Source organism: Rattus norvegicus, chromosome 11, assembly GCF_036323735.1.
Source record: "Rattus norvegicus strain BN/NHsdMcwi chromosome 11, GRCr8, whole genome shotgun sequence".
Lineage (NCBI taxonomy): Eukaryota > Metazoa > Chordata > Mammalia > Rodentia > Muridae > Rattus > Rattus norvegicus.
The window spans coordinates 65,493,647-65,565,735 of NC_086029.1; the positions used below are offsets into that span (position 1 = coordinate 65,493,647).

Sequence of the window (72,089 nt, forward strand, 5' to 3'; positions counted from 1 at the left end):
AGCATCTTTTGGGTATATGCCCAAGAGAGGTATAGCTGGGTTCTCATGTAGTGCAATGTCCAAGTTTCTGAGGAACCTCCAGACTGATTTCCAGAATGGTTGTACCAGTCTGCACTCCCTTCTTGTCATGATGGAATGAACCCATGAACAAAAGAAGTTCTTCCGTAAGTTGTCAACATCCCATAGTGATAAGAACACTGACGAATGCTCCCTACCTACCTACCTACACCTAACTACCTACCTCGGTATTCTCTCTACTCTCTTTTGACTCTTCTAACTTGATATTCTCTTTATTTAACTCTTCTGACTTCCCTTTCACTGGGAAAGGGAAGTTCCCAGCCAGGACTCTGGTGTGTGCATCAATTCTCCAAGTCCCTGCTTCTGCTTTCTGCTTCTCCCATTAGGATCGCCATCCCTGGGAATACTCTAGCCTCAATCTTCTCTTATTTTTGATCAAAATTTAATCTACTCATGTCTTAGTTAGTGAAAGATCAGCCAAAAGAAAATTCGCTGTGTCAGTCATTCTGAACTTGCTACTTGTGTTGCAAATGTCCTAAGGCATTTGGAGTTTTGGGGCTTATTCCTTTAATCTCAGGAAAACTGTTTTTTAATGAGGAAAGTTCATGTTCAGATGATAAAACGAGTATCATCCTACTGTCCTTCAAGAAAGCCAAGCCTTGCATGTTCAAGCAGTTCAGGAAAGAAAAAAGTGCTCCATCTAATGTTTCCTAAAATAGGATCTTCAGAACGCTAGCCCTGCAAAATGGTTAATAAAACGGTGGTTACTTTAATGTTCCACCTTTTGTTCTATGGCTTTTAACTTGGTTTTACTTTCTTTTCTGAATCAGTAAATTTGCCAGAGGATCTAAGTCTAATTCCAATGAAGTTCAATAAAAGTGTGAATGATCAATATAGTCTAACCAGATACAATTGCAGCTCTGTAACTAGTTTTGAATAATTTAATATTTTAGATTATTTGATTGCAGGTAGAGGGCGCTCTCCCTTCCTGTCTCTCATAAAGCTGTGTCTGTACTTTGCACTAGCTTCTGTGTGGTTGAGTGATTTGAAATAACAAAGGAAATTCCATAAAACAAAACGTATGGTAAAGAGCTTTTAAAACAGGAGACATTATACAGTCAATTTTACTTTGAACACTTCAAATCACAGAGAAAGACAGCTCTAGATATACTAGAATACCTGATTGTAAATGTTTATACCCTCTTGGATTAGATAGATAGACAAACATAGAGATGTGGAATGAATTCAACATAGATATAAATATACCACACCGATAAGGGATAACTAATTATAGAAATGATAGATAACCGTAAAACTAATCTAGACAAATAGTTCCACTTCTTTACTTTGTGATCTATTTTTCTAATTTTCTGTGTATGGATTGAGTGGCACCTGTCACTGTGTGTTTTTCACTTCTGGCAACAAAACTTCAATTTTCTTGGTCTTAAAATTCTCTTTTCTTGACAGGTAGCCATCAAAACCTTACCTCAAATTTCTTACTTTTATAGCATGCTTGGCATACATTGGGACATTTCTGCTTAGCCAAGCTATCTTTTAAACTTCGTTTTGATAACCCATCTTATTAAAATATAGTGCAGAGTCCTCATGTTTATTTATTGTTTGAGCATAGCTCTTGAAACTATTATTCAAATCTGACTGTACCCACTAATATATTTCATAACATACATATATCCATGGATGTTTTTGCATTCTAGTAATGTCTGCCTTACCCATCCATCTTTTAGTAAAAAGCTATTTATTTTCCTGGAAATTAAAATGCGGAGCTCTCTGCTCCATACTTGTAGATGTTCCCTGTGGTTTTGCTCAACTTTGTTATAGTTTCCTATAGCATAAACTTAACGAACAGAGAGAGCATTGTAATGAAGATCACATTTCAAAGATATAATTATTAGAAACTAGGAAGCAAAAATTTTAGCCTACATTTTTTTTTCTATTTCTGAGGTCTCAGCCATGAATTTAGAATACGTATTTTACTCTTTTAAGGCGTTACATGATTCTTTTACTGAATTTCAGTACACTGTGTTCTGTGCTCCTAATGTTCAGTTCCATTTAGACTTGTAAAGTCTGATGTACAGTCACAAGCTTGAGCCTGGGAAGCTCTAGGGAAGCCACAGTCACGAGTGGGGTTGGTTGGAGTGTCTTCTTGTTCTTTTGTGTGTATAGTACCAGCAACAGAATTCTTGCATTTTTGCCCAAGCCATTCATGCTGTTGATTTGTGGAGTCAAAGCCTGGACACTGTTGTTGTTTCTGGAATTGAAATTCTTACATGACTCAGGGTGTGAGTCCTTCCTTCCTTCCTTCCTTTCCTTATTCCTTCCTTTCTTCCTTTCCTTATTCCTTCCTTCCTTCCTTTTTTGTCTTTCTTTCCTTCTTTCTTTCTTTCTTTCTTTCTTTCTTTCTTTCTTTCTTTCTCTCTCTCTTTCTTTCTCTTTACTGGAATGTTATTTCTGGTGAGGTGTTTACACCCAAATTTTCAGCTCTGAGACTTTTTCAGTGTCACTTGTATGAATCACATACATACACTTGTTTGGTTAACCTGGGTCATTTCTCCTTGGACCCATAGCTTCAGCTATCCTTGCCAGTTACCTTCTTTAAGGGCCAACTCCTAAATGCCATCCCACAATGGCATCCTCTCCTTTAAAACTGATGTTTCAAGAATCCATCTCTGTGTAGATGTCTGGGATTCAGACCTTCGGCTATCTCATGTTCACTGTTCCCTCTCTCTCACTCTAGAATGAAACCTTCTAATTCTTCATTGCTTTCTAAACTATAAACGAACCAAATCCTATTGTTTTTCTGAAGTATTAGTCTATTGTCAGCCAGGTCTGTTCCACAGACTCTGTCATGGTGACTGATGAAGAAATAGTTCCTTCAATAGATCTTTTGCCTGAGGCCTGTTGCATGGTGTGACTTTTTGGTACTCTTTGACTCCAGTAAGCCAACGTGCCCTTCCTTCTGCCTCAACTAACACCAAGAGCTTCCTAATGCCAAGTAGTGTGTAAAAAATACTGGGAGCCAGTTCTCCTTCCACTGTGTGTCTAGAATGACAACACTGAGCCATCTTGCTGGTCCTGGAACATACTTTCAAAATGCCCTTAAGAATTAGAGTAGAGTATCTTTTAGTGTTTTTTCGTTTTAAACATTGGTTTGATTATTCACAACTCTGGGGAAAAGGAAATCAAGTGAAAAATGCCTACTATTTAGCCAAGTCCATCCTAGAGCCACAAGTACGGTACCTTGGCTCCTATGGTCTATAGAGGAGCGAAGATGCTTCAGAAAACCCCACCCCTTGGGCTATATTTTCCACAGCGTGCTAACATTTACTGAAACCTAAAATGGGTAGAGCATAATTCCAGGCTCTGAAGTTTTAGTGATTAATTAGATTAACTCTATCTTGTATGTCTGACTTCCTCAAAACATCATCCAGAGAACCTTTATTCAAATTGCCAAGGTTATGGAATCCGTCAATAGTTTACAAGCACCTGAGCACATAAGGGGATGTGGTATATACTAAATTAAATATTATTTAACCAATAAAAAAGAATGAGCATACTGTATGTGAACAAAACAGTGTTACTTTATTAACGAGAATAAAATATCTTCTACGGCAACACAGATTGGATTGAAAGGTATCACACTAATTTAAATAATGCAGTTATAGAAAGGCAAATTTAGATACTTTCCCGTCATTCATAGAAGGAAAAAATGGAGCTTCCAAATTTAGAGGTTAAGGGTCACTGGAGACCAGGAAGGGGAGGGGACGTAGTATGACTAGATAATGGGAAGCAGGAAACACTTAAATAGAAGAAATTAATTTGTTAATTGATTTCTAAACTAAAAACACCAAAAGTTCTGGTTGCAAAGATTATACAGCTGTGCATTTAACTTCTGCTGCATGGCACATTTACATGCAGATGTTTAAGAAATTCTGATACGGAGGCTGGGATGGTGGTAGAGCTTATTTTCCTGATGACTCCAATTGATTTGAAACTAAAAAATACTAAAAGATGCTCTACTCTAATTCTTAAAAGCGTTTTATTAAATGTATGTTCCGGAGCTAACAAAGAGGGCTCAGGGTGCCCATTCCGAGTTGCCCATGTAGACCCACAATGGAAGGAGAACTGGCTCCCATGATTATATTCTGTAACAATTTATGACGTACTTAAAAATATCTGGACAAGTCCACATTCCAACACACAGAAATTATAAATGCTAGGAGAGGTGAAAGCTAATTACCTGGATTTTATCATTAGTTACTGAATATGTGTGCCTAATTATACCATATCCCATAAGTATGTGTGTATGCTATGTCAGTTACATTGCTGTTTTAAAACTAAAGAAACCATCTTAGATAATAGGTATATTAATAAAGAAAGTGCCTTCAAATAAATATTTTCATTTTTCTTCCTTAACAATCTCATATTTTAAAAGGATAACAAAATACCCAGGGCTGCTCCATGCCAAAAGTTCTGATTCCACGGATTATGCACCAGTGCACTGAGCTACTCCTACACAGCACATTTACGTACAGATGTTTAAGAAATTCTGATACGGAGGCTGGGATGTTGGTAGAGCTTACTTTCCTGATGACTCTGGCTTGCACAGAGTGACTCATGCTGCCTACTGTGACGTCTAGTGGGTAAGGCAGACCCCTGGTCTCCTGCTATGATGCTGTGCCTCTGACAGGCATCTATTACCCAGTAGGCACTCAGAATTTATTAATTCCCTTCTAGTCATCATGTCCAAGGACAGAGTGAGCACACACTGAGGCTTGCTTACTCTTGGCTCATCATTTTAGTAGATTTCACTCTCTTTTCGGGGGAACTTCGATATGAGGAGACCCCTGGATTTTTCTCAAGACATAGTGAATTTGACCGTCACACATTTTGCCTTGATTTCTCATTTTTAAATCAGACTCTGGTAGTGATAAAAATTCACCTTTTGGCACGCAGAAACACAGGGGATTTTTCTCCCCACGTTTCACAACCATTTAAGTCTACTTGTTACAGACCTAAACTCTAGAAGCCTCTATCACCACATTTCCTGTTTATAACTGAACAAACTACACACAAAAGAGTTAAAGAAACAGCGGAGAAAAAAAAAACACCTGAGTACAGATAAAGATATATGTTGGTGCTGTGCTGTTTCTAACATAACAGAACAACGGTACTTAAGGAAAAAAGCTGGTGGGAGAATTCTTAGCCTACCAATCTGTTTCATGGCTGCACACAGGTTCTTCTAAAAAGACAAGCATGTCAGGTGAGTAGCGGTCTAAATTCTTTTTGTCTTTCATTGCTATGCCTCACAGTTCATTTAGTAATAATAATAGTCTTTAGTAATAATTTCTCAGTCTTAATGAAACATTTACTTGTGGGAAAGTAAACTGGTTAACATGGTATTTTAAAAATAATGGACAACGATGTTTCATATGGTTAGAAAGTGGTTTAAATTGCGCCAATGGTTATATTGGTTATTTGCTCGTAAAGAAAAAAGAAATAGGCAGTGTCTCCTGACAATAAAGCTATCACAGTTAGTGATGGATGTTCATTGGTCATTGCGGCGTTTGAAGATTTGTTGTTTTTACAGAATCTTTTGTTGACCGTGTGTATTTCACGTTACTTGGTTTAAATATAAAACGGGATAGGAGTAATAGATTCCAATTGTCTAGCAATTAGACATTATAGTTTGCCCCCCAGGAATCAGTGGAATTGCCAATAGTTAGGAGGATGAAAGACTTTGAAAAGGCCAGTGGAAACCCCGCAGTGAGAAAGATCGTGATGAGAGCTCAGATCAATTTGCTACTAGAAACCCACGCCTGTCACTCGTTCCTCCTGTATTCTTGATGTGCTCTTCATTTCTTTAACAAATATTGTTCAAGAGAAAAATGCATATCAGACAAAAAGAACATTGTGCAGTAAACATTATCTTACAATCAGATACATCTAATTATTTTAAAAAGCAAAATATTAAGCTGAAGTTTCTTAAAGTTTTCTATGCATGCCACACAATTTACCTTTTAAAACTAGAATAATAACAGCCATTAAGTCATCTATCCAGCTTTGGGACCAGCTCTGCGACAAAACCATTTCTTTCTTCATTAAAGAAAGACACAGAACAACAGTCATTACACTAATTAAAATTTGTCCATTTATTCATTTATTGCTAGACACTTCTGTTGTATCCGGCATTTTATATGTATGTTTTTAAATGGCAGGAAAATGAACGACTCTCAGGCTTCTGTGTATTGAGGGTTACTTTTCAAAAAATATTTCTAGAGTCGAAGTTACTGAATAAAATATGTGGTTATTTCAAGTCCCATTGTTGCTAAATTGCTTCTCCAAGGCAGACGGCAATTCTCTCCCATTCTAGGCTGCTTCTTTTTAATGGTTGATCTCATTTAAATATCTTTATGAGCACAGCATACTAGTCCATTGCTCCACACACATCTGTCTGGTTACAATGAGCTTGAACACCAAACATCCTGCAAGGTTTGTACCTTGTCTAACCATATCTTATACCTAATTGTTAGGTGGCTGGCATGTTCGATAGCAATAAATATTGGCCAGTAGTAGAGCAAAGGTATCACACATTATAATTTCTCAGAAATTCCCAAAAGTTTGTCCGAAGGGTTTGAAAAAAAATCATTTATTTGGATAAGGCATAGCAACGGAGGCTGCCACATGATGTTCATGCGTGCCTTCTCTTTCCCAGTTTGTACGAGAGCACAAATAAAGAGGATAGTTCTAAATATGCTAGGATCATGTATGAAACAGACATAGCAGTACTCTGCCTGTGCTGCCAATGGGAGCTTGGGAAGGGGAAGTTCAAAGGCCATTAATGTGATATTCAACTATTTCTAAAACTTACTGGTTCTAAACAAGATGAGGTATGGTATGATGCATACACTTCTCAGCTCAGCACCAGACCACAGGGCAGGAGTGCCAGCCTTGCCAATGAGGACTTCCCCCAAACAGAGATCAAACTGTTGGTCATTAAGGCCTCCTAGATCTTAAGAGCCAAAATGATTCCCATCACACAGAATTTAACATGAACAAAAGGAATCTAGTAATACATGTCCCGTGTTGAAACAAGTGAAATAAATATGCTGATATAATAGCTGAGGCCATGCTTCCCCATTCCTACTAAATACGTATCAACTGATCAAGCCTAGAATCCATTCCTTTGGCAATTCATGTGGTGAACACCAGTTAGCTAACACTTTGTTGTGTTCCGTTGTTTGCTTGATAAGGCTCTCAGTGCCTTTGCTCGCTGGAGCTTCAGGTACATTATGAACAGAGTGAGATTCTTTTGGAACTAGGGTTGACTAGTTATGAATGGCCTCTTAAACTCAAGCATTCTGCTAAAGATCCAGAGACAGTTTTTACCATGCAATTTAAGTAATATCTGTCAATATATTTAAGATGAGCTAATCAAAGGAAAAAGCACATCATCACTTCGTGGTCACAGTGATGGAAAACGTGTGTACAAGTTAATAGAATAATAACATGGGCCATTATTGCACAATTTCCTATGCGTTTTAAATTTTACTTAATTATCACAGCATTCCTCAACTAAAGAGTATACATGGACAGTCCATGGATTCTGCTACATAGACAGCAGAGCATATGGAAAAGACAACTGCCTCATCTGCCATCTTTGGGACAGGAGGCAATTGGTCCTGTGGAAACTTGATATCCCAGAGAAGGGAGATGCTAGAGGGCTAAAGTGGAATTGGTTATGTAGATGGGGGAGCACCCTCTTAGAAAAAAAGAGGACCAAATGACTTAGGGAATTCAAGGAAGAAAGACCAGTTTGTAAAGATATATATACATATATATCTTTAATATATATATTCTTTATAATATAATATATTTATATTTCCAACAGAGATGTTCACATATGTCTCCATAAAGACCAAATATTCATTATTTGTGACATAGGTTTACTGAAAGTTAGGCTTCATAATTTTTGTGACTTACTTATTACTGAAATTTCACATAGATGGACCCAATCAATATTTGATCTTTTGTCCTTGCACCTGTAATAAATCTTTAGTTACCTTTCAAAAAAAACCCTTTAACTCCAGTGTTTCATGGATTGAAAGGTTCCACAGTCCCACGCTTACCTCCACAGTCCTTCCTGGTTACTTCTCTAAAAGAGACACAGTCTTTGTATACAGTGAAGTAACTAAGCACTGATGAACGCAGCTTGTCTACAGTGGAGGTTTGGACAGCCCTTCAACCCCAACAGCATCTATGGAGTTTACCAATCTGTTTAATTGCAAAAGCAACAAAGGGATCTCACATTGGAGAAATCCGTAGCATGCTCTCTTAAAAAATGCCATCTAGCTCCTCGGCATATTTTCTCCAATTAATTTTAATATTAACTAAGGGGGATCCAGATGCTTTAGAAAGAGGAGATCCTCGTGTCACAAGTCACAAGGATGAAGTTGGGGCTCCAGTCTGACTGTTGGCTTACTGGGGATCAGTGATTTGTGCAGGAGAAGTTTTACAACTTCCGGAAGCCTAATCTTGTTCTCATTCTCACGCTGTGTGAAAATACACACATCAAAGGTTGTGATGTTCTTTTGCTTCTCTCCCAGCACTCTGGGATCTCTACTGGTCATATTTCAGATACCCTCTATTCATGACAGGCATTCGTTTTAAGGTTGGTGGGTTTCAAGTTCTGCATTAAAAAGAAGTTATTTACTTGGAAACCTGGAACTAATGTAAAAGCTCCCTTGAGGCTAGCATCTATGATTCTCATAACTTTTGTTGGTGATACTCGGCCCAGGTGGTGACAGTTTGGAATATGGAAATGGGGCTAGCATGCTATAACTCCCAAACAAAAGTAGGCTGTGTTCAACACAACCACAACCCCACTGAAAAAAAATAATTTCATGAGTAGATATATGGAAAATGTAATATTGATTCATTTTTCTTTCAAAACATTTAGATGCTTCAAATAAATATGCACAATTGTGGGATGCAAAAGGAGGTCCATTGCTCTAATAGAGTTTATAAGCCAAGGCAGGCATCATGAGGGAATGGCTATGTAAAGTATACCCATACACTTGCCCTAGGCAAAATTAGTCTGAGGTCTGAAATAGATAAAGCATTACGTTTACTTCTTTTCATTGTTAATTGTTTAAGTGAAGGTTTCTGCACCAATAAAGCATGATAATAGAAAAGCAATCCATTTACTTAGCCAGGTCTCCTTCCAGAACACATGCAATTATGAACTCCATGTACAATGCCTGTGAATTATTGTTGGCTTAATGGGAGTCAGAGAGCTTACAACGAAACCCACCATTATTGGCCCTTGGTGATTGAAAACTAGATAGAAATAAGCACAATTTTTCTATTTGTTATTGCCTCACAAATGATTTTCTGAGACCCTTGGCTTCTTAATGATGTATAGCCAAATTCAGATCATGTAGTTCTTTTTAAGTGAAGAAAAACTATATAAATGAAAGTACAATTAATTATTAACTCTTCTAAAACATGCCCTTGTCGAACAAATCTTGTTGGGTTCAAGAGGATGCACTCTGTGCACTCTGTACTCATGGAAACTCAGAGTGGTGGGAAGATATTTATACTGCAGAGTAGTCATAGAGAATTGTGTGTTTGTGTGTGTGTGTGTGTGTGTGTGTGTGTGTGTGTGTTCACATATATGGATCTGTTGAGAAGTTCTTCTATTTAGTTACACAATCTCTCCACCTTTCACGGTGTGTTTTATTTTTCAAAGGGAAAGCAGACATTTCTGTCAATCAAGAAGATGCAAAAGAAGTTAAGGATGTTGTGAAAGCTTCCGAGTGAAAATAAAATTCATATCGCATTACTAAGGCAAATTATGTATCTGAAAAAATAGATACATAAAATGCTAAAATCAGAGGGAGACAAGCCCATATAAACCACCTCCCCACTCACACGTCTAAACCTTTCCCAGTATGTTACAATTTAGGTTATGTTGTCGAAGACTAGAATTTCTCATGTAAAACAAATTCACTGTCTTATAAACAATGAAACACAGCCCCATGGGATGTGCAGAACATCCCAAATTTTACCCTAAAGCTTTCAGTATAGAATGGTATTGGTATTTTGATTGTTTATTTATAGCTGATAGTAAAGTTATCTTCCTGTAGCAATTAATGAATTAGCATACCTTTCACTTCTCCTTTGGATTGAAATGGCGAAAGTACAACTTCTATTTGAAAAATAATTTGGCCAAATGATAGGATAACTTATAACTATTTTTAGTATAACCACAGTTCTTTGGACTATGGTTTCTTATATTAGGCTTTCTTTTATTTATTCAAATTATAGCAACTTAATGACTGTATACAAAATAATAGAAATTGTGCTAAATGAACAAGACAAAACACTAGGTAGAAAGGTTAGTTTTAGCAGTCTTCCAAAAATGGTGAGAGCTGTAGGTCTCATTATTTTCTGATTTTTGTTACTCCCCAGACAGAGGAGTATTAAAATACATATTGTAGTAAAAAGGGGAACCACATAAATCAGGGTAAATTAAAGCATCATCAACATGACTACTATAAAGGCCTAGAGATTTGTTTAAGGAATGCTGTAAGGAGGATCAGCGATGTGCCACATTCAGGTGGGCTCCAAGAGCTGACCATTCTTGAGATCCTTATATCTGGGGTATCTTACATAATGGTTCTGAAATATTTTTATAATTAATAAATTTGGTGATGAGTTTCATATGTCTGTTTTCTTTTCTTTAAACCTATTTTCTTCTGTCCTGATAACAAGGGCAGAAAATTTGGAAAACAGGCAAATGTAAAAAGAGCCACAGAGAATTCCAGATTTTATTTACTAACTACAACCCGAACTGCAGTTCTGCAATTCTGCCCAGATTAGGGCATGCAGCACACTCAGTGTTCTGTCTGATGTTCAAGGCTTTCCCCTTCTCTTTAGAACTGGAAACTTCCGTGGAGTAGAAAGCCATATGAGCCCATCCTTGTTCTCTTAACAAATCCAGTTATTTTCACTTAGGTAGAGTCAAATTTAATTCCCCAAATCAATTTTACATCCCTGAGATGAGCACATGATCAAGATCACAAATCCCCTAAGAGATCTAGACGTGTGTGACTTCTAGACTGGATTACTTCTAAGGCACAGTAACAAGTTCAGCTCCACTAAAAGTAAATTATCAATCCACCCATTAAATATTTATTATTAGATGGCTCAACATTTGGGTTAAGTTTACAATAACTTAGCTGTAAAATGTGTACTTAGGGAACTTTTAGGAAATGACAGTATACTACGTGATTGTTACTATCCTATGTAAGTATAAAGAATATAGCTTTTAAAAATAGTAAGTATTTGTCAAGAAGTAATTTGGATTGTGGTGATTACTCTTTTGCTGAAAAAAAAAAAAAACCAACCAGTTTAGCTGCTTAGTGAGGTGTCTGAAGGAAGAATTATGTTATGAACACACAGGAAAGCATCTGCTTTTGTTTCATAGGACGGCGGGAGCTTAAGAAAAATAAATACTTTAGGTTTTAGGCTCAAATTATGAAAACAGAGTAGCAGAGAGCAAATCTGATTGTTCACCAGGAGGTCATTTCCACTCAGAGTGAACTCTTTAAGACTTAAACATCTTGGCCTTAGGCAAGTAGACCTTTTATAGCCTTGCAGCTGACTTTATAGCCTACTCCTCTTGTAAGAGTATTCAAAGTACCTTTTATTGACCTTTTCCCTAATCAATCAACCTCCCAAAAGGAAACCGATTTTGTATTTATAGTGAACACACTGATCAGTTTGATCAGATGGCTATCCATCAGCACTAAATCCTTGCTTCATGTTTCTGAGAAACAAATAAATAACCACCACATTTCTTGGTAACTATAGATTCAAAGCAGACAGATGTCCTTAGTTCTGGGTATTGTTGACGAACACTTTCACCAGAGCTACAGTGCCTGAGTTCATCACTGTCTCTAGCACAGAAGTCTGTTTCCCAGCTGCTCAGATAGTGGGCCTTCTCAGTAGAGTTATGGATAAGCGGATGAGAATCTGTGGTATCTCTTCCTCGGTGGTGGATGTTTCTAGACCTCCTACCCAGCCAGAACTTTTCCTTTGGCTCTGAGCCATTATATAATTATCCTTCTCCATTCAATTTTCCAGTTATTGGGTGAGCTGATGATACTTAATGAGAAATGACATTCTCCTGAATCTGTTAAAAAAAATAATAGCATACTTATCAGCGGTGAGATGATAATTATAACAAGGATAATACTAATCTCAGTAGCTAACATTTATGAGCTGTTAGTAACATTGTTCTGAAAACATTCTCACATGTTTTAACTCCAATCCCAGAGTGATAAACGTTATTATTAGGGTTTTTTTCAAATGGAGAAATTGAGATATGGAGACAAAGATGAATAGGACAGTGTCTGGCCCTTAGAAGGTTCATAGTTTAGATTGGTAGTGAAATTAGTATAAAAATGATTTACAGAAGGCTTCTAAGTATAACGATATGAATGAAAGCCTCACAGCGAAGATTGTCTCTTTGAGTTGCCTAAGAAAAAAGGCATGTCAGGAAAAGTACATTTATACAGAGACATAAGAACATAACCAGGCATGGTATCTATTGAGAACTGTAAGATATAGTTGATAGTTATTATATTATAGAATGCTTAATAAATATTTGATGGAGTGTGTTAATAAAATTATAAATAATTCTAAGAAATTGCAAACAAATAATAAAATTATAAGATAATAAAATTATTGGGCAGGGAAATCATTAAAGCTTCTATTGTTTTTACATTTTGTGAGACACTAATATTCCCTTAAAGGAAAAACAAAACCCATGCATTTCATATGATTATTCAAGATACCATTATTGAAGAATTAATTCTTGAAAATTATTTTAGATGTTGCTACCAAAGGAAGTCAGATATAACTCTATTTTCAATTGTTTATGGTGTACTGAAGATCTAGAAATAATATGAGTATCAAATTAAATAAAAAGTAATAGACATATCTGGCTTAAAATAAAATTCAAACTAGCTTAAACAATATATATATATATATATATAATTTTGTGTTTTTGTGTTAATGAATATGAAACAATTGGTGCTGCAGAGCAGGTTCGATGTGTAAGAGTGGAAACAGGAAGACCTCAGCTCTGTTCCAAGCACCCACACTTAAGAAGCAACAACAACCAAAGCATTGGGTGTGAGCTTATGTGAGTCTGTAAAGCCAGCATTGTTGAGACAGGAGGATCACTGGAGTTTCTTGTTAGCTCAGAAGTTCAGTGGAAAGCTCTGCCTGAAAGGAACAAGGCGGAGAGAGATAGAGCAAGACACCCCCTCTGGTCAGTATGTGCCTACACACACTCATGCATACGAATACATGATATGTAAATTACATGTGCATATGAGTGTGCATGTCTACATCATAAACACATATGTAATACTCTTTATATGCCTGAACATGTTTATTTAAGAATTAATGATGTCCACCTGAGCAACTAAACAGCTTCTAATGGCAACTAAACAGCTATTGAAGTATCGATGAGAAGTCAAAGAAACAATCAAAATTCAAATGTCATGTCTGAGATACAGAAGACAGTAGAGAAGCTAGGATGTTTTATTGGCCCTGAATTCTCATTAAACACTTAATGACAGACGAAGGAAACACATTTCTCCTGTAGGTTAGCTTGGCGTTTTGTGGGACTCCTACAAGTGGGAGAAGGGGATGTCTCTGACTCTTTTGTCTGTTTTGGGACTCTTTGCCTTCTACTGGGTCGCCTTGTCCACCCTTGATATGGGGGGCGGGGGGTTGTACCTGGTCTTACTGTATCTTGTTTTGCTGCATTTAGTGGATATCCCTGGGAGGCCTGCTCTTTTCTGAATGGAAATGGAGGAGTAGATGGGGTGGAACAGGGAGGAATGGAGAAAGGAGAGGTCAGGATGTACTGAAAACAACAATAAAAAAGATAATAAATAAATAATCTTTTACAAATGTTTTTAAACGCTGTTTACTGTGTTTAGCAGTAAACATAATTTTGTTTTATATATTAATTTTCTGAAAGGTTCGAAAATGGTCTCTGACTTGGTTTCATGGTGAGAGAGTGGGAACTCTGAAGGACTAATATCTCTCAGATCTACTGACACTTGAAAACTATTTACAGCCTGTAGTTCTTATTATATACATCTATGTTCTCCACAAGAGTTTCTTTTCTTTTTTTCAATATATAAGTCTTTTATTGTCCCCAAAGAGCCCAAATTGTACTTGTAATCAAGATCTTGTTTCTGGAGTTAGGAAAGTGAGGTCTCATTCATTAGACTGCTGCACAGTTCCCTTCTCAGAAACATAGATGCATACAAAAACTTCCAGATATCCTTGTTTTTAACTGTTGTGGCTTGCTGAATCAGAGCCGCTGAATTTGAAACAAATTCAATATCATTTCCTTCAAGGATTCGTTCATCCTTCTGGGCTTGAGAGACAGAACAAGCAACGCCTGTCCTCATCTGAACCCTGCAGATAGATATATTTTTCACCCAAGAAATTTCGGATTTCAACCAAAGACCCATTCTCCAGAATAATGATGTTGATAGGGAAGTGAGCATACATAGAGCTCATCTTGTAAAGGAAGCCAGTGTCACACCCTTGATCATGTTCTGAACGTGACTGCACATGCTGCTGACAGTGGCCAGTTCCTTTTTGTTACCCCACCACTTGTCAACACAGAAACTTTTCTTTTTCTTTCTAAGAAGACTCAGCCCTACATTGATGTGATTGAAGGCCCTCTGCAGAGTTCCCCTGGGGCCCTTCACAATGACTGTGCACCCCTTCAGAGTGATGTTGACATTTTTTGGAATGTCGACAGTGTGATTGCTGAGAATGGTCGTCATTCTCGCAGTAGATGGGGCCAAAAGAGTTTTTTAAAACAATGACTTTGTTGGTTTTGTTTTATTTCAAATCTTTGATTCTTTGGTATCAAGTATAAATGCCAACATAGGGAAGATATCTAATTGATAGTGGTTATAATCAGAGAATTAATCTTTTGGGACCAGCATATGACATGGGTCATGTTGGTATGATCACCAAGATATATCAGTTCTGGTCTGCTTTCTTCATGGTTGCTCACAAATATGTGGAGGTAACTGTAAATCAGTTGAGGTAGTTGACTGGCAATAAGTAACCTAACTCCTTTTATCACTCAGAAGTAAAATGGAAGGAGAGAGACCTTTACAGGGTGAACTTACTCTTGTCTATTAATGGGACACTCAGTGGAATGAGGAAAGGTCCTATGATCCGTGCTAATAAAACTGCTTCCATGATTCCAGAATTACTGTTTTCATCCGAATATCTAGTGTGTTACAGTCCTGAGTCTGATGAAAGGACCAAGCAATTGTGGGGGAGGGCTGCACTTTAGCCTGAAGAACAAAGTCTGGGAGAGTCTATGAAATGAAGATCCGGGATGATCAGGAGAATCCTGATTTTGAACTGAGTTTTTATAATCAGTCACCCCGTGTCACCCTTTAATTACTGAGTTTATCTTTTGTTTCATTAACACTGAAAATATGAAAAGCTTGCTTTAACCATTCTGCACCCAAGGACTTATCATCACTTTGAAAATTGGAAATATCTGCTTGTCAATGTTTATTAGTCTTTGGAAGATTTATCATTCATTACAAGTAAAGGAAATTAATTCATTTACTCAATAATTTTGAGACAGACCCTTACTCCATAACTCAGGCTCCTAGCAATTCTAGTACCTTAGCTTCTCAAGTATTGCGCTCGTTGGTGTGAACTGCCATTTCAGCTAAATACAGTGTTTTGAATGGAAATGGAGGCGTGGATCTGGTGGAGCTTAAGTAAACTGATATATTGTAAACTGTTGTATCACAGACATATCTACTTTTGTTTTCAGGAAACTCTGGATGCCCCTTCTTCCTCTGGGGACTTCTAGCCTTCTTGGGCTTGGCTCTGGTCATATCGTTGATCTTCAATGTTTCCCACTATGTAGAGAAGCAGCGACGAGGTAGGACTTTCTGGTAAATCATTGCATTGTACCTGCTCACATGCAACCTGGCAACCCTCCGGCATAGATACTGTTATGTGATGTCATTAGTGGCTTGTAACTGTGAGAGATCTGGTATTATTTTTACCCTGAGAGCCGGCCCCCTTAATTTAAGAATGAAATCGCTTTGGAGATGTGAGACAGAGCTCCCAAGCTTAGCTCTATGACTGTCTCAGGATTGACAACTGAGAGGAGTTATTGTGGTAAATGAGCTTCTCTAAATGAACAAATCAGAGAATGGCAGTCTTTTGAGACGGTGACAAAGGTGAAGAGCTGCTCGCTAAGGCTCTACTGAAGTTATTCAGTTCTCCTGGGCTCCAGACCTGGGACTCGGCACTGACCAGAAAAGCTACAGACTGAACCCAGTCCTGTCACTACACCACCTTGTCAGAGAGTCATTACCACTGTGAGCTTTGTCTTCTTTCAGTCAGGTGGCTTTCACCTAGACATTCATAATTAAAATGCTGTAATGTATACAGTCTGCACACTAGCTACATGGATCGGTGCACAAAAGAACCAAAGCTCACTATTTCTGGGAAGCACCTTAATACTTGAAGGGCAGGGAAACTGCAACAAGAGCTATAGTCAGGAAAGAAATAGTCAGAAAAGTATTTGCAAAAAGAAAAGATAAAACTCATGAAAGGGGACAAACCTAAGTCTGCACACCAGAGTTAAACATTGCACGCATGTCTAAGGAAACCTGTGTGAAGCTAGTGCAAATGCTGACCAGACTGTAGGGAGGGTTCCTGATGCACTTAGGAGGGACTTCCTATGCAGTGATAACCCGCATCAGGTGTGGACAGGAAGTTGTTGTCACGCAGATTTTGAAAGGGTGGAGGTATTTGAGAATGAGTGGTATAGATGGTATAGTGTAGGTCACATAACCATTTGATATCAAAATTGTGCCCGAGCGTCCAGGTGGCCATACACTAGTTTTTCATATCTCAATATAATTTTCAACTTTGGTGCTTCAGGCATCAGATTTTATTTGTTCATAGCCAGATGATTTTACATCATACGAATAGAAGCAGACCCTTTCCGATTAGTTTTGCATGATAGATTTGATGATTTTTAAAAATTATACAAGGTATTATTTTTTCAGCCTTTCCATAAAGGGAACTATTGTTTAAAAGTAGTGAGGTGGAGAAAAAAAATTGAAAATTGGAAATAGTAAATCGGATGCATGATGTCTTTCTTTTGATTAATGCCAGCCATTTGGTCATTAACAGCATAGCTTCTTAAGCAAATCAAATGTGGTGTGAGTTAATGTACATTCCGGTTTTAGGCTTCAGCTGTCAGATCTCATGCAAGTAGCAAGTTCTTTGTCTCTCAGTGTCCTTTTGACAGCCAGTGGAAAGTACCCATGCTGGCCCTCGTGAGAAAAAGTAAATGTTTATGTCTATCAGGACGGTGCTGGGGCCTTGGCAGATTGGTTTGTACATGATACAGTCCATATCACCATGCCTCGTGGACCTGGTGCTTCTTCCTCTCTTTCCATAGTAATTAAACCTCCTTCCTTTTGTCCATAGTAATCACCAAGGGCCTTCCCTCGCCACATGTCACTTCATGTAACTTGAGTATTTGTTTCAGTAGGTGTCAGTTCCTCAGCCTCTTTACTGCTCCAACCACATCTGAGCCCTGTGGAGCCTCCGTAGCTCCTGGCTCACTTTCCCCCACCCCCATATTTATATTATTTAACAGCTTAACAACACTGAGGGCTTTATCTGGTGCTCCTCTAAGCCACATTCTAATCTATTTCCGTGGCTTTTCTGTGGCTCTTATGAGATTGGTTCCAAACATCAGTGGGCCACAGGTCATTTTATTTGATAGGCACTTCTTAGGTGGAACACACTTCACAGTGTTCCTCATGAGCAGACTCAAGGTGAGTAGCCTCGAAGCAGCCTCACCAGCGCTCAAAGACTGTGAATTTCTCTCACTCCGCCTTCCCAGCTGCCCCCCACCCTGGAGGGCTTTCCCCACGTGTGAAAATTTACCCCGCCATCTTTTCCTACTCATGGGAACAAATACTCTTCTTCACTCTGAGATTGCAGGCAGTTTGAATTGTCTGTGTAAACACTCAGTTCCTCCCTACTCCTAAAGACTCAGGCTTGTTCTATGTCTTGGACGAAACAGGCTAGAAGAGTATTGTCATATCATCCGGCCTTCTCCCAAGTGCTCTGTAATTGTGATGCTGCTGCAAGTGGCCCCCTGTCACTTTTATGTCAGCATCTCTGTGCTACTTTTTGTGGCTAAGAAACTTGCAAGATGACTCCACCTTGGCCAGCCAGCAGTGAGGAAACGTTGACTGGTGTATTAAATAGCTTACAAAAGGAACTCTCCTTCCAGCGATAGTGTAATCTGTACACATTTAATCAGACAGACTCCCTTTTTTTCTTGACAATTTCTGTAGCAGCTATGTATAAGTTTTGAAAATGAATACTCTCTCTGCTTTCCAAAAGAAATCTTTATTTTTATTCAATGCACTGTCCAAATCCGGTCTTCAGGAGTATGTTCATTTCTTTTCCTAATCAGAATGTATTTTTCTTTTTCTTCCATTAAATCCTAAATCCTAAGAATATTATTTATTCAACTCTTCCCCTTTGATTTGAAAAGATTAAACAAGTGCGTGGTTTGTTTGTGCGTCAATCTTGTTAGTGAACCTCCTATTCACTAGATTGTGGCATGTTTTCGACTGAAAGTTAATCAGAAAGATTCAGTGTTAGAGTTTCAGCCATTTGCTGCTGTTTCTTGTTGTGACAAAATGTGCCAAAGAGGCGGACACCCTAAAGGGGAACCATAAAAGCAAATGTCTTTGCAGCATACTCTCTCAGATACATAACAACCACAAGCCTTGCACCTATATCACAGAGGAGGATGAGAGAACCTTGCCCAGCTCTTCTGATTCATGATCTTGCACACTTTGCTGCTCTGTGACAGAGTACAGTTTTTAGTCTGGCCATGCTGCACTGGGATGAGTAGGCAGTGTTCAAATCATGCCGTTTATTCTTAAATAAACTTCTGAACCTTTGGGACAGAGGTCTTTGCAGGATCTGAGCTTGCTTACCTTCAGGAGGTCATTGTCTATTAACCTTCATAACTAAAGTCACCACGCACTCATGTGCTAGCTACCATCCAAATACGCATGTATTTTCTAAGACCCCTGCAGCGGGCGGTGTCCTTGGTCTTTCAAAGTCTTCTTTCGCAGCGTTTCCTGGCAGTTTATCTGATGTATAATATCCTTTATCCATTTGTTTTCTTTTTTCATATTGCTTTTGTCCCCTTTCATTTCATCTAATGAGCAGATGCTATTATATATTGTCTTGTACACAGTTACTTTTATTTAACTTTTCTCACAAAAATGTAAGATCCTTTATTCTTTTTAACTATGGGGATGAAACATCTGACTATATTTCCCTAGTTTAGAGTTATTCTCTCAAACATTTCATGGGTATGTTTTCTAGGCACCAATACTCATGTTAGAAGTATCACATTTTTACTTTAAAAGTCCTTATCCTGTAAAGTATTCAGCAGTTTGCAAAAATATTTTATGGGACACCTAATTATTCTTATTATTATTACTGAATGGCATTCTTTTTTGTTTTAGTTAAGTATTGAGATGAGCTTTCCTGTACCCCAGGCTGATTACAGACTCACTATATAGTAGCTAATGACCTTATGCTTCTTTTTCTTCTATTTTGCCTTAAAATGATGGGGTTACAGATGTGCACCAGCTTGACCAGTTCATATGGTGCTGGGGATTGAACCAAGGGTTCTGTGTATACTCGAAGAGCACTCTACCAATGTAGATACATCCCGGCCCAATAGTCTGTATTTTTATTTACTTTTATTTTTCACAAGGAAAATGTTCAACTGGTGGCAATGTCCTCTGTAACGGTGAAATGCCAGTGATTTCCTTTCAAGTTAAACTTTACTTTTATTTTATATTTCACTTTACTAACTGAATAGTGCTAGTTGATTTCCAGTTAACTCATGTATGAGGAAATGTTCCAATTCAATGAGCAAAGAGAATAGCTTATATGATATGGGTTTAGAACACATGACGTGGATACATTGCTTTGCTATTTTATAAAATGTCTTGACATTGTTTTAGTGACTTTCCACATCCGCTCCATGATGCTAGGTTTTACTCTTCTGTTTTACAGATGAATGATAGGCATAGCTTTAGAGTAATTGTCACACTGTCATGTAGCAAATGTCTTGAAGAGCTGGCACCAAATCCGATATTGGCTGATTCCTAACCATGAATATGTTCTATGACCTGTCATCCTAGAGTTTATGTTTTTCTACTTAAGTTCCAAGAGCACTGGTTACTTTTCTGTTGATGTATAAAACATCATTGCCAAGACAACTTTTAAAAGAAAGAGTAGGGCTAGAGAAATACAAGTCTGTCATGGTGAGGAGGCATGGCAGCAAGGGGCATGGAAACCCATGTGAGAAGCTCACATCGAGAGAGAGAGAGAAGAGAGAGAGAGAGAGAAAGAGAGAGAGAGAGAGAGAGAGAGAGAGAGAGAGAGAGAGAGAGAGAGAAAGTACTGGGAGTAGGTGAGGGTTTTACTCTCAAAGCCTATTCCCAATGACATACTTTCTCCACCGATGCTACACCAACCAAACCTCCTCAAACAACATGACCAGCTGGAGACTAAGTGTTCAAACGCCCAAGATTTTGGATGACATCTCTCATTTAAACCATGACCCTAGGCAAATCTTACGAGTACTAATGGTCTGAGTCTAATTAGTTCCTTTTTCTAAAAATAGAGTAACTGTGTGTTATAGCGTGCTTTATTTTTCCAGTTTATAATTTTCTGACATCACCCTCTACTGTGTTTATTGATATTAGTTATGTTTCTGTATTTTCTGATTTTTCTCCACTTCCATTAATTTGTGATAACAGGGATGTGTCTTTTTGTCCTTTCTAGGCTCCCTTCAGCATTCAACATTCATATTCAAAAGAATAACCTGAAAGTACTTTTATGTCATACATTTCCTGAATGCTTTATTTCTGGCATCCCATGTAGATTACTTCCATCATCTGGGTTCTACAACAGCTCAGTAGACATATTCTGCAAGTACATTCCTCATTTGATTATCCTCAGAATCCCTCCCCAAACACTGACATGGAACATGTCCATTTTTTTCAGTAACGTGATCACTTCATAAAGACCTCAACAAACTCTCTAGAGACCAAGTCTACACCACGACATAGGTTTACCTAAAGATAACTTTCCCAGTTGTTTGGTGATTCACTCAATTATTTTAAATGGTTCCTACTAGTTCTTTCCTGAATCACAGTGTTTTATAGCTATTAAAATTATAAGACCATCTCTAGCTTCTGATATCAGAAACTGAGATGGCTCCAGTCTTTATTTTCATAGACTAACTTCAGCAAAAATTCACTTTTTATTCCATAGCATATGAAATAATAAGAAATTCAAATACGATAAATGTCATATTACACATATACCTCTAGTTTAGTATATAAATCATTGATGAGTAGGCAATAAAATTTCTAAAATGAAGTTGATATTCAGCACAAAACTGTCTTGAGTGTGTTTAAATCCATTAATTTCAATAATTTATTATGAATCTATTACTTTCATAAAATATTACTCGAAACCTACAGTTTCCCATTATTTTTAAATATACAGATGGCTTTAACAAGTTATTGGCCATTTGGCTACCACCTTCAGGGTTCAGTGTGAACTACTTCCTGAGAACTGCAGCATACATTCTCCCATGGTTTTATTTCCTTAGATTACATCTCTTGTCAACATAGAAGCAATTCTAATACTTCAAGTAGTTTCAGAGACTAAGTTATATCTTTTCCTCAGTGCCTTTGTTCTCAGACTGTGACCATATGCATAAAATGGAACTACCAAAATTCTTCTTTGTTTTGTCAGATTCCAAGAAATTTTAGAGGAGTGGGGATAGATACATGAAAGAGACCTCTCTTGGGGGGGTGCAGGCAGACAGACAGACAGACAGGTAGAATTGTTGTTGTTGAATCTGGAAAGTACCCAGATGCCCTTCAAGAAAAGAGTGGATAGAGAAAGTGTGGGTCCATCTCCACAATGGCGTTACTACTCAGCTATCAAAAACAATGACTTCATGAAATTCATAGGCAAATGGATGGTACTAGAAAATATTACCCTGCTCTTGTTCTTCTCTTCTCTGCTTTCTTCCCCTTTTTCCCTGTCCCTTCTCTCCCTATCACCTCCCCACATGCCCATGGTCAGTTTCCTTTATTTATCCCCCCTTCTACTCTTCTCTCATTAAACCTCTCCACATGGAGACCTGGTATGCACTCAATGATAAGTGGATATTAGACCAAAAGCTCGAATTATCCAAGATACAATGCACAGACCACATGTAGCTCAAGAAGTAGGACGACCAAAGTGCAGATGCTTCAGTCCTTCTTAAAAGGGGGAACAAAAATATTCATAGGAGGGGATGTGGAGACAGAGTTTGGAGCAGAGACTGAAGGAATGGCCATTCAGAGCCTGTCCCACCTGGGGATTCAGTATATATATATATGCATACATACACGGTCACCAAACCCAGACAATATTGATGAAGCTAAGAAGTGCTTGCTGACAGGAGCCTGATACAGCCATCTCCTGAGAGGCTCAGTCAAAGCATGACAAGTACAGAGGCGGATGCTAGCAGCAAACCCTTGAACTAAGAACGGTGTCCCTGTTGGAGGAACTAGAGAAAGGATTGAAGGAGCTGAAGGGGCTTCCAACCCCATAAGAACAACAATACCAACCAACCAGACTTCCCAGGGACTAAACCACTACCCAAAGAGTACACATGGACTGACCCATGTCTCTAGCTGCATATGTTGCAGAAGATGGCCTTGTTGGGCACCAATGGGAGGAGAAGCCCTTGGTCCTGACAAGGTTGGAACCCCCAGTGTAGGGGAATTCCAGGGCGGGGAGGTGGGAAGGTGGGGTGGTTGGGGAGGAGGAACACCCTTATAGAAGAAGGGGTGGAGGACGGGATAGGGGGCTTATGGACAGGAAACCAGGAAAAGGTATAACATTGGAAATGTAAATTAAAAATATCCAATTTTTTTTTTGGTTCTTTTTTTTCGGAGCTGGGGACTGAACCCAGGGCCTTGCGCTTCCTAGGTAAGCGCTCTACCACTGAGCTAAATCCCCAGCCCCTCCAATTTTTTAAAAAAGAATAAAAGATTTTTGAAATCCAAAAATGAAACAGAGAGAGAGAGAGAGAAAGAAAGAAAGAAAGAAAGAAAGAAAGAAAGAAAGAAAGAAAGAAAGAAAGTCCATCAGAACCAATATGAACAAAACCAGAAGTAACAGAAAAACCCAGAAGTGTTAGTGGAACTCAAAGCCAAAAACTATGTTTAAGTTTCACAATGGTCAAGACAAGAGTGTCAGATACAGAAGTCTCAGATTTTTCTCATTGTTTTATGTGCACAAAATACACAATCTTTCTCAAGCTTTCTTGTTTTCATCTCAGATTACCAAGACAGATTTGACTGGCTCAGAAAGGAAGCTGCCTTTATCACTTATATTACTGCAACAAAACACCAAAGGCTTTTAACCTTATAAAAAAGGGGGGGGGTTCCTTATAGTTCTGGAAATTCAAAGTTTGGACAGTTATAACGCAGACTCATCCCCTTGACTATGTCACCTCATAACTGATAGCAATGGTAGGGGGACATGTTAGGGAAACTGTTCACACCTCCAGCCAGGAGACAGAAGGCAGCAGTCAGTTTTCTTCCTATTCATGACTATCTTCCAAGAATTGCCAAGCAGTCACATAAGAAACTGCCTAATCTAGAGTCCACTCTTGAAAGCTCCAGTGCTACACTGATACTGCCCTTCCGATGAGTAATCTTTGTCACAGGGAGTCCTTGGATACCCTCAAATCATCTCGAAATTATGTCTTCCCCCAGTCCAACTAGTTGTAGCCTTTGTGACTTAATCAACTTTGTTAATTTACACTGAGGCTTAGCTCCCCTCACGAAATATTTTAAAGTGCATTAGAATTTTTAATTTGTATATTTTTAATATTTTTCAGATAAAATGTACAGATACTCTGATGACTACATTCCAAGGTATGTTAAAAATTGAATGAAGTCTTATGATTTCCAACTAATAAGGAAAGTAACGAATGCTATATTGTTACAGAGTTTTTTCTCAGAGATATTACCACTTGGGCTAAATGCAAATGAAAAGTAAATTATAATTTGATTTACTTGCATCTGAAGATTGGAAGCTGTAACACTATCATTGATCCTGGTTATTAATACATCAAGTCAAAGTGCTGAGTGAAGTAAAAACAGTTTAATCTGACATATATAAAACTCTCAGTGTCTAATATAGATATCTATATTATAATGAGGATGAAACTTTAAAAGAGCAGTCTAATTTTATATAGGATTGTATGGCATTTCAGAATACAGAGTTGAAAGAGGTCTATAAAACCTCATAAGACTTAAGTAATAAGACCTGGTGGTTCATGTCAATAATCCCAGCAATGGAGAGGGTGAGACAATGAAGAACACAAGTTTATGGCAAGTCTGAGCTACATAGAGAATTTTGAGGCCAGCCTGGGATATATAGGGATATTGTCTCAAAAAACAAACAAAACAAATAGAAAAAACAGACAGACAAACAGACACAAACACATATACACACCCTTAGTGCCATGGTGTTTATAAGGATGATTTTAATCAATGGTGAAATGTGATGAATTATAATCTGAAGTAATATTAATTACAGAATCTCTTTAATAGTTCTGAATTAGTTAAATGAGAAAGTGATATATATATGTATATATACATATATATGTATATGTATAATTTTAAATTTTTGATTTTTGAGAAAGGTTCTATTACATTACTTTTGCTGTCCTGTAACTCACTATATAGACCAGTCTAGCCTCAAATTCACAGAGATTCACCTGCCTCTGTCTTTTTGGTGCTGGAGTTAGAAACAAGCACCAAATAAGTCAAGCTTGTATAATATATCTGTAAAAGAAAGTCTAGGGCATGAATAATAATAAGGGAATTTCATTTTTCTAGATTACCATCCAATGTAACATTATATTGGATATTCTGTTTAGGGATAATAATTCAAATAAGATTGATTTTCTGCAGTGTTCTTCAAATCTGCCCAAGTTGTGGACTGAGAAATCTTTGAACAAGCTTTCTAACTGAACGAGATATTACAGGCCAGGCCGCAGAGCAGGGCAGGCAGAACAGCCCCTGGACTCTAAGGGGTCTTTTCATAATAATTTCTGCTCTGCTTAAAAATGTATCTTACAGATACAAGATATTGTTGCAGGGAGACTCTCTGCGTACAAATTTTCGTGACTATTCTTCATACCGAAATCTTTTAACTAGAGATAATTTCAGGCTATCAAGAACGATTTTCTGATGATAAACATGAGATCGCTCATCTCTTTTCTGAGGAGATTGATTCTTGACATTTGAAGGGCAATTAAGACACAACCTGCCAGGTGTGGTGACAGTGACACTAATCTGTATTCCCAGCACCAGGAAGGCGAGGCAGGAAGGCCTATTTTGAAAAAAAAAAAAAGTCTAGCTAGATTGGCTTGCATAAAGTGAGCCTAACTCAAAACACAAAGGATAAGAAATGAAATAAAAAGATACAGTGTAGTAAAAAGGTCTTGTGATTTGATGGTTTAGCTAAAGATTACGTTGATGGCTTTGGTATTGGTATGAGAAGAGTTGGAAAGGAGAATTGGTGCAATACCCATCTCAGTGTAAATTGGCTTTTATTTTTACTACAGATGTAGGAATGAGGCTAGTTCTTGTCTAACACTTGCTCATTTAGCAAATAATCACTCAAGAATAAGAGCTATGCTAGGAAATTGTCAACTCAGTTCACTGATTTCCAAAGAGTAAACTCCCCTTGCCTGGAACAAAGCAAAGATCATCACCATGCCAACCATCAGCCATAGGAGTTTAAATGCTTCAACCCACTTCAGCTGAGCTCTACTCTCCTACCCGCTGTGCCTAGCAAGGAAGACATTAATACATACAACGTGCTACACAGAAGGAGTTTATCATTTACAATTATGCAGCAAGGGACAAAGAGACCTCAAGTTCATCATGAATGGTCCCCAGCGGCTAGGACAACTGCCTGTGGCAGAGCATCTCATCTGAATGTGCCTTACTCCTAGATGAGCAAAATCAGAAATCCGCCAGCATTGGCTTGCATACCCCAGAGGCAAAATGACAACTAGAGCTGTGAAGGCTCCTGTCTCTAGGGAGACTGCAGCCAAGCCCAGGCTTTTGTAGCCATTTCCTCTTCATCCCATGGTGTTTCATCTTCTGTTGCATACTCTGGTTATCCTTGAGCATTACAAAAGAGACAGAGACGTTCCAAAGTCACCTGGAGAACAGTCTTCAAAAAGTAAATTAATAAAACTACAAAATGGAAGGAAATAGATCATTTCCTCAAAGATTTAACCATCTATTGCCTGCTATTAAGTGCTTTAAATACTCATTGTCTATTGTTATAAATCTCCATTTAGGCAAGAATTGAATATACAGTGCAGATACCCTCTGCAAAGATAAGTTATTTCCCAAGATTATGTATGTATAACTAGTCCACTTTTCTAGATTATGTGGCTTGAAGATCAAAAATACTTTTGTAGGAAGGCATTGAGACTTGGTAAATTATCTTCACTCATTAAAATGTAAAATTAACCAGAAAGAATAATTTAAAAATGATCTCTTTTTGAGGTGGGCTAGAATTACTGAGGCCTCTTCAGTTAGACAAAACAGGACAGATGTCCATTATACTGGGTTTTCCCTTTTTCTGGATTTGCAATATCTGCTAGGCTGGGAAGCTATACTGGAGAGAAAGAAATTACTTCTCTGCTTTTTCCAGTTCTCCAAGTCCCTGCCCTTTCTGCACCAGAAGGTCACAAACATGATCAACCTAAGGACAACACAACATCCAAATTTAAAGAACTGGAAGGAAATGCATATGCCATGTTACTTACCCTTGGACTACCTCATTTTTCTTTGAGTTATATTGCAAACATTTTTACTCCTCTTCTATTGGTGTAAGGAAGTTATGTGGTCCCTATACTATGGGATTGAGATCCAAGGAATTCAGAAACTTACTTAAATTCTTGCAGTTGTTCTCATAGACCAGTTCTCCAGACTGAGAATCTTTAAGACACTTCCAGGTGTTCTTTTCTGACCCAACAGCTTCCAAGAATACATGGGCTAAGGCTCCTCTTCCCTTTTTCCTTTTATTAAATTAGTTTTCCCTTCATAAAATATGTCCTGATTATTGTTTTCTCTCCCTCTCTTCCTCCAAGTTCCTTCCCACCTTCACTTCCATCGAGATCCACTCTCATTAGAAACGAGACTTCTAAGGGATAATATAACATAGAATAAGATAGAACAAAAACCAACACATCAGAATAGAATAGGACAAAGGAAAAAGAGCCCAAGAGAAAGCACAAGAATCTTATATAGACACAGAGGTACTCCTTTGGGGATCCTATCAAAATGGCACAGATATATCACTAAAAAAAGATACTAAACTGGAAGCCATAATATATACATGCAAAGTACCGGTGTGAAAGAGAGATATATATATATGTTAATGAAGTTAATTTCCTGCTGACCATCTACTTCTGGGCATACCTACTGCTCTTAAAAATTGTTTTCCCAGAGAGACTCCCTTGTATAAAATTCAATTGAATTTTCATTTGTAAGTGGTTATGAATTGGAGATAGATTCTGGGCTAGAGATGGGGGCATGTGTTCATGTACTCCTTTGCGCTCTAGCGCTCCATCTGGTACAGTCCCATGCAGGCACTGTGTATCAGTCTCTGTGAATTCATATGTATATTGATCCTGTTGATTTAGATGGCCTTGTTTCCCTGGTGGCCTCTATCCCCTCTGGCTATTATACTCTTCCTGCCTCCTCTTCCAGGAAGTTCCCTGATCCCTGAGGGAAAGAATTGATGAAGACATTCCTTTGAAGTTTGGGTGTACTCTCTCACTCTCCACATATTGTCTGGCTGTGGGTTTCTGTATTAGTTCTCATCTACTACAGGAGGAGGCTTCTCTGATAAAGACTAAGCAAGGAAGAGACTGATCTAGGAGTATAGCAAAATGACATTAGAAATCATTTTATTGCTATGTTCATTTAGTAGAATCGAAGTATTTAGTCTTACCCTAGGTCACTGGGCTATCTGGTCTCAGGTTCTCAGTCACCCGAGCAGTCTAGGGTATGATTCCATCTTGTGGAGAGGGACTTAAGTCAAATCTAGTATTGGTTTGTCCCTTCTGCAGCTTTGTGCTACCACTGCACTAGCATATCTTAAAGGCTGGACACTATTGTACATCAAAGGGTTTGGTTTGTGTGGGTGTTCACATTTCTTCTTTGATTGCATGTAGTTTCCTTCCTGTACCGAAGATGGTAGCATGTTGGAGTGAAGGCTCTATATACGTACAAGATCAACTTCTCTACATTTAATGAGTTGTGTGGGTGTTGTCGTCAGCAAAAAGGCCTTGACATCAGTTTGTGGTGTGAAGAAAGTTGCAGTTAAGCAAGCATATTGAGGAACACCCGAGGCAGCTTCCCTTTCCCTTCTGCTTTAATAGTTTTTCTGCATTTCTTGTATCTTTACCTTAATACATAAGTAGACTATAATTTTAAAAAAGTAAGAAACCAGAAAATCTCAGCCTAATGCTACAACCCCCTGTCCACTGTACCCCTTCCACAGCCAAATGTGATGATCCAGCTGCATTCTGGTCATATTTGCTTCCCCCTTTCCCTTCTAAGTCTCAAATCTATGCCGTCCCATCTTTGGGCTTCCAATTCACTCACTCTGCTCTTGCAGAGGTGACCAATGCATTCCACAGCTCAAATCCTAATTTTGTTTTTCTGGCCTCATCTGAAGCATTTCTACTTGAAATGCTTGCTTTGCTGGCTCTGAGCTCCCAAAAGACCCCTTTGATTTTGCTCCCCTTTCTAGTAGCTTCTTCTTCTGAACCTTCAATCACCAGAGTGTCAGCATCCCTCTAGCAAACTACTTTTCTACCATATTCATTCCCCAAATAATTTCACTCCCCTTCATGGTTTTAGGGACATTCAGATGCCAATGGAATATAAAATTAAACTTCTACATAGTCAAAGAAAGGCATTTCAAGTAAATCAAGCTAACATTTGCCAATACCAGATTCTAACAGACCCCCAAATGTGCTCTTTCCCCAGCCTAATAACTTGCCAGTTCCTTAACTTTACTAGTTTTAAAGCAATAGCCTACTTTTTTATTTGGATGTTGGAACTCTGTACTATATTATGGAATTTGGAGGCTGAGAAGAATTAGTAGTGATAGCACAATTGATTTATAACTAATACAGTTACAACTTATAGAATTGTGAGGGAATCAGGTAGAAGTAATGTGTTTTTTTAAGTAATCTTTTAAAATCTGCTTAGATCACAAAGCATTTGGGATAAATAAAGTAAACACATTTTTAAAATAGTTACATCATAAGGTCTAAGTGAAAGCTCAAAATTGGACCACAAAAGTTATAGTGATATATTTTACAAATTTGATGTGTCAATAAATATAACTAATGGCTCGAGTCCATCTTCAGACAGGCCCAGAGTTAGAGTTTGATATGACCCCAAATTCAGGATATATTATTCTCTCAGTTATAACTCACTTACTAATTTTTTCAGAACACAATCACAATATGAGCTGGGTATGTGATTCAGAGGAAGAGTACCTCTTAGCATGCACAAGACCTGACATTTGATTCTCAGCATTGCGAAAAGAAAAAACAGCAATTATTGTAGGCTTCCACATAAAACATTGCCAAACATTTGTTGTTGAAGTTATTACATGTCTCCAATAAGCTGGAGTTATTTGGCATCGCTAAGTAAAAACATGTTTTTCAATTTGTTCGTTAAGCAGCTGCTCCTGAATAATAGTTTATTTGAGGTGATTAATCACTTGGGGCCTGCCTGCAGACATGGGACAATGTATTATAAATCACATCTTATTTTCATTCATAAGGAATAGAGTGATATTCATTTTTTGGACATGATTTATCATTTGCAGGTTGTGTCTGCTATCTCTGTGGGCTGGGAAAATGAATGGCTTGTCTTATTAAAAGTCTTCACCTTTTGCTATAATATTTTCTGCGTATCCAGAGAAAAGACATTCTCAAGACCATTGGTTCTTTATTAAGGTGTGCTGGTTGGAAAGTACATTGCAGATGAGTTGTGTCAAATGTGGGCCAGCATCTGGACTTTTTGTATGGGCATCTCCTGGACTGTTATTCAAGGAGACCTAGTTAGTATTTATATATACTCTGTCTTCTTTAAGAAGTATGGTATTGTGCCTTGAAATGAATTCCTGTGTATAATTCCTTCCACCTTTCTGTGACATGTAATCTCAAAGTGAAAGCAGTTGGTCTTATTTCATAAAATGCCCCTTACTAAGTGATAGGTTCCTCTCTCCTTATCTTACCAATGTAAAATTTAGCCATTAGAGCTGTTGTCATAAGCATGATATCAGTAGGACAATCTGGAGATGATGACAAGGTATTTACTGTAATAATAGCATTAGTCACATAAGCCAAGATGGAAATGTAATCAAATAACAAGAACCAATACTCCTGGATCCCTGTTGGTTACCTTCACTAGAGGTGCAGGAAACTATGGGCCTTCTATGGCCTTCTTGACCATTTCCCTAAAGCCTTTAGATATGTATCTTTCTGCATGACTCCCTTAGAATATATGTAGAGCATAGGACTTTCCAATCAAATTTACATTGTGATTCTAGCTCTTTTGCTAGGTTTACAATTACTGACTGTATGTCTGGATATTTAACTCTTATGCATCACAGATTCCTAGTGTGTACAGTACTGGGAGTCATATCCTTCTAACGGACTCACCCAAAGGTTGAGGGAGCCTTGGAAGAGTGGGAAATTCTCCTAATTATTTTTGATATTGCTCCCAAAGTAAGTTAATAAATTAAGCTACCTGAGTCTCCAGCTTTCCTGTCTGTAGTTATATCACAAGGGTAGTAATGACTCCAATCATGATATTTCATCTTATAATCTGAGTCTATAGTAATTACACAACAAATGAAGTTTTAAAAGACCTTTCAGAGCTCTACTGGGAGCAACAAATAGGCAATACGGCTAGCAGCACAAACAACCTACATTGTAATCATAACTGCTTTTTTCCTACTCTCATGACCTGGAGAAACACTTTGTGACCCAGAAACCTTGTAACATCTATGTGTTTCTGTGTATTTCATTTTTCTTTCTTTCTTTCCTTTTTTTTTGTTTATTGGTCAAGTGAGAGTTCAGAATAAAAACATAGATAACAGAATTGTTTTTTCCATTTTTATTAGATATTTTCTTTATTTAGATTTCAAATGTTATCCCCTTTTCCGGTTTCCCTTTCGGAAACTCCTATCCCATTCCCAGCCACCCTGCTTCTATGAGGGTGCTTCCCCACCCACCCACTGACTTTCTCCTGCCTCCCCACCCTGACATTCCCCTACACTGGGGCATCAAGCCTTCACAGGACCAAGAGCCTCTCCTCCCATTGATGCCCAACAAGGCCATCCTCTGCTACATATGCAGCTGGAGCCATGGGTCCCTCCATGTGTACTCTTTGGTTGGTAGTTTAGTCCCTGGGAGCTCTGGTGGGGGTGGGGAGGGTGGTTGATATTTTGTTCTTCAGCTCCTTCAGTCCTTTCTCTAATTCCTCCATTGGGGTCCCCATACTCAGTCTGATGGTTAGCTGCAAGCATCCTCATCTGTATCAGTAAGGCTCTGGTTTATCAGGCTTATCCATATCAGGCTCCTGTTGGCAAGCACTTCTTGGCATCAGCAATAGTAACTGGGTTTGGTGGCTGCATATGGGACAGATCCCCAGGTGTGGCCATCTATGGATGGCCTTTCCTTTAGCCTCAGCTCCGCACTTTGTCTCTGTATTTTCTCCCTTGAGTATATGTTCCCCCTTCTAAGAAAGACTGAAGCATTAAGGTAATAGTGCCAGCCTATGGAATTGCTTTGAGAATATGAAATACATAAATATATGAAATGTGCTTCCAAAAGTCCCCGACACATAATAGTTCTCAGTAATAATTTGCTATCATTACTTATTTCTGAAAGAAGTTTCCAATCTCAACTTTTAATTTGCACACACACACACACACACACACACACACACACACACACACAAATGCACACACACACACGAATGCTTGATTTTGGCTTTAACTCATTCACGTATAATCACTTCTACCATAGGAGTTTGAGGCTGAAGAAGAACATGTGATAGTTTACTACATATTGAAGTTAGCTGAGAAATCAGTTATTATTTCTATTTATTAGGTAAGCAGTTATTACTTAGTAGTTATGTTTTTTCTAAGTGTAAAGTAGGTTTTGTCTAATAGAGAAAATTATGCTCCCATGTTGTAGGGCTGAAGAATATTATGAAGATGCTCCAATTTATGGTAACTTAGAAAATATCATCCCTGGTAAGTTTTATTTTTCTGCAATTAAATGTGTCACAAAAAACCTACTTAATCCCACAAATAATTTGAGGCATCTGTTTTTAAAAACCATCACAGTTAGGTAACCTAGAAGCCATAATTATATCTAGTCTATTATAGTATATATTCGGAAGGGCCACATTGTAAATTGCACTATGATATTCAAGCACAAGCCAGCAGCTCCTGATTCTCTCTGAGGTCTTCATTTCACTCTTGTAGATCAATACATCACTAACAGACTAGTAATAGCATATTCAAGTTCCATGAATTTTGTCACTCAGAGAATTCTATGAAATAAAGCCATTTCTAGAACAAAATATGATCAGCAAAAACAGTATTTTGGGATCTGTATGTAAACGCATGACTATAGTTAACAGCCAGAATGATGAACGCTTTCTCTGGTTTCCTGCGCTTTGACCTGTTCTCTCTAAGAGGAGACTCTGGAGCTGAATTGACAGCAGGTGGGGAGAAAGCAAAGCCCAGCCACCACTAAGTGGTTTGCGCTTTTATTTTTCCACAAGAGCTCTCCACTCGAACCTTCTTTTAAAACTAAACACTGTAAAATCCTCAAAGCAGGCAGCTGGGTTGAAGTCTACGACTGATGAAGCAAACTGCCGCTTGTCTATGAGCCTTCACTCGGTTTATAAGCAGTCTCTGGGTTTATTCTGCTGTAGGTCTCTGTCTCAAACACAAAGGTTTTCCATAACCTAAAAAGGACCTAATAGCTACACATCCTCCAATATGGGATTGTAAAGATAGCTATATGAGAACTTTATGAGTCAACGATTTTACTTGGTCCATTTTTCCCATTATCAGTGTTCACTAACTTTCTGTACTGTAACAAAAGAAACTATTAGAAATATTATATTAGAGTACTGTCCCCTTTGTTTTATTTGGCAGAATTATGATCTTTCATATTTAAGCTCTTATGAATTCCAGTGGCCCGGAGCCAACCAGAAATCTGATTTCCGAACAGTATACTGGTGTTTATTTCCCAGATTCTGACCTCTTATGCTCTGGATTGGGCTGTTACCTGTAGAACAGACAGAGAAGGCTTTTCCCCACAACATTAATGACAGACAGAAAGAAGCTTAAGATGTAGATTGTTATCATAGGGATTTTCTGTTCCACAAAGGTATGTGGAAGTCTCACCCGAGCTACTGTTTAAGATGATCTAGACAGAGAGGGTAGGAAGATTATTAGGTACATTTGGGTCTAAACAATAATTATATTTTCCTCTGAGGCCAAGTTGGTGCATTGTAGATTTTTGACAGGCAAATGGCCACCCTATATAGGCGTGTGTAGAGATGTATTGGCGAGAGTAATGAGACAGAAGAGGATGAAGTGGGTAGAAGTCTGCTGGCTTTTAGACATCACACAAGACTCCAGATCCTTAGCATAGTGTTTAACAATCTTGAGGTCTTAGGACAGTCCTGTCTAACTGAGATGCCACTAATTAATTAGTCACAAATCAGAATCTAAGCCATTTTATTCAAAATTCCAATGAGGCATTTTAAATGACTCTGAATAAAACATGTTATTCGTAGAACAAAGTATAAAACTGAAGTCATTGGTGGACTTTGCAAACACTATACTTTATGTCATGTGCTTACCAGTGACCATGTGCAGACACACCCAGGTAACTGATTACACAGGCAACAGTTTAACTCAATCATATCTCTAGATCAACTCAAATGGTAGCTTAGATGAGACTTCCACATACCTCCTTGGCACCGAAAATCCCTATGGTACAGTCTACACCTTGAGCTTCTTTCTGTCTGTCACTAATGTTGAGGGCAAAAGACTTCTCTGCCTGATCTGCAGGTAACAATTTGTGTTTTCATAATCTCTTTGCATGCCCATCCACAGGATTACTTAAATAATTTTTAACGTTATATATGGTTAGCGAAATATTGTTTGGGTCATGCATTTTATTTATACCAGCACTTTTCCTTTTTGCTATGGAAATGTCAATCTCTTCTACTCACAAGAACCACTGGACGAAGACTGCTATGAGCAAATGAAAGCTCGACCACAGAGATCTGCAAGTGACGCACAGGAAGTGGTTGCACCTGCACAGGTTGGTTTTCCATACAAGTTAAGTGTAGTCCACTTCACAGGTTTCAAGACACAAAGAGCGTTTCCTGATATGCATTTGAAGTAGCCGGTTAAACATCTTGCAGCACGAAATCACATGTCAGTTCCTGAGACTTGAGCCCTACAGGGAAATACAGAAGCAAAACCAAAACTCAAATCAAAGACTCAAAAATTAGGCATAGTTCAAAAGATAATAGACCCTGTCTGCACATCATGCATATATATGCATGCATACATACATACATACATACATACATACATACATGTACAGCAGCAAGTTTGCAAACATGCTTTGAAAGCATCATAAAGTTCACTTAAAATATTTTCTTTTTCAAGATCTTTTCTCTTATATCCTCTTAGTACCACCTAGACTAGTCATGGGGACGACAATTCCAAGACAACTGTGTTGGCTTTGTTTCATGTACCCCACATGCATTTTCTACAAGATCCCAATGAGGAAGGCAGTGTTAAAACCTCATTTTTACAAAGAAAGAAAAGCTCATCTTGGTGCACTCAGATGCTGCATGTGAAGACAGAATCCATCTTACATATGATATTTTTATCCTAAAGTAGGTCATACTTTAAAAATTCCTATTGTAGTAGAATTTTTCTCCTTTACACTACACTATTTTTGTATGAAATCATACGTTTTAATAATTCCTGTGGGGCTCCTGACAGAGGAGCTGCCTCTGACTGTTGACTGCCTTTGGAACCCTCTCCCTTTACTGGGCTGCCTGGTCTAGCCTCAATAGGAGGAGATGGGCCTAGTCCTGCTGCAATATGATATGCCAAGGCTAGATGTCCATGGGAGGCATCCCCTTTTCTGAAAAGAAAAAAGGGAGGAGTAGATGGGAAGGAGGTAGGGGGCAGTGCTTCTAGGAAAGTAAGGAGGGGAAACTGTGGACAGGATGTAAAGTAAATTAATTAATTAATAATTTAAAAAGGAAAAGAAATCAAGATGTGATGTTTGAGAAAAAAGTTACCACATATGCGGTGTGATATTTGATTGTTTAGAGAATATGCTTTCAGGGGCCGGAGAGATGGCTCAGTGGTTAATAGCATTTGTTTCACAGAACCCACACTGAGAGCCCACAATTACTGCTAACTTAGGCTCCGGAGTATCTGACTTCCTCTCTGCTCTCTGCAGTAAGGCAGACACACACACAAACCACACACACACACACACACACACACAGAGAGAGAGAGAGAGAGAGAGAGAGAGAGAGAGAGAGAGAGAGAAAGAGAGAGAGATCGAGAGAGAGAGATCCACACAGTATACATGCATATATGCCCATAGACACAAAATCTTTAAAGGGCACTTTTATTTTTTTTTTTGAAAGAGGAAAAATACATGACATATCTTCTGCTAAACTCATGATAATGAGTTTGTGAAAGAAAAGCTCTTGAAGGAGATTAAGGTGTAATTGCACCATCTAGAAATGAAGAGACCCGCCCACACAATTTTAGCTATAAATATACTAAGAATATTGAATAGACTTTATGACTAAATACATGGGAATTGCACAGAGTAGCTTTGTCTGAGCTACATCTGGTTTTTCCTCAAGTGGAAATGATGCAAAATCATGGAAGGCTTTGAGCCTGCTGTCTTGTGAACTGTGTATTTAAAGATACTATTGAGAAAACTAGTCTTTATTCTATTACATTCTTATCAATTTAGTTTCACACATTAGAGTCGTCTTTTCCTAATTGCTCAACTTCACTTTATCAGCCTCATCATGACCAACTTGCTACCCTAATTCTCTCTGCATTTATCAATCACAGAAGTATAGGAAATCTATGATAACATGTGTGCTGAAGGAAGAAGGATGTTTTCCGGGAAATATGTGGGTCATTTCCTTGACCCTTTAAAATGACATATGCGGAGACTCGGTGAGAGAGAGACCCAACCGCCTGGTCAGGTGGGCACTCCTGAGGCTGCAGAGCAGAAGAGACCACCAACACTGCTCACCCCTGCCCACATCCCTGGCCCAAGAGGAAACTGTATAAGGCCTCTGGGCTCCCGTGGGGGAGGGCCCAGGAGCGGCAGGACCCCTGCCTGAGACACCGCCGGAACCTGATAGAAACAGACCGGATAAACAGTTCTCTGCACCCAAATCCCGTGGGAGGGAGAGCTAAACCTTCAGAGAGGCAGACAAGCCTGGGAAACCAGAAGAGACTGCTCCCTGCACACACATCTCGGACGCCAGAGGAAAAAGCCAAAGACCATCTGGAACCCTGGTGCACTGAAGCTCCCGGAAGGGGCGGCACAGGTCTTCCTGGTTGCTGCCGCTGCAGAGAGCCCGTGGGCAACACCCCACCAGCGAACTTGAGCTTCAGGACCACAGGTAAGACCAAATTTTCTGCTGCAAGAAAGCTGCCTGGTGAACTCAAGACACAGGCCCACAGGAACAGCTGAAGACCTGTAGAGAGGAAAAACTACACGCCCGAAAGCAGAACACTCTGTCCCCATAACTGACTGAAAGAGAGGAAAACAGGTCTACAGCACTCCTGACACACAGGCTTATAGGACAGTCTAGCCACTGTCAGAAATAGCAGAACAAAGTAACACTAGAGATAATCTGATGGCGAGAGGCAAGCGCAGGAACCCAAGCAACAGAAACCAAGACTACATGGCACCATCGGAGCCCAATTCTCCCATCAAAACAAACATGGAATATCCAAACACACCAGAAAAGCAAGATCCAGTTCCAAAATCATTTTTGATCATGATGCTGGAGGACTTCAAGAAAGACATGAAGAACTCCCTTAGAGAACAAGTAGAAGCCTACAGAGAGGAATCGCAAAAATGCCTGAAAGAATCGCAAAAATCGATGAAAGAATTCCAGGAAAACATAAATAAACAAGTAGAAGCCCATAGAGAGGAGACACAAAAATCCCTGAAAGAATTCCAGGAAAACACAATCAAACAGTTGAAGGAATTAAAAATGGAAATAGAAGCAATCAAGAAAGAACACATGGAAACAACCCTGGATATAGAAAACCAAAAGAAGAGACAAGGAGCTGTAGATACAAGCTTCACCAACAGAATACAAGAGATGGAAGAGAGAATCTCAGGAGCAGAAGATTCCATAGAAATCATTGACTCAACTGTCAAAGATAATGTAAAGCGGAAAAAGCTACTGCTCCAAAACATACAGGAAATCCAGGACTCAATGAGAAGATCAAACCTAAGGATAATAGGCATAGAAGAGAGTGAAGACTCCCAGCTCAAAGGACCAGTAAATATCTTCAACAAAATCATAGAAGAAAACTTCCCTAACCTAAAAAAAGAGATACCCATAGACATACAAGAAGCCTACAGAACTTCAAATAGATTGGACCAGAAAAGAAACACCTCCCGTCACATAATTGTCAAAACACCAAACGCACAAAATAAAGAAAGAATATTAAAAGCAGTAAGGGAAAAAGGTCAAATAACATATAAAGGGAGACCTATCAGAATCACACCAGACTTCTCGCCAGAAACTATGAAGGCCAGAAGATCCTGGACTGATGTCATACAGACCCTAAGAGAACACAAATGCCAGCCCAGGTTACTGTATCCAGCAAAACTCTCAATTAACATTGATGGAGAAACCAAGATATTCCATGACAAAACCAAATTTACACAATATCTTTCTACAAATCCAGCACTACAAAGGATAATAAATGGTAAAGCCCAACATAAGGAGGCAAGCTATACCCTAGAAGAAGCAAGAAACTAATCGTCTTGGCAACAAAACAAAGAGAGTGAAAGCACACAAACATAACCTCACATCCAAATATGAATATAAAGGGAAACAATAATCACTATTCCTTAATATCTCTCAATATCAATGGCCTCAACTCCCCAATAAAAAGACATAGATTAACAAACTGGATACGCAACGAGGACCCTGCATTCTGCTGCCTACAGGAAACACACCTCAGAGACAAAGACAGACACTACCTCAGAGTGAAAGGCTAGAAAACAAATTTCCAAGCAAATGGTCAGAAGAAGCAAGCTGGAGTAGCCATTCTAATATCAAATAAAATCAATTTCCAACTAAAAGTCATCAAAAAAGATAAGGAAGGACACTTCATATTCATCAAAGGAAAAATCCACCAAGATGAACTCTCAATCCTAAATATCTATGCCCCAAATACAAGGGCACGTATATACGTAAAAGAAACCTTACTAAAGCTCAAAACACACATTGCACCTCACACAATAATAGTGGGAGATTTCAACACCCCACTCTCATCAATGGACAGATCATGGAAACAGAAATTAAACAGTGATGTCGACAGACTAAGAGAAGTCATGAGCCAAATGGACTTAACGTATATTTATAGAACATTCTATCCTAAAGCAAAAGGATATACCTTCTTCTCAGCTCCTCATGGTACTTTCTCCAAAATTGACCATATAATTGGTCAAAAAACGGGCCTCAACAGGTACAGAAAGATAGAAATAATCCCATGCGTGCTATCGGACCACCACGGCCTAAAACTGGTCTTCAATAACAGTAAGGGAAGAATGCCCACATATACGTGGAATTTGAACAATGCTCTACTCAATGATAACCTGGTCAAGGAAGAAATAAAGAAAGAAATTAAAAACTTTTTAGAATTTAATGAAAATGAAGATACAACATACCCAAACTTATGGGACACAATGAAAGCTGTGCTAAGAGGAAAACTCATAGCGCTGAGTGCCTGCAGAAAGAAACAGGAAAGAGCATATGTCAGCAGCTTGACAGCACACCTAAAAGCTCTAGAACAAAAAGAAGCAAATACACCCAGGAGGAGTAGAAGGCAGGAAATAATCAAACTCAGAGCTGAAATCAACCAAGTAGAAACAAAAAGGACCATAGAAAGAATCAACAGAACCAAAAGTTGGTTCTTTGAGAAAATCAACAAGATAGATAAACCCTTAGCCAGACTAACGAGAGGACACAGAGAGTGCGTCCAAATTAACAAAATCAGAAACGAAAAGGGAGACATAACTACAGATTCAGAGGAAATTCAAAAAATCATCAGATCTTACTATAAAAACCTATATTCAACAAAACTTGAAAATCTTCAGGAAATGGACAATTTCCTAGACAGATACCAGGTATCGAAGTTAAATCAGGAACAGATAAACCAGTTAAACAATCCCATAACTCCTAAGGAAATAGAAGCAGTCATTAAAGGTCTCCCAACCAAAAAGAGCCCAGGTCCAGACGGGTTTAGTGCAGAATTCTATCAAACCTTCATAGAAGACCTCATACCAATATTATCCAAACTATTCCACAAAATTGAAACAGATGGAGCCCTACCGAATTCCTTCTACGAAGCCACAATTACTCTTATACCTAAACCACACAAAGACACAACAAAGAAAGAGAACTTCAGACCAATTTCCCTTATGAATATCGACGCAAAATACTCAATAAAATTCTGGCAAACCGAATTCAAGAGCACATCAAAACAATCATCCACCATGATCAAGTAGGCTTCATCCCAGGCATGCAGGGATGGTTTAATATACGGAAAACCATCAACGTGATCCATTATATAAACAAACTGAAAGAACAGAACCACATGATCATTTCATTAGATGCTGAGAAAGCATTTGACAATATTCAACACCCCTTCATGATAAAAGTCCTGGAAAGAATAGGAATTCAAGGCCCATACCTAAACATAGTAAAAGCCATATACAGCAAACCAGTTGCTAACATTAAACTAAATGGAGAGAAACTTGAAGCAATCCCACTAAAATCAGGGACTAGACAAGGCTGCCCACTCTCTCCCTACTTATTCAATATAGTTCTTGAAGTTCTAGCCAGAGCAATCAGACAACAAAAGGAGATCAATGGGATACAGATCGGAAAAGAAGAGGTCAAAATATCACTATTTGCAGATGACATGATAGTATACTTAAGTGATCCCAAAAGTTCCACCAGAGAACTACTAAAGCTGATAAACAACTTCAGCAAAGTGGCTGGGTATAAAATTAACTCAAATAAATCAGTTGCCTTCCTCTATACAAAAGAGAAACAAGCCGAGAAAGAAATTAGGGAAACGACACCCTTCATAATAGACCCAAATAATATAAAGTACCTCGGTGTGACTTTAACCAAGCAAGTAAAAGATCTGTACAATAAGAACTTCAAGACACTGAGGAAAGAAATTGGAGAAGACCTCAGAAGATGGAAAGATCTCCCATGCTCATGGATTGGCAGGATTAATATAGTAAAAATGGCCATTTTACCAAAAGCAATCTACAGATTCAATGCAATCCCCATCAAAATACCAATCCAATTCTTCAAAGAGTTAGACAGAACAATTTGCAAATTCATCTGGAATAACAAAAAACCCAGGATAGCTAAAGCTATCCTCAACAATAAAAGGACTTCAGGGGGAATCACTATCCCTGAACTCAAGCAGTATTACAGAGCAATAGTGATAAAAACTGCATGGTATTGGTACAGAGACAGACAGATAGACCAATGGAATAGAATTGAAGACCCAGAAATGAACCCACACACCTATGGTCACTTGATTTTTGAGAAAGGAGCCAAAACCATCCAATGGAAAAAAGATAGCATTTTCAGCAAACGGTGCTGGTTCAACTGGAGGGCAACATGTAGAAGAATGCAGATCGATCCATGCTTATCACCCTGTACAAAGCTTAAGTCCAAGTGGATCAAGGACCTCCACATCAAACCAGACACACTCAAACTAATAGAAGAAAAACTAGGGAAGCATCTGGAACACATGGGCACTGGAAAAAATTTCCTGAACAAAACACCAATGGCTTATGCTCTAAGATCAAGAATCGACAAATGGGATCTCATAAAACTGCAAAGCTTCTGTAAGGCAAAGGACACTGTGGTTAGGACAAAACGGCAACCAACAGATTGGGAAAAGATCTTTACCAATCCTACAACAGATAGAGGCCTTATATCCAAAATATACAAAGAACTCAAGAAGTTAGACCGCATGGAAACAAATAATCCTATTAAAAAATGGGGTTCAGAGCTAAACAAAGAATTCACAGCTGAGGAATGCCGAATGGCTGAGAAACACCTAAAGAAATGTTCAACATCTTTAGTCATAAGGGAAATGCAAATCAAAACAACCCTGAGATTTCACCTCACACCAGTGAGAATGGCTAAGATCAAAAACTCAGGTGACAGCAGATGCTGGCGAGGATGTGGAGAAAGAGGAACACTCCTCCATTGTTGGTGGGATTGCAGACTGGTTAAACCATTCTGGAAATCAGTCTGGAGGTTCCTCAGAAAATTGGACATTGAACTGCCTGAGGATCCAGCTATACCTCTCTTGGGCATATACCCAAAAGATGCCTCAACATATAAAAGAGACACGTGCTCCACTATGTTCATCGCAGCCTTATTTATAATAGCCAGAAAATGGAAAGAACCCAGATGCCCTTCAACAGAGGAATGGATACAGAAAATGTGGTACATCTACACAATGGAATATTACTCAGCTATCAAAAACAACGAGTTTATGAAATTCGTAGGCAAATGTTTGGAACTGGAAAATATCATCCTGAGTGAGCTAACCCAATCACAGAAAGACATACATGGTATGCACTCATTGATAAGTGGCTATTAGCCCAAATGCTTGAATTACCCTAGATCCCTAGAACAAACGAAACTCAAGACGGATGATCAAAATGTGAATGCTTCACTCCTTCTTTAAATGAGGAAAAAGAATACCCTTTGCAGGTAAGGGAGAGGCAAAGATTAAAACAGAGACTGAAGGAACACCCATTCAGAGCCTGCCCCACAGGTGGCCCATACATATACAGCCACCCAATTAGACAAGATGGATGAAGCAAAGAAGTGCAGACCGACAGGAGCCGGATGTAGATCGCTCCTGAGAGACACAGCCAGAATACAGCAAATACAGAGGCGAATGCCAGCAGCAAACCACTGAACTGAGAATAGGTCCCCTGTTGAAGGAATCAGAGAAAGAACTGGAAGAGCTTGAAGGGGCTCGAGACACCAAAAGTACAACAATGCCAAGCATCCAGAGCTTCCAGGGACTAAGCCACTACCTAAAGACTATACATGGACTGACCCTGGACTCTGACCCCATAGGTAGCAATGAATATCCTAGTAAGAGCACCAGTGGAAGGGGAAGCCCTGGGTCCTGCATGACTGAACCCCCAGTGAACTAGTCTATGGGGGGAGGGCGGCAATGGGGGGAGGGTTGGGAGGGGAACACCCATAAGGAAGGGGAGGGGGGAGGGGGATGTTTGCCCGGAAACTGGGAAAGGGAATAACACTCGAAATGTATATAAGAAATACTCAAGTTAATAAAAAAAAAATGACATATGCGATTCAGAGACTGTAATTTAAGTCTCTTGGTCTACATCAACAAATTAAGTCTATTGCTGGGAGTTCATCAGAAAGCCTAGAAATCAAGGGTTCCTACACCCTATAAACCTGAAGGATATACACATGTGATGCTCCTTTTATTTATTGATTAATTTTTGGATCAATGTTCTACCTCCGTACTCTATCAAAAGCATCATCTCCCTTTCCAAAGCAATACTGATTACGCTCTTCACTATTTCTCCAGAGTCTTTCAAGATCTTGCAATTTTGATTAATTTTCCTTTATTTTCCTTTTCTTCCTGGAAATGAATCATTGTTATTTGTCTAGCTTGGGTACAAATGATCTCTATACTAAGAAAGAATAATTTTTTTAAAAACCTTCTTTTGATTTGCTTTTCCCTATGATTTCTGAACTGGATGGAAACTAGATTGGATGTTTCCATCATCATAGCTTGTTTCCTTCTAGAGACTTACATTATTTAACCCTTTCCTCTATGTCCTCCCCAGCCTGATTCACTCAGCTAAGCCAGCACAAGGAAGTCTGAAGTATTTATGTACAATCATGATACTTTCTTGGGACTCACATTTCTTTTATCCTGACACTGTCTGAAAATAAATACAGAAGTTATTGGCCAGTTGCATATTATTTTGAGTGATTTTCTGTAAGTGTAGAAACAAAATCCCACAGTTTGGAATAAAAGGGAAATTATTGCCTCATATGATAGACAGAGCTAAGATTGCATTTTGCACGTGAGACGATTGCACAGAGAATCTTTCCTTGGTCTCTTCAGGAACTTCAATATCTCTTTGCAGTATGCTACCAGCATACTCTTCCACTGGGACGTGGCAAGCTACTAATGGCCCCTGTGTTTTTCCTGTTGACACAAGGGAAAAATATCTTTTCTGTTCTTGAGAGTAAAATGCCACCAAATATTCCCATTCCTGGGCCATTCTCTTGGGTCCTGTTGCCAGGGCAATGGAATGCAATGGGTGCTTGGTCTGGCATAGGTCAGTTGCTTAGTTTTGCTGGCTTTGGGTGCATCACTCCAAGTATCTAAAGCAAGATAGGGCAAAATTTACCAAAGATAATGAGGGAGTTCAACAAAGTCGCAAAAGATCAACAAATAGCCATTCTTTCATGGTTCTAAGTGCATTTTGCGGGCTCTTCTCCTGTCTGTCTGGGGAAAGTCAAAGCAGATGACAGGACTAAATGTGTGTAGCAGTGATGCCAAGTTCACTGGGATACAGAGCAGAGGTGGAGAGTACTGGGCATCAAAATAGGAAACCTTAAAGGGCAGGCCAGGAAATCCAAACTTTAGTCCATAGTGTGTGATTCTGAAGGACAGATGATAAAACCCAAGAAAGGCATTTTGAAAAGAGTATATGGGATGAAGAGAGGAGGGAAAAGATGGGAGAGTGCATACCAGTTAGACAGCTATTTCAGTTTTGCAGAAATGATGAAAGAATAAAAAGTCTGATAACAAAACAAAAGAGCATGTAAATGGAGCCACACCTTCTGTGGAAAACAAAAGAAAACAAAACAAAAACACAAGATATTTCCTTTGTACCAATAGGGAGACTCTCTCCCAGGCTCTGGGAGTTGTTCATCCAACTGTCACTTCCTCAGCTCTGGCCTCACTGGCCTGGTCTTAGAGGTAGATCCTGAACGTAGATACCTACACTGTACTCAATGGAAGTCTTCCAATTTTAGTTTGGAGCATGTAATAATCATAATGCCACCTGCTTTTGAACAATTACAGCTGTGATATGCATTTCTACATTTGCCAATCATATCAATACTATGAGACCAATATTACTGCTCTCATTTGAAAAGCAAGAATACTGAGACCAAGTACGGTTTTTAAGAAGCTGCCCCAGGCCATGCACGTAGTACAACTGAGACTTAATCTGCAGCTTTCCTACAACACATTAAAGGTCTGGGCTCCAAACTATCAACCTGTGCTTTCCTACATTACCTTAGTCTCCTGTCCTCATTCTGACATTGACCCTGCTCTAGGACAAAAAGGAAGAATAACAATTCCATTCTATCTTAGATGTCAGTTGTGTAATGTGATCTGTTGGCTTTATTGTTTTGTTTTGTTGTTATTATTTTGTTTGTTTTGTTTTGTTCTTTTAGTTTTTTTGACACAAGGTTTCTCTGTATATCCCTGTCTGTTCTAGAACTTAGTCTGTGGATCTGTAGACTAAGCAGGCTTCAAACTCAGAGATTTGCCTGCCTCTGTCTCCAGAGTGCAGAACTTTGCATTATTCTTATGAATCTTTAAAAAAAAATGTAAGTTTCAAGGCAGAGGGAGGATTTGTGGATATTTCTAAAATATTAAATCCCTAATTATTAAGCACAAAAAAGTCATACCGTAGGATTTGTAAAATATCTTTCTATCATGCTTTCCCTCATAAGCAAATTACGGAAACAGTCACTTAGTAGGAATGATGTAATGGAGAAACTACTTGAAATGAAGGTGAAGAAATGATCTAAAATATTCATATAAATTTTGATGATGGGAAATAAAATTTCATGAAGGTTTATCTAAATACTTTTCTCTTTTAACTTAAAAGTCTTGAATTGACTATTGTTTTTTTTTGTTGTTGTTGCTTTGGTTGTTGTTGTTAACAACTATCAACTTTGGCAAAATAAGGTAATCGAAGCCAGAAAATAAATTATTTTTCATAGGCCATGGAAATTTGTAGATGTCTTGGACATTAAAGAGTGGACTACCAATGGAAAACTAACATACCTTTTTTTTAGGTACCTGCTGAAGCTCAAATTTGCTATGCCTCACTGGATCACAGCATGAAGGGGAAACGCAGAAGGCCCAGGAAACAGAATACTAATTTGTCAGACAGAGGAAAGGATGCACAAGACTGTACAATGGGTGCCAACGTTTCTCAGAACAATATGGTAGAAAGTTTTCCACCAGATAACCAGGTAGTTGAGGAAAGTATTCATGATGATCCTGCTAGACTGTTTGGATTGATCCGGGCCAAGAGAGAACCTGTAATCTAGCTGGACTATAATTCAGCTCAATGGTAACACCCTTTGAGAGATGGTTGAAAAAGCAAGATTACCATGTGACACACAGGGATTGACAGAGTGACAGTCTACTCATTTTTCAGCGGAATGGTACCTTCCTTTGTCTTTATGGATCACATCCCTACACACTAAATCTAATTATAATTAGCTATATGAATACAGTTAAGAATATCTAAATAGAAAAAGTCAGATAATAAAGTCCAGTTTGCAACTTAAATGACTTGATAACAAAATCAAAATGAACAGTAATACCTAATAAGGACAAAGTTTTAAAAATTCAAAGTACATAGGACACCTTGAATGAAAGAGAAAAGCCTGTGTCTTAAAAAATTATCAATAAAACATGTCTTCTTTCATCAATGTGAATAAGTAATTAGAAGAAATTTCTGATTGAAAGTACACTGCCAAGGAAAGTAGAGTAATCGTGAGGAGTATTGTTTCCAAGATGTAAATAGTATTATTAGTTTTAAAATTGTTATAAAAATAAATCCATGCTTTTTACAACAATTAAAAAGGTAAGAACTTAGAAAATTCTACTACTCAGAGATAATCAATATGAATAACTTCTTTGTGTTTATGGATATTTGACTGGACGTAACCATCTATATGTAACAGCTTTTCCTTTTCCTGTTTTAAATTAAACATAGAGAATTATGAATATTATTTAAATTCTATTTGTGTATCAACAGAGTAGGAATTATTTCTACTATATATTACTATATTAAAATGTCTTCAATTTTGTATTTGATGATGCTGGGAAGCAAACACGGAGTCTTTCAGATGAAAGACAAGTACCTCACCACTGAGCTTCATCCAAACTCTGCTTCATAATTCTAACATCTGCATTGTATCTCATTTACGATTAAATCAGAATCCATTTAAAGGAGTTTGAAGACTACTTAAATGAACTCAAGTTTCCATTTTATGGAATATTTATGGAATATTTTAATGAGAATGTTCAAAGGCATGACTGGATACTTATCTAGTTTCTTCTTTGTGTTAAGCATTTAAAAGGGAATTAAATATTTAAAGATGTGGGTTTGTATTGTTAATTTCCATAGGTTGGATCTCTTAAAGGTCAGCAATTGGACCAAAGTTATGCATACACTTTAGATTCTAAAGGATTATCTCACATTGTCTCCCAAATGGTTAACTCACTAAACTTCAGCAGGGCATGGAGATGCAGAGCTGTGACTCACTATTCAGGAGGCTGAGGTAGGGAGAGCATTGTTAGCTTAGCTCCATGCCATCTCTGACTACTGAGTAAATTTCCTAGTCAGCTTGGGCTAAGAGTGAGGCCATGTTTCAAAACAAAGAATCAGAAACAAATTCACTTCTATTATCCACCATTGAGAAAGGAAGCTTGATGATAACCCATAATAATCATCTCTAACCTGTCATAATCTGTATTTAAAAATGCTACTCTGCCATAAAAGCTTTGACATGGAACGTATTTCTTCTGTACATCATAGTTTTAGAATATTTTTTCAGTTTTGATATAGTTGTATAATTTCTCCTTCCTCTTCCTTATCCCCAAACCTCCCCACACATCCCCTCTTACTATCTGTCAGTAACCTCTTTCTCTTTAATTGTTACAAATATGTATGTGTGTGATTGGAGAGCTCTACATGCAGAAGACCATTTCTCTATCTTTCAGTGTTCCCCAGTTGCCCATATTGTTTGTCTAGAGCTGAGACCCTGAAAGCCTTCCCCTCCATGATGGCAAGTCCACCAGCACTAACATTGCTCAGATCAGTCGGTCATGTTGATGAGACCTATTGTTTTCATTTAAATTACCAATTTATTTTGAATATATTAAAATAATAAAAAGTAACTTTCATAATTTTCCATGTAATAACAGTGTCTTAACATTCTCACGTTTTTATATCCATGCAGGACTCTGTCTGGTACCCTACATTTCAACTTAAAAGACTTCTTTAACTATTTTTACCATTCGGGTCAATAAGTGATAAAATTCTCCTAGCACACAGCTGTACATCTCAAAAAGCCATTGTATTACTTTTTAGAGAAATTGTCACTGGGTAAAAAAATTTCTAAGGTTGAGCTGACTATGCTTCTTTGAACAATCTGTCCTGTTGTCCCGTTCCTTTTTTTTTTTTTTTTTTGAACTCAGAGATACCATCCAAAAATTTGTTGATACCCTTGACTTACTGAATCAAAACTGCTGAATTTGAAACAAGTTGGATATCATTTCCTTCAAAGATTTGAGAAGCAGAACAAGCAATGCCTGTCCCCACTTGACTATTGTGGCTGTATTTTCACCCAATGATTTATGAATTTCAACCAGAGAGACTAATTTTTCTCAGTAACAGCATTGATGAGGAAATGTGTGTTCACAGATCTCATTATGTAGTGGAAGCCCGTTGTGACAGCCATGATTATGTTGTGAACATGTCTACAGATACGTTGGACAGTAGTGGGCTCCTTTCTGCTTCACTACCATTTATCAACCTGGAGCCTCTGTTCTTTCTTTTCAAGGAACCCAGCTCTACACGAATGTGTTGAGAGTCTCTACAGAGGGCTTCTCTGGGCCCTTTGATGAAACCTATATGTTTCCTCAGAGTAATGTCCAACATTTTCTGGAATGTCAACAGTCTTACTGTTAATAGTGGTCTTCATTCTTACAGTAGGTATAACCAAAAATAGGCTTTCTTCTTCTTTAAAAGATAATATTATTTTTCATCTTTATTAAATTGGGTATCTCTTATTGACATTTCAAATGTTATTCCCTTTCCCAGTTTCCTGGCCAACATCCCCCTAACCCCTCCTCCTCCCTTCTCTATGGGTGTTCCCCTCTCTATCCTCCCCCCATTACCGCCCTACTCCCAACAATCACGTTCACTGGGGGTTCAGTTTTGGCAGGACCAGGGGCTTCCCCTTCCACTGGTGCTCTTACTAGGCTATTCATTGCTACCTATGAGGTCAGAGTCCAGGGTCAGTCCATGTACAGTCTTTGGGTAGTGGCTTAGTCCCTGAAAGCTCTGGTTGGTTGGCATTGTTGTTAATATGGGGTCTCAAGCCCCTTCAAGCTCATTCAGTCCTTTCTATGATTCCTTCAACGGGGGTCCTATTCTCAGTTCAGTGGTTTGCTGCTGGCATTCGCCTATCTATTTGCTGTATTCTGGCTGTGTCTCTCAGGAGAGATCTACATCTGGTTCCTGTCGGCCTGCGCTTCTTTGCTTCATCCATCTTGTCTAGTTTGGTGGCTGTATATGTATGGGCCACATGTGGGGCAGCTCTGAATGGGTATTTCTTCTGCCTCTGTTCTAAACTTTGCCTCCCTATTCCCTAGCAAGGGTATTCTTGTTCCCCTTTTAAAGAAGGAGTGAAGCATTCGCATGTTGGTCATCCTTCTTGAGTTTCATGTGTTCTGTGCATCTAGAGTAATTTGAGCATTTGGGCTAATATCCACTTATCAATGAGTCCATACCATGTATGTTTTTCTGTGATAATATTTTTATTGGGTAAAAATACCATGAATTATACATTATTTGATACTAGATATTTTAAAACTATTTTGAATATTTCTTGTAAAGTTCCAAGTTATTTGCATATAGTGTGATATTGTATATGTTTATTTTTCTATTAATTTTTAGTTAATATACAAAGTAATGAGTTTTATATAGCATTTGTGTGTGTGTGTGTGTGTGTGTGTGTGTGTGTGTGTGTGTGTTTGATGATACTTTTCTCTAATTCATTCCCTTCCCCCACTTATTCTACATCACCTAGCCCGTATGGATTGGTTCTCTTCCTTCCCTCAAATAGTCCTCTTTTCTGCTCACATGTCACATATGTGCCATTACTCTCTTTCCCCAACTTCCTTAGGAACCTTCTTCCTCTCTAGTGATTCCCTTTCATAAACTTTACACAGACATACAGACATTCACAAGGAAGTGCATTCACACATACATGGGACTACATACATATATACACACAGAGAGAGATTCATATATAAATATAAATCTAGATTCTGCATAAAAAAGAAAACATACAGCATTTTAATCTTGCTCAATATGATTTTCAGTGACATCCATTTTCTTGGCAATGGCATTATTTCTTTGTGGCATAAAATTCTGTTTGTATATGTACCACATTTTCTTTGTTCATCTTTCTCTTTTGTTGATGAACAAAGGCTGGTTTCAATTCCTGTGTATTGTGAATGAACCAGCATTAAACTTGGATACACAGATAAATCTATGGTATGATGATGTAGCATCTTTTGAGTATATTCCCCAGATAAAAACAGCCATCTCATATGGTAGTTATAATTTAAACATTTTTATAACACCTAAACTAATTTCCATAATGGCTACACAGGTTTATAAGTCTATCAGCATGAATATTCTCTAGCATTTGAGGTCGTTTATTTTTTCATGATAGTCATTCTTACAGGAATGAAATGGATTGTCATAGCAGTTTTCATTTGTGTCTTCCTCATTTGTCAGGTTAGTGTTTATTGAACATTTGTATTTCTTTTATTAAGTACGGTCTACTTAGTTCACTACTCCATTTATTAACTGGACTATTTCAGGTTTTTTAATTTAAGTTTTTGCAGTTCTTCATATACTTCACTGAGATGATAATATTTTTACTGTGCAGAAACTTTTTACTTTGTGTAGTCTCGTCACTTAACTCTTAGCATTATTCTCTGGTCTATTAAAATACTTTCCAGAGTGCTTTTGCCTATGCCTGTATTTGCAGGCGATGTGTTTATTTTGAAGCTTCATGTCTTACATTAAGTTCTTGGATCTGTGTTGATTCTATTTTCATACATTTTGAGAGATCTGGATTTATTTGTGTGAATTCAGGTTTCCAAGTTTAACGGATTTTCTTCAATGCTATATTGTTAACTTTTGGACACAATGATGTGGTATAGCTGTAAGGGTTATTTTGGAATCCTCTCTTCTGCTCTATATATTGGATTTTTGCCAGGACCATACAATTTTGTTACAATGGCTCTATCATACACTCTGTGATTAGGTATTGTCATATCTCTTAATTTTTCATTGGAGCTTTCATGGTAATTTTATTTGATCTGTAAGACAACTTTTGATAATATATATTTTAATGATGTTAATTCTCTAAATTATGATAATCATATTCATTTCATATTCATATCATATTCATGTCAATCATATTCATAATCAAGGGCAGTCTTTCCATCTTCTAGTGTCATCTTTCTATGGTGTCTTAAAGTTTCTATTGTAAAGGCTGTTTACATGGTTACCATGGGTAACCACGATGATGGCAATAGCCTGTGCTGCTTTGAAGTCCTCTGGAATCTCCCTGATCAATAATTTGTAGAAGGACTCTTTTTCCATTTGAACTTTGTGATCAGTATTGAGGTTTTGAGGAATGTCCCTTACAAATCTCTAGAACATACTCTATTACTCAATCACTCTCTCCTACAGCATTTTTCCTTCTTGACCTGCTTCCTCAGTTTACACAATACCTAAACTTTCTCTGCTTATGACAATATTTGAAGACATTCTCTAGAGCAATGGCTCTCAACCTGTGGGTCCTGATTCTTTTGAGATTCCAATGACTCTTTCAAAGGGGTTGCTTAAAACTATCAGAAAACACAGATATTTACATTATAATTCACCACAGTAACAAAATTACAGTTATGAAGTAACAATGAAAATATTTTATGTTGGGGTCACCACAAGATAAGGAATGGTATTAAAGGGTCGCTGCATTAGAAAGACTGAGAACCACTGCTTTAGATAATAATGTAGAGAAATAGAGGTTTCGACTCCTTTGTTTTCCCCGGTGTATTGTTACTCCTTGGCATTGTCCTTCATTGCCTAATGGTCAATGTCTTACATTCCACTGATTTATCTATCTTGTCTGGAGTCTAGCTCTTCAGCTAAAATGACATGGGAAGTCTTTATAATGTTTCATATTGACAACAATATGCTCAGGCATTCACATCATGTTATTATAATTCTGCATTATACATATATTTTAGTCTTGTTTTTTTTTTCTTTTTTTTTTTTCGGAGTTGGGAACCGAACCCAGGGCCTTTCGCTTGCGAGGCAAGCGCTCTACCACTGAGCCAAATCCCCAACCTAGTCTTGATTTTTTGATATGATAATAAGCTGTGAGCCTGTAGTCATCAGGCAATAATTATAGGAACATTTCACCTCTGGGAGTTTGAAGACTTTGCGTTCCAGAAGGCATATTATTACAAACTCTACTATTTCTACTGAATTACACAGAGGAAAGCAAGGAAAAAAATCTTCAGAAAAAAAACAAAGGTTTTTTTTTTAATTGTTGGATTTTTTTAAAATTTACATTTCAAATGTTATCCCCATTTCCCAGTTTCCCATCCTTAACCTCCCTATCCCATCCTCCCCCCTCTTCTTCTATGAGGGTGTCCCCAACAACTACCCACCCCTGCCTGCCTCCCTGCCCTGACATTCCCCTACACTGGGGGATCCAGCCTTGGCAGGACCAAGGGCTTCTCCTCCCATTGGCCAAACAAGACCATCCTCTGCTACAAATGCAGCTGGAAACATGGGTCTGTCCATGTATACTCTTTGGTAGTAGTTTAGTCCCTGGGAACTCTGGTTGGTTGGCATTGTTGTTCTTATGGGGTTGCAACCTCTTCAGCTCCTTCAATCCTTTAACTCCCCCAATGGGGACCCTGTTCTTAGTTCAGTTGTTGGCTGCTAGCATTCGCCTCTTTATTTATCATGCTCTGGAAGAGCCTCTCAGGAGACAGTACCATCAGGTTCCTGTCAGCATGAACTTGGCATCAGCAATGTTGTCTGGGTTTTGTGGCTGTATGTAGATGGGCTGGAACCCCAGGTAGGGCAAAGTTTTTAAGCACTTGATTTTGTCATTGATGTTGCCTCAGAGACTTTTCCTGGGCAGAGACAACACACACATCTATTGATCCCAAATCATAAACCAATGTCAGACCAAAGTGCCAATTCAACAAAAGGCCAAATTACTAATCCAGGGAGGTTTGGGTAGGTTACAGCAGCATTGTTGTAAATCCCAGCAGAACATGGGTGAAAACTTCCAGAAGCTGTGGTACTAAGCTCTGTGCATGACTTGCAGACAGCTAGATGGGTCCAAGCTCCTCTCAACCACTTAACTGATTACAGCATCTTTTTTTTCTTTATTAACTTGAGTATTTCTTATTTACATTTCGATTGTTATTCCCTTTCTCGGTTTCCCGGCCAACATCCCCCAACCCCCCTCCCCTTCTGTATGGATGTTCCCCTCCCCATCCTCCCCCCATTACTGCCCTCCACCTCAACAATCTAGTTCACTGGGGGTTCAGTCTTAGCAGGACCCAGGGCTTCCCCTTCCACTGGTGCTCTTACTAGGATATTCATTGCTACCTATGAGGTTGGAGTCCAGGGTCAGTCCATGTATAGTCTTTGGGTAGTGGCTTAGTCCCTGGAAGCTCTGGTTGCTTGGCATTGTTGTTCATATGGGGTCTCGAGCCCCTTCAAGCTTTCCAGTTCTTTCTCTGATTCCTTCAACAGGGGTCCTGTTCTCAGTTCAGTGGTTTGCTGCTGGCATTCGCCTATGATTACAGCATCTTTTGCCAGCTCTTCTTTACGGTGTCTGTAGTCTGGGGAGGGAATCTCCTGAATCTTGCAAGTTTTAGTTTTCCCAGACTTATAAAAAGAAAAATCAGTTTACTTTCTGAGTCTCATGAGTTTTCCCCCTCCCTACTGGAAGAGATGTTTCAGTTCAGAGGAAACTGCTTTATAATAATTTATTCTACCTTAAAGTTAAGAGAAAAAGAATACTACTCAAGTGTCAAGGAGATAGACAATTGCTCATTTCCTTTTGATATGAAATAGTTTGTTAATAGTAGAATAAAGATAGAGAGAGAAGTTTGTCTTTAATTAATAAAATAATCAACTTATATTAAGACATAAAATGCAGAGAATATGAAAATTTAGAGACAGGAGAGCTAGGATATAAATGTAGTTAGCTATGTTCTCCTGTACTCTTTATCACTGTTTTAATCTCTGTGTTGATTTTAATGAGAAATGTTCCCCCATAGGCTAAGATATTTGATTCCAGTTGGTTATACTGTTTGGGATTGGGGAATAATGGAACCTTTAGGAGGTAGAGCAGTGATGGGGAAAATATTCATAAGAACAATTTCATTTACTGGATATTTAATTACCATATACTATTGATTTGCCCTAATTCACCAAAGTCCAGGAGGCTATGGAACACCAAATGCCAGCAAAAATGTTAATAATGGGGCTTATCTTAATGTAGGATGGAGAACATCAGGGGCTGGGGAACTAGCTCAGCTTATAAACCAGTTGCCTGGCAAGCAGGAAGACCTACTCCCTATAGTCACATGAAAAGTTAAGCATGATAGTAAGTGCATGTAATGCCAGTGATGGCATTACAAGGCATGATAGTAAGTATTCCAATGATGGCATTACAGGGGAACCTGGGGAAATGATTGAATTGACAGCAAATCAAACACTGGGCTTTCTTTTGAAAGAGATGGGGTAACCTCAGAGGTTTTAGAACAGCAATGGAAAGCTGGCTCAAGAAGAGAACAAAGAGAGCACTCTGAAAAAGCTGACTGTAGCAGAACAGAGACAGAGAGAGAGAGGGAGAGAGAGAGAGAGAGACAGAGAGAGAGACAGAGACAGAGACAGAGACAGAGACAGAGACAGACAGAGAGAGTGAGAGCAGGAGAGAGGGGGAGAGAGAGAAAGAGAGAGAGAGAGAGAGAGAAAGCAATCTGAAAAGTTGACTTGAACAGAACAGACAGACAGAGAGAGAAAGAGAGAGAGAGAGAGAGAGAGAGAGAGAGAGCGCAGCTGGAAAGCTGCCTCGAGTATAACATAGGTTGTCAGCTTGGACCCACAATTTGACTTCAAGTCATTTGTTTAACTGCTCCCAGACACCCCTTTTCTCAGAACCCTTCTCGAAGCCAAGGCTGGCCCTTAGCAGGTATGTGTACCTTCCCTGCCATGTTACTGTCAGTTTCTGAACATTTTCATTACCTTAGGCAAGAACTAATCTTATCTATGCTTGTTGACAGCTGTTTCTTTCGGACGATTTGCCATTCTGTGATAATGACACATTCTCCGTTGACATAATCAGAATGTGTCGAAGATTAATGCCACATGGGCCTCCTTTCACTATTAATAAGTAAAATCCTATTCACACTTTATTCCATCACTGCAAATACAAATGAAGCCTTGGACCTGATTTTTTTTTCACATTTTCAGACTCAGTTACAGAATCCTGAGCCTGATCTTTAAAAAAAAAAAATTCTTTTTCACAATTAACAGAAGGAGTCTGAGAAAGATGAAGTGATGTCTCCACTCTCCTTAACTTAGAAGACAAAGCTTTCTGCATCATAAAACAAATTCAGATAGTCTGATTTGCTAAGGTTTTAAATTGAGAATGTTCACAAGAATATCAATCTTGTCTCCTGTGCGACAAGGAGACCTGTGTGAATATTCATAACCACTGCCAGCTCCTTCCTGTCTTCCTTATAATATAAATTTGTCCTTGGAAGTATCATTGAAGGAAAAGACCTGCAAGGCTGAAGATTGTTGCCATTTCCTCTGATAAAACCCAGGGAGAAGTGCAGTTCTCTAGGCTTATCTTGCTAGACCTGACATTGTTATTATAATTGACCCATAGGTGCTCTCAGACAATATAAATACTCGCAGTGTTACTAAGTGATACCAGAGAAGACTTTCTGGTGGTTTTTTTTCTTCTTTTATAGGCATGGGGGGAGAAGTTAAAGTTCACAACTGCAGCTTCTCTTGTTTTAACAAGAGGACTGTGGGTCTAATTTATCCACAAAATACCTGTTTAAATTTACTTACAAGGCTATTAGGGAGGTCAGATGAGGCTATCAATGTAGAGAAAAGCATTATGCAAAAGGTAGAATGCTGAGATTTTCAAAAGGGCCTTATAAGGTAATTTTCTAGTAAATACTTCTTGAAGCGCATTCAGCTTGCGTTATTCTAATGTCCTGCACAGTCCCAGGACCTGTTTTGTCTGTTTAGCTTTCTATCTATAATGACTCACCTCTACTTTTGTTTACGTTTCTACATAAGACCCTCTTTTCATCTTTTAAGCCAACCTCAATGGCTCTTTTTGGGTTTTTTTTTTTAACCTCGTCTTTTGGGCAATATTAAAGACAACCAAGTGGTCCCCTACAATACACTCAAAATCAAATGTCACTCAAGCTTGACAGGTGAGGACATGAAATAGTATTAATTTGATTTGATTTGCATCAATAAAGCCATGTAGAATTACTTAAACCAAACTGTCATAGGATAAGTAACATGGAATACCTTAAATAGTAAATTAACATTTTCAATAACTCTTTGATTTTTTTTATTTGAAAGGCCAGACTTTCACTGGAGTGTACACTCGAAAGAAATTTTGAACACCCTTGAAGGTAGAGTCAAAGAGTGGGCCTTTGGTTGCTGGCACACGTGCAGGTGCTGTTGAATAAAATCCAGATGCAAGAAGCTGAGGTTCTCGGATTCTTCTATCTTGTGGAAGCTTCCTTTATATTCAAGTAGGCATTTAATTCCCCTGATTAGAGTAGGGCATTACCCATAAGCATGAGAGGTTAGCATTTTATTCAAATATATGTGGAATAGCTGTTACCATTACTGCCTGCAGAGGTTGGTACTTAGACTATCTTGTCTACTTACAAACATCCTGATGAATAAGTAGGGTCTTCCCTACTGGGACAAATATCTCCATGTGTTTGACAACCCTGCTTGGCTTTCCAGCCTCCTGTTTTATTCAGAAGTACTTGTGTAAACCTTTCTTGATGGGGAAAAGGTATCAGAAAGGCATACTGAATAAATGCACAAGGTGGAGTGAGTAAAGTCACTCATTTCTATATAAGTGTTTAGGGAAATTACCAAAATTTAATTGTTTATCTACAGTATGGTAGACACAGTCCTAGACCCAGAGTTTTAAAAGAAGAAAGAGACATACCCCGTGCCATGATAGAATTCTGGATTCCTTCCAGACTGGTCACTCTGAGACACTTCATAATATTACATAACCTCCTGGTCCCTTTTTAGCAGGATTTACCAAAGCAATGTTTTCTGTGATATGGCTACTGGGTAACTTGGTGTTGTATTCTCTGGAATTTAGAGCCCCGAGGTGAGATCAGAATTATAGTTGGGAAGAAAGTCAAAACTCCCATCAAGTCTTTGGATTAATGCCTGTCCAGGTCTTCAAGTGGCTTAAGCAGTGAGTGCACTAAATATTAACAAAGCAATTCTTCCACACCGACTCTGTAGATGCTGACGTTATGTCCCGATTACTTTATCAGCTCCCGTTTTCTCATATTAGCTCCACCAAAATGATGCACATTTCTGTCTTGAAATTTTTATTGGCTTCATTTTCTACCCAGGATAATCAAACAAATAAAGATAATTGGGCAAATTAAGATGAAAAAAAGCATGCTAATCACTTGTCATTGTGTTCTCATCAACAGATAAATTCATCTAATTCCAATGCTTCCATTTAATCTACTTCCTTTCAATTTGGGTAATGTCCTACTCTAATCAGGGGAATTAAACGCCTACTTGATTATAAAGGAAGCTTCCACAAGACAAAAGAATCCAAGAACCTCGGCTTCTTGCATCTGCGTTTTGTTCAATGGCACCTGCTCATGTGTCAGCAACAAAAGGCCCCTCTTTAATTCTACTTTCAGGAGTGTTCAAATGAAAGAAAAGTAAATTTTGCGTGATGATCAATACTTGTGTTCTGTATAGGAAAAGGACGTATACTGAAGAAAGGTGCAAACAAAGGCTAGACTGAAATTCAAAATACATTCCTCTCCTCCAAAATTAAATATACACGCAATAAATCTACTGGGTCTCTAGGCTATATTAACTCAGTCACAGTTTATTCATAATAACTTTTTTCCTTTCATCTGTAGATTTGGGAGTTGGGGTTGGGGGAGCCCACCAAACAACATAATGACAAACAGCTGTTGGATATACCAGAAATTTCCTAAGGAGCAAAATATGAGCAATGTTACTTCTCTTATTTTTGTGTGTTTTGAAGGCTTCGTGTCACAGAACAGTCTGTTCATGATATATTTGCCATGTCACATTTTAAAAAAGTGACGTTATATAATGGGCTTACTCTTGCTCAGTATGTTGGAAACAATATTTTCCTGAGTATAACCAGGTAGTGAAGTCCTATCAAAATCCCCATCCACAATGGTCCTAGCTACTGTCCTTCCCTGTCATGTTGAACAGCAGCAGTTACTCTGATGTTTCCCCCTTGTTCTGAGATACTTCCAAAACAGCTCAGAAAAGCACTGTAGTGAAGCAAAAAAAGCCAAGACACAAATCCTGCCACCCAAGAATTCTCTAGAGCCTTGTGAGCTCCCTCCAGAATGTGCTTCAAAGCAAGGGGCTTTGTCATTTTTCTGACAAGACATTAAACACTAGAGAAGAGCCCTTCCACTTGCTCTGTATTAAAATTCAGTTTCATTTTAAAAATAAAAGTTGTGTTAAATCAAACTGTTTGCCTCTTATTTGTGTAAAATGCAAAATAGCATCATATTGATTCGTGACGTCTTCTGGAGCTACATCCTTCTCTGGTCAGAATCTCTAAGAGACCAGGGATCCCTTTTGTTGTGTTGAACCCTGAATCTATTTTCTAAGATTCATGCTCATTAGATTCGACATGAATATAACAGGTAACAGTAGAATTTGATGATTTTATTTTTAAATTTATAAAACTTTTTCTTAGTTACACAGTTATCCAGCATATTAGAAGTGACTTCCATTCTATTTAATCCAATGCCCTGTCTACCTGCTGCTTCTGAGAAAACTGTCCTCGGCAACTGTCCTGCAGATGTGGCCATGATTGGTTCAGCAATACACCATGACTGACTATTGGGTTACAATGTAATCTTTCATTGTAAGCCACAGCTTTGGGATAGTTTATTGGACAATTATACTTCTTTTTTAAAGTCATTTTTAAAATTCATTATTTCTTCTATCTGGTTTTTGAAGCTACATGAAGAAGGTTTTATTATGATTCTTACCTTACAAAGTTGGAAATTTGATACTCTTAAAAGTGTTAGTTCATTAAGTTCATCAAAATGAGGGCTCACATATATGCTTTGTATCCATCCTCCTATTGTCTCAACCATAAAATATCTATTTGCCCATTACACAAAGGAATGGATGCCTGCTGATGCTCAGCTTGTTTCCTCCACTCAAACAATTCATAATTCCATGCCTAGGGAATGGTGTCACCCAAAGTGAGCGAGTCTTCTTATCTCAATTAATGTAATCAAGATAACCTACACACACATACAAACACACACACACACACATACAAAGAGAGAGAGATGCTCTCAAGCCAACCTAATCTAAGCAATCTGTCATTAATACTTAATATTTCCTTTCTAGATGATTCTAGATTATGTCAAATTGACAACTAAAGCTATCATAATTGGTCCCTTGTCAACTTGTCACACAAACATCACTTTGAAACCATAACAGTGTATGCTTTGCCTACTATGCTTCATGTTTATCTCATAATATAAAATACAGTTCAACTTTAAAGGTCCCCATAGGCTTTAACAACTCCAAACCTTTAAAAGCCTAAAATCCCTTAACTGTGAGAGATTACATACTTCCAACATATAATGGTACAGATTAAATATTCCCATGCTGTAATGGAAGGCTGGGTTATGAGTGACCAAACTAGAATCTAGCAGGGAAAATACCAATTCCTGCAGCAAAATGTCCATCACTACAAACTATTAGTTTTTATTAATAGAATCCAACAATCACCAGTTTCAATTAATGTACAGTTCAACTTTCCCCCAACTCTGCCTAGTGTCTCATTGGCTCAAGGCAGTAAAATGCTTTCATGATTCCTTTCTCTTTCACAGCTACCATGAGGTAAGTGTTCCTAGTTACAATACACTCTCATTGTCATGACTTGATGCCTAACAACAGAGGCATTAGCATAGCAGCCTGCTGACCCGGAGTCACTGAAACCATGAGATAATAGGTCCTTTTGTCCCTTTAAACTGCTTACCTTAGGTACTTTTCCATGGTGACCAAAAACTGACACAGTAAAATCAGCACTGAAGAGGCAAAACCTTGTTGTGACAAACCCTGACCATGTGACTCTTAAATCTTTACAGGTGGTAGGAGGGAGGACATTGAAAATGTTTTGAGATGGAGGTAACGAAAGACTACCACCAACCAAAAAAGTACACATAGAGCGACCCATGGCTCCAGCTACATATGTAGTAGAGGATGGCTTTGTCCGGCATCAACGGGAGGGGAATCCCTTGATTCTGTGGAGACTGGATGCCCTGATTTAGGGGAATGCTAATGTGGTGAGGCATGAGTGGGTAGGTGTGGGGGAGCTTACTCATAGAAGCTGGAGGAGGCGTGGGATAGGGGATTTACAGAGGGAAACCAGGAAGAAGGATAACATTTAAAACATAAATAAATAAAATAATCAATTAAAAAAGATATACTCAAACAAACAGACTTGGAATCCTGCCTGAAGAGTTTAATAGGAACTTATCCAAAGAGTATAGAAGACAATGATTAACACAAATGAGGAGAGTAAACACTACTCATTAGATTATAGAAGGGCACACATACTCTACTGACAATCATGTTATGTTCTGGCAGAGAACTCAGCTGTCTTTTGTACCTTCTCCAAGAATTTCTGTGAGGCTGGATTGAAAGGTTAGGGATTAACTGATGGGCGGAATTTCAAGGTGGCTTAGCATTCCACCTGTGGCATGAGTCTTGCTGGCTGCTTTCAATCCAGTTTACACTGAGAACTATAAAAAAAAGAAGCAAAACAGTAGAGTGCAGGGATTAGCAAAGCTTACAGATTGGCCAGAGATGAAGCAATCTGAATGTTTGGTACAAGAAAGGCTTGCTAAAGAGATTAGTATCATAAAGGAAGCCAGGCATTTTGCATTAGGATAATAGGAAAGATGCTTTGAGGGCATATGGAGTCATCAGTAAGCACAAAGCCAAGGGTAGGAAAGTGTAAATTCACTTGGAAGGCTTTTCCCTTGAGCAGAGAGAACCCCTAGAATATGTTGTTCACCAAGAGCTGCCTAAGGAGATGTTTCCCTGGGGTCAGCCATGTGGGCATATGGAGGATACCACAGCTGTGAAAAAAAGTGGAGCAGCCTTTTATTTCGAGCTGGCAGCAGACCTGTGGTATTGTCCACATGCTACTAGTTTTCTGGGCATAGAGCATGCAATAGTTACAGGCAATGTCAGTCTTGGAGTGGGTAGCAGGGCTCAATCCCTGCAGGCAACCCTGGTGGATCTCAAGATGCACTGAAAACTCTCGGAAGTTAGAGACACCAGTAATGTGGACTATCTGACAGGGAAATTTGTGGGCAATGAGCAGATACAGGCCAGGAGAGAGGCCATGCAGGAAGGTTAAGCTTCCTCACTTCAGGACCACACAGGCCCCTTTGAACTCTTACCAGGCCTCCCAACACCATATAATGAGCTATAAAACTTGATATCTTTCCTGCCCAATCTTGTACTTGCTTTGGCTGAATCCCTTCTCTCTACATTCTAATTCTTTCCATTTAGAATGAGAACTTCCATTGTGTGCTATTGTATCTTCTAAGTGCATAACTCTATTTTTACTTTTATAGGGGCTTACAGATAAGTCTTCTCCACGTGGGTATTGGTTGAGCTTGTGAAAATGCTGGAAGTGGAATTCTTGGAAGAGCAATAATACATTTTCAACAATAAACAGGACAGTTAAATCAGTTACTTAGTTAGGAGTATTAGCTTGTGATTCTTGTTACGGGGCAAATAGAATCTAAGGAGGTGTGTTTGTTTAAATCCACTAGTAAGTTAGACAGAACTGTGAAATGTATCACCTTCATCTACTCATGTGGACTCCTTAGCTGTGCACGTTACTATCTTTGTAAAATCAGGATCCAAATTGGTAAAGAGTAATTCTTTTACCAAGAATGATGTAACTTCAATATATGAGAACATGCAAAACTGGCACAGGCCAGGATATAGGTTCAGTGAATCAGAGTGTTTGTCAGGAAGCATGAGGACTTGAGTTTAAACCCCATATGAAAGTTGCATCTGTGGCACACAAAAAAACTTGGATGTGTAGCACAGATGTTCCTTCTGGGAGTTAAAAGGCAGCAATAGGAGAATTTTCAGAAGCCCATGGGCCAGCTAGGCTGCAGAAAAACAACAAAGGAGACTCTTCTGGTTGGTTTTGTGTCACACAAAATCTGAAGTCATCTAAGAAGAGAGAATGATACTTGAGAAAATGTCTCCATGAGATTTGTCTGTAGGTAAGCCTGTGGGGAATTTTTAAATAAGATATTGATATAGGAGAACCTGTGTACAGTACTACTGCCTGAGTAAGTGGTTTGGGGCTATATAAGGAGGCAGACTGAGTAAGCCATGAGGAAAAAGCCATTAGACAGTGACCCTTTATGGCTTCTGCTTTACTTCCTGCCTCCAGGTTCCTGTTCAGACTTCCTTCAAGGATGAACTGTGCTGTGGAATTATAAGCTGAAATAAAGCCTTTCCTCCCCACATTGCATTCAATCAAGCTATTTTATCGCAGCAATAGAAACACTAACTATGACAGATTTTGTCTCAAGCAAAATGGAAGTCCAGGATCAATACCAAAGGTTGTTCTCTGACTTCCATGGGTACATTGTGGCAGATGTACACCCACTTTAAAATACAAATGCACCCATGTATTCATATATTGATACATTGTGTCTATACATGCATGCATTGGATGCATACAAATGCTAAAATGAAGAATTGCTAGATATGAAAGAATGAAACTAGACACATTTGTAAGATATATTGGCAAATGAAACAGTTGTGGCATGAAACCTATTGTAAAATTCCATTATTACATTCATATCCATGTACACAAATACAAAAGCAAATCAACACATGGATCTAGAGAAGAGTATGCAAACACACATACAAACCAAAGAATGATTTGTGAGTTTGGGGTTTAGAATGCTCCAGCTTTAAAATTTCTAATAAAATGGACTTGAAGACATTGCGTCTGGATACTCCTTTCCAGAAATTCTTACATCACTTGTCAGTACACAACCTTCAATCGCTGGCCTTTCTAGAACTGTTTCAGCTTCAAGCAGCTGCTTTGCATAAGGTCACACAAAGTTAGCCCCACATTGAATAGTTCATCAAGAGCAGCGTTCAAGACCCTAGACCTTTTAAGGCAATAGTGAATACTCTAACGGCCATTTTAACTTTGAATCTTCTGTGAGGTCAGCTAAGGATATTCAGCCTACATCGTGATGGCTTTCTCTACTTAGCTTTTTCCTTCTTTTTCTTTCTGCTTCCCTCCATTCCCTTCTCCTTCTCTCCCCTCTCCTCTCTTCCTCTGTCCTCCTCTGTCTTCCCCTATCCTCCTCTCCCCTTCCTTTCCTTTTCCTTCCCTCCCCTCCCTGCCCTCCCCTTCCCTAGCTTCTCTCTGGTTCCTGATCCTTCATCGGTATTAGTAAAGAGCTCCTGTGATAATCACTCTACACTGGAACTGTTGTCTCAGAATTTGCTTCCCACCAAACTTGGTAGGTGCAGTGATCTCTGAGGTAATGATAACATTTCTGAAAAGCTGTATGTTCTACAAAATTACACAGTAAAATCAACCAAGCTTCTGTAAAACATGCACAACAAAAACAAAACAAAACAAAAACCCCAAAGTCCACAAACACACAGGTTGGGGCCTTAAGCCCTGATTTCTGCTTCCACCTTCAGAGTTCAAATCTTCAGGGAACATGGTTCCTGGAGGAATAAGACTCATTTTAATTAACAAGGAGTTCCTTTCTTTATCAGTCATCTTTTGTTGCAACCCACAGGTCAACATCAAGAATCTGCCTGGATCTCTTTCCACCTTATCATTTGAGATGAGCTCTCTTACTGAGCCTGGAGCTAATCAATTACCCAGACTAGTCCTTGGAATCTAAGTATTGGGGGAACACGCGCACGCACACACACACACACACACACACACACACACACACACACACACACACACTGTTGTTCAGAGTTATTCTTACAGACATGGGATTTTGACATGGGAGCTAGCAATCTGAATTCGGAATTTCATGCATACACCATGCACTTAACCACTGGGCCATCCCCTCAGCCTCAAAATATTTCCTTCACAATTTCTTGCTTTGTGCTCCAACTTGATCAGATGGCCCAAAACAGTGGAAACAGAAGCAGCTCAGCCACTCCTTGCATTGAGCCACTCCTGCAGGCTTTCCTTACATTTTCTTTCTAAGCTCTACCTGAGTCACTGAGACATTTTATTTAATGTAGTAAAGCTTATCCTCACCACTTCAAAATACTAATAAGCTGGAAAATCTTGTGCAGGAGTCAATGTAGATTTGGTGGTAGAGAGCATAAGTCCTGATTCTTGTTATAAATGCAAGGTCCAAAAGAGTTGAGACAGATTGTCCAAGAAATGTCCATGTGCTGTTAGCTGAACTAAGGTTTGAAATGCATGTGTATGAGTGGTGAATAAATTTTAAACAAAGGAAACCTATGTAATGATGATATTTTGGTACAAGCTTGGACTAACAGGCATGGTTCAACTTCAAGTTCCTGGGTATTTTTGGACACTAATCTCTGAAGACAGAATTGTCCTTATCTCTCCATTTATTTTGATTTGCATGTTCATTGGTCTGCCATAAATTGAGTTAGTGTTCACTACTGCTATGATATGGGACCCTAATGCCTCAGGGTTATGGACAAAAGGCTGAGGGAGCTTAAATGCCAGATACCTAAAACATGAGGATGCTAGGGGAATCGGCTACCTTCCCCCTCCCAACCTAACACCATAGAGCCAGCTCCCCCAATGACAACCCTAATCAAAACTTATTACCCTGACAACTATCATGCTTCACTCCTTCGGCTTTATAAGGTTTCCCCTCACCTCACCCTTCTCCTTGAGTTTGTAGTGAAACATCTTCCAACACTCCTGCCCTGGCCGATGGCACGAAATCACACAAGCCTTGCTCCCAGAGACCCTGGCCACCATCTCAGGGGCACGAGTACTCTTTTCCCCTATAGTAAGCAAAATCAGTTCTCTGAAGCTCTTCCCAGGTCTTCACTGCCAGGGCACCCATCGCAACCTAGATCCTGCCCTACATTCACCCAGGTCTGGCTAAGCTTCCCTCCCTCCAGTTCAACTCGGTGCTCAATAGGCTAGGCTACGCAGAGCAGGAAGCAAACACCAGGAGGCACCATGGTTTGAATAGGTACCCTTCATAATTTGTGTATTGTCAATGTGACTAAGAACTAAGGTTTTCAAGAGTACATTAGGCCATAAAGACAGCTGTGGCAGGGACGAAGGCTTCATAGAGCCTTCTACTAGATTTTTCCTTTTGGTTTATACCATGAAAGAATGAAGAAGATTCTTGCCAGGCTAAATCCCACTCCCTTGACCTTGGACTTCAGAGCTGTGTTAGACTAAATTTTTCTTCTTTGCATGGAACCTAGTCTTTACATGCCTATAAGATGTTCCAAGCTGACCAAGAACTCCATTCTTGTATTTTCCATTTATTTTGTGAATAAGTACATGAGACAGGGGGAGTATTCTATTCTTTTTGCACTTTTCAATATAGTCCCCTGGTTCCCATATTTTAAAGCAGGGTTAAAAGCAATCATTCGGTACAGTAGAAAAACCTTGAAGTCAAAAGCCTTGGATTCATGTCTCAGCTCTGCCCTTCACAGCATGGCCTCCTGGATGAGAGTAAACTATGAATTAAAAACTAGAAAGATCACTTAATGCCACAATACATCACACAGTAATGGGCACCATCCCGTACTCCTCATGCCCACCTCATCGAGCCTTTGAGTCTGTACAGCTTTTCCCATGCTTCTTCCCCTAGTACTTAACCACAAAGCAACAAATAGGAAAAAAACTGGAAATATGCACAAGAGCCAACCAGGTGTTGATGAAGGGTACCTGCTTTAGAGATGTGCTTAGGCTGAAGGAGTTCTGACTTAGCTGGGCTCAGAGGCAGGGGACAACTTGCCACTGTATTCTGAGTTAAAGTGACTAGAGTCACTTTCAAAGAGGAACTCCTTTATGCTGTGCTGCTGTGATGAGCAGTTCATTAGGTTGGAGATGCCTGAGAATTGGGCTATGACTTTGGTGGAAATTATTTCCAAGATAAATAACATCCTTACTGCATCCCGATGCCCAGTTGACACATACTAGGAGAATCCTTAAGTTGATTTGGCCCTGTATTCTCATGTCTTAAAATTTATACTTTAAATGTATTGCTCTCAGATGAGTAATTTTTCGTATCCTTAAGGGAATATATCATTTTGTCTCAGATGGCATGATGATTAATCTTGATGTTCAACTTGACAGGGTTTAGAACTGCCTAGGAGACAGACCTCTAGGCACCTCAGTGAGTGTACCTCTGAAAAGGTGCAGCTGAAGTGGGAAGGCCCTGGGTGTCGGTGGCGGCATTCCATGAGCTGCGGCCCAAAAGGAATAAAAAGGAAAAAGAAAACTGAGTGGCATCCTTTAGCTCCTTCTCCTTTTTGGATGAACACAATGTGATCAGCCCCATGCTCCTCTTGCTACCATATCTCTCCACCGGGACAGACTGTGTCCCCTAGGACTGTAAGCCAACTAAGTCCTACTTCGGTTATGTTGCCTTCATTTTGTGACAGCAATAAAAATAATAACTAATACAGATGGTAAACCAAGCTCTGGCTTAACACAGCTGCCCTCAGAAACTTAATGGACATGAAGAGCCACCACTGAGGTGCCGATGCACACAAGCCACTACGTTATCATATCATCCCCATCAAGGGATCAAAACCCCTTTGGCTTCTGTACCTAATTCAGGCAGGTCTCAGATGCATGGATCCCATACACAACTCCTGTCCATTTTTGTCTATAGAAATGGTCTTCTACTCAACTGTTCCTTAGTACACAGGCAAAGTCATAGTTCTTCCTGGCTTCAACTCAGAGGTTCATGCTGGAGCCATCAAAGGGTTACTAACTTATTCTGCAATTGCCCATTCATATCAGACGTCAGTTGGTTTAAAGCAGATTCAAAGTAATAGTGACAAAAAGAGTTCAGATAATTCTCAGAAATAGATCTGCTATTATCTCACTCTCCCTCATCTAGCCCAAAGAATCTCTTTAACAGGGTTCTGTAGACTAGAGTTTCCCATATTTTCTCAAACCTGTAGTTTAGTGTAAATGTTTTATAGTCTGAGTTGTTCAAGTCTTTCTGGTCTTGGCTTCTGACAGTCAAAAGCAACCTTTTGTTTGTTTGATTGTTTGATGCCTGCTGGGCTGTAAACCCTACTGACAAAACAGGAGAGATTGTTTATTAGAGAAGAGATAACGCTAAGAACAGAATATGTGGGAGCTGAAAAGATCGTGACAGATACCAGCTGCTCTTCCAGAGGTTCTGAGTTAAATCATGAACAACCACATGTTGCCTCACATCTGTAACTGGATCTGATGGTCTTTCCTACCCTTCAGGTACGCACGCAGACAGAGCATTCATGCAAGTAAATAAACCTAAAGGAGAAGGAATATAATATATATTGATTGTGCACTTCTGTGTTCACACACCATACCTGCTTGATACCCAAGCCCATCTCATCTGTCTGGGTTCTGCTTACACAGCTCAAACACAAGAGTAATCTTTCTCTTGGCAACCCCACCCATTCTTCGGGTTATTCCATTAGGAGTTAATCGTAATGATTTGAAATGTGTCAGTACAGAACTTCCCTGGGTACAAACCAACATCCTGAGGAAACCAAATGAGAGAGAAAACAAAGCACCCATTCTATAGTGTCACTCCCGAAGGTCTCACCACACTAACTGCCCAAAGGCAGAAATCAGTACCACAGTGTGTGTCTAATGGAAACAGTTTTGTAACCACAGTGGTTTCTGTAGCTCTTCAGCCATCCTGAGTGAGTAACCAACTTTTGATCAGTCACACTCATCTCTCTCTCAATGAAGGGGCTTGAGCCCTATCACACACAGATGTGCGTTGATTAGTGAAATTCAGAACCCTGCATTAGTACCCAGTTCCACAGGTTCCCACATCGCTGCCTGACCCTGTCTGCAGCCTTGACTTCACTCTTTTCCGTCCCGTAAACCGCTCGCCTTCCCGTTTGTCCTTGGTGCTACACTTCTGATTAACACGGGCTGTATTTCTCAGAACTTTCTCTGGATTTTGGGTCCGCTTTGTCCATGGCTATTATCCTTTCAATAGCATATTCTGGGGAAAGTTTTCCATCTTCCCCTCATAGGCTCCCTTTTCTGTTTTGTCAGAAACAATTTGTCAGATTGTTTATGCTCCCATTCTGTCCCCGTGGCGATTGGTTGGAACACAGAGACAGTTGTTAACTAACTGAACAGACATATTATCCCAGTTGTTAAGTGAGACCCAAGACTTTTATTTCATGGTGACCTTCTCTACCCTCTTTCCCATTTCATCTTCATGGTTCTTTTTCCTTTAATGGCAATGCTTGCTTCCAGCAAACACTACAATCAGCTGGATGGACAAATGTGTGCTGTTTTCTTTTTTCTCCCTCAGGGCCAATTACAAGCTATGGTGATGATTTTCCTGTAGGGTCACCCAGACCTTGTTTAATGAGCAACATAAATTTGCCAGGCAATACTGTGTCTCAGGATTAGGGTCAGAGCCTGCAAAATGATCTGCAAAGTAAAACAGCGACAACAACAACAAAAAAGTTTTTGCAACACCCAGTGACAGTTTCTTTCTCCATCAAATGTCATTTATTCGGCTTTGTGATATTTACAGTATATGGTGTTAATATAATGTCACACCAATTAAAGGGAAAATAGCAACTCATTTTCCGAAGAAATAATAGAGTTTTCAAGTTGGCTGGATGTCCTCAAAAGTTCGTAATCACAGACTCCACTGTTGTTATTGTTTCCGATCTGAAGTGTGGGTTATCCGCAGATCCGATGCTATTCTAGATCTTTTGCCGCTCGGTTCTTCCCAGCTTCAGCTTGTGGGGATGCGATATTACTTCACCCATTGCTGCTAAAAAATACCTGCTGAAAAAAAATAATGTATGGAAGGAGAGGTTTTCCTGGCTTGCATTTCGTGGGGATCATTCCTTCCTGGTAGGGAAAACATGGTAGCGAGCAGGCACGGCATGGGGGTGGGGACCTGCTGGCTGGAGTGCAGGGCCAGTGAGAGTGGAGAGATAAATGCTTGTGTTCCCTGTGATGTCTCTGACGCCTCAGCTTGTGGGATGGCTCTGTGGACATTAGGGGTCAGTCTTCCCATCTCTGGGAACCTAATCTATGAAATCCTTTACCAGCATACTCAGAGGATTTTCTCTCACGTGATTGAATATCCTGCAAGGTTGATAGCCAGTACTCAGTAACCACCTCACTAGATACTGAACAGTATCTAGTACACACTAGATACTTTAAAATGTTACCGTATCTATCTAGTGTGTACTAGGTACTGTAAAATGTTACTAAAACAGTGGTACAGATATATCTAAGCCTGACTTACACTCTTCACTACACTTTCATGACTACTGACTTTCAGTAACATATTTTCAACCACGTATTTAGAAACCCCATCAAGGCTAATGTCTAGGGAATAATAAATATTCTGTTGAGAACAAATATTATCAGAAAATATCATTAGACATCATGTAACAAAACTTTATATTATGAACTTACTATTTTGGCCACAAAGGGAGTGAAATTCAAAACTCAAAACATTTAGGGTGGTAAGAGTTTGCACACGGACAGTTCACTATTTAACCAGGATTTCTCATCTTGGCTATAATCAAAACTGATGGTGATGGGAAGGAATAGCTTAGAGCTGAAATTGTTGCAGCTTATTTGAGATTGAAAAAAACAAATAAACGAGGCAGATATTTTATTTATAGACATTTTATTTATAACACAATCAGCATTATCAAGAATCCACAGACAAGTACAGATGTCAAATATTCCCCTTGAAATATCTCAGTTACAGATGAAAAGGTGTAAAATCGACATTAAAGATCGGCCACTTTATTCCTTTTCCAATAGAGCATTTGGAAGGAAGAGCTTTCCTGATGATTTATATTTTTCTTAATAAAAAAGCTATGAAATTTATCATAAGCTATGACAATTTGTTCGGGAATAATTTTAAATGGATTCCATTTAAAACAAAATAATTTAACTCCAAAACTATTCAGTCATTTTTTAAACTTAGGTTTTGGTCAAACCATGGATTTTGAGGTCCTGAATCCTAAATACTCTTTTGGAAATTGGTTCTTCAGTGTAGTATCGGATCAGCTAGAACACAGAGTAGTATAGGGCCTCAGGGGGAAAGTGAGCGGTTGGCAGTTGGTCAGAAAGGGACGGCTCTGGGAACACTTCAGAAAGCAGCTGCATAAGAAGTAGAATTATTGTATGGGAATTCTGCATTGTTCTGCCTTGCTCTTTGCTCACAAATTGTGTTACGAAAAATCTGTGAAATTTGCACATTGTCAGTGACATTCAGTGTCCAGCCACTGAAATTAGTGGCATAACAGCCCTCCACACTAATCCGAATCCTACTTAAAGCTATGAAAACGATTTTTATTTTCCTCAGTAGTACAAGGCTGTCCATGAAAAACATACCGTTTGTTGATTCCTGCTTTCAAAAAAAAAAGTCTAGCATTTTGCTTCTACATTGTTTTGGAAACAAATGGTTTCAGTAAACTAGAGTCATCTCAGCTATCCACATCTGTGTGCTGACTGAAGAGCAATTTTAAATGCTACTGTCATAGGAGGAGAATAAAACATGCGACATATTTGATTTATGAAATGTACAAACACAGGTACAGTCCAGTATTTTTCATGCTTGTTACACTGTCGTCTGGAATATAGAGGACACACACACACACACACACACACACACACACACACACACACACCACTAAGGCCTTATTGCCCAGAGGAAAACAAGTCCCTAAGCCAATGGTTCTCAACCTGGGGGTCGGAAACCCTTCAGCAAGCCTCTACCTCCAAAAATATTTACATTGTGATTCATAACGTAGCAAAACTACAGTTATGAAGTAACAATGAAAAAATTATTTGAAGCTCGGGGGTCACCACAACATGAGGAACTGTATTAAAGGGTCGCAGCATTAGGAAGTTTGAGAACCGTTCTACTAAGCCAACGGGAGTGAACTTCGGGAGGAAGCCATCTTCCTCCATCAGTTGCATTATTTCCAGCAGAGTGTCAGTCGTTCCATCTGGCTTCAATTTCCTGATTTTGCAGCTAATCCTGTCAGGAGACACAAACAGTGGCCCTATGGCCCCAGAGAAAACTGGGCTCCCCAGCACGGCAGGAACCAAAATGGGGAGCAGAAAAGCATCTTCACCCATCTGACCCTGTGGACCACAGCCCCATCTCTGTTGGATAGACAGCTGCCTGATGAAGCAGAAGGGCAGAAAGACTCATGGGTTCACCCAAAACCTATCATAGGCAGCTCTGCCTCAGACGCTGAGATAGACAATAGGGAGACAACGATAATAAAATCAGACATGGCTGTGTCTTCCTGCTGTGTACAAGCTGGCGGGGGTCATAAACTAAATGCATTACATGGCAACCGCTAAGGATCCTGTCTTGGTAAGCACAGCGAATGGAAAAGAAAGCCGATTAACCCATGGTTTCCAAACAGCTGCGTGGTTACTAATTCAGAAGACAAAAGGCATTGGCTTGCAAGAGAGGAAGGAGCCAGGAGCCTGTTTCTGTGAAGGTGTCGTGCTTGACTACCTCAAGAGCACAAGAGGGGAGTCTTCCTGTTTTACCAAGAAGAAAACTGTGAAGAAAAGCACTGAGTTTCATATTTAATGAATTATGAGCACTATGGTGGCACCAAA

General features: G+C 39.0%; 1 protein-coding gene across 1 annotated transcript; it reads left to right on the plus strand.

Moving 5' to 3' along the window:
* Positions 1 to 5,095: 5,095 nt before the first annotated feature.
* On the plus strand, positions 5,096 to 47,177 carry Trat1 (T cell receptor associated transmembrane adaptor 1). The gene is made up of 6 exons (NM_001037981.1): positions 5,096 to 5,299; positions 15,944 to 16,054; positions 24,158 to 24,194; positions 32,582 to 32,640; positions 34,647 to 34,735; positions 45,858 to 47,177. The coding sequence occupies exons 1-6, from the start codon at positions 5,293 to 5,295 to the stop codon at positions 46,113 to 46,115; spliced, it is 561 nt and encodes a 186-aa protein (NP_001033070.1). The 5' UTR covers positions 5,096 to 5,292; the 3' UTR covers positions 46,116 to 47,177.
* Positions 47,178 to 72,089: the final 24,912 nt, after the last annotated feature.

Bases quoted from the DNA above. Each gene is read 5' to 3' on its own strand.
- Trat1 (NM_001037981.1), top strand. The intron at 24,195-32,581 runs GTATGTTAAAAA...CCCATGTTGTAG, and splicing joins TCTGATGACTACATTCCAAG to GGCTGAAGAATATTATGAAG. The intron at 34,736-45,857 runs GTTGGTTTTCCA...CCTTTTTTTTAG, and splicing joins AAGTGGTTGCACCTGCACAG to GTACCTGCTGAAGCTCAAAT.